The sequence below is a fragment of the Marmota flaviventris genome, chromosome 20 (assembly GCF_047511675.1).
Source record: "Marmota flaviventris isolate mMarFla1 chromosome 20, mMarFla1.hap1, whole genome shotgun sequence".
In the NCBI taxonomy this organism is placed as follows: Eukaryota; Metazoa; Chordata; class Mammalia; order Rodentia; family Sciuridae; genus Marmota; species Marmota flaviventris.
Genome location: NC_092517.1, coordinates 13626129 through 13697906, shown reverse-complemented (window position 1 = coordinate 13697906; position 71778 = coordinate 13626129). Strand labels below are relative to the sequence as shown.

The 71778-nt window shown below is 45.0% G+C and overlaps 1 protein-coding gene across 1 annotated transcript; it reads left to right on the top strand.

Moving 5' to 3' along the window:
* The first annotated feature begins 43388 nt into the window (after positions 1–43388).
* On the top strand, positions 43389–67363 carry Ssuh2 (ssu-2 homolog). Its single transcript, XM_027931747.2, has 12 exons — positions 43389–43416; positions 51755–51850; positions 52220–52301; positions 53950–54079; positions 55241–55301; positions 56394–56518; positions 57892–57954; positions 59504–59589; positions 60157–60249; positions 60770–60875; positions 62672–62779; positions 66973–67363. The coding sequence occupies exons 1-12, from the start codon at positions 43389–43391 to the stop codon at positions 67117–67119; spliced, it is 1125 nt and encodes a 374-aa protein (XP_027787548.1). The 3' UTR covers positions 67120–67363.
* Positions 67364–71778: the final 4415 nt, after the last annotated feature.

The window sequence follows — 71778 nt, the reverse complement described above, 5'->3', positions numbered from 1 at the left end:
CACAAGTGGGCTAGATGATTAAGTCTAGTATGGAGAATTATCTTGTTTTGTGAGCCAGCAAGCCTGGCCCTTTGCCCCCATGGAGGTCTCTACCCACACCGCAATAAGAGTTTCCAAAGCTGACTCACAGTCAAAGCATCTAATCCCTGAGACTGCCCAGAAGGCAGGTGGGACACGGACTGTAATCCTCCTTTGATGGCTGAGTGGGCTGGGGTTTAAGAGGATGAAGAAGCTTTTCCAAGTCAGGCTGAGGAGCAGGGTCCTGCTGTGTCACTTGCCTGGTCACATTCTGCCCTGGCTGGAGCTTTCTGAGCCCCACTCCACAGAGCTATGGAACTGGAATGTGGCCTCCAGCTCCCACATGCTCTTCCCTTTGGGGCTACCCAGGCCCATTTGCACCTCTGAATTCAGGAAGCTCAGGAGGTAGGGAAGTGAGGAGGATGCCACCCGCCGTGGCTGGGGACTTAGCAGCGGCTAGCCCGTGTCTCTTTGCTGTGCATCTTAGGCAGGTCCTCTCACTTGGAGCCTTGGCCATACAAAATCCAGGGGTCTTGAGCTCAGTGAAGTGGTGCTGCGGATCACTCATGGCCTTCCTCCTCTGGGCAATTCTTTCCACCCTGCTAACTTCCAGCAGATGCCTGTTATCGGGGACCCCCATTCCTGTGATCCATGGTGATTGAAAGCTTACAAAGGCTTTATGTAGCGCTTCCCTTTCCTCCCTTGCTGTCAACTGCCATTTCTTATTACTATCACCCACCTTCTACTTTTCTTCCCCCTCTAAATTTGTTATTTCGAATCTGCTGTGATCTAGAATATCAGATAACTAGCCTCGTTAAAATTCTGTCTCCAATATGAGTCATGGCTGTGAGCAAAGACTTTGGTGCATGTGCTGGGGGATGAATAGCTTTGACTTTGTCAAAGCCTTTTTGGCTTTTTATCTACACTCTGAGTCATGCTTGGAAAGGTGAAATTCCCAGATTAAGTCCCACATCTGACCACAGTGGGTAAATGTGTGGCCCCAAGGTGGAAGGAATGGCAGATGAGATGGATTTTTGCAGGTGTCCCTGTGTTCAGGGGCAGCATGGTGCACAGAAAATTGGCAGCCCTGAGGGCCTATCTGGCTTCCTTCCCAGAAGCACCAGCCCAGATGATTTCTTCTTCCAATCCACAGATGGATAAATGCTTTGGCTCCATGGAGTGGCACATCAGGCCATGGATTCAGAGAGCTGGCACGAGGTTGTCTTATTAACAAGCGATAGCTACACAGCCATAGGTCATGGTGGAATTAAAAAGGGGCCAGTGTGATTAATCCTAGACTGGGGGCTTTTAAAGGGGCTTTTAAAATCATCTGAGGTTCACACGCAATAAAAAAGAAATTTCCAAATCTGAATAATCTAAAACAAATCATCCCAGTTATCTATGATACTAAAAAGTCACAAGTGAATTAAGGTACATCTTTATTTGTAATGGAATGCTATGAAACAATTATAATACTTAAAATGAGTTTCTAATACTGCATGAAACTACTGATGAAATATACAAGTGAGGCTGGGCTCAGTGGCGCACGCCTATAATCCCAGTGGCTTGGGAGGCTGAGGCAGGAGAATCACCAGTTCAAAGCCAGCCTCAGCAAAAGTGAGGTGCTAAGCAACTCAGTGAGACCCTGTCTCTAAATAAAATACAAAATAGAGCTGGGGATGTGGCTCCGTGGTGGAGTGCCCCTGAGTTCCATCCCTGGTACCAAAGAAAAACAAATTACACATGCTATTTTTACACTTTGCTATAGTTTGAATCTGGAATGTCCCCTGAAGGCCTATGTGTCAAAGGCTTGGTCCCCAACCCATGGCACTGTTGAGAGGTGCTAGAAACTTTAAGAAGTAAGGTGACTAATTTTTTTATAAAGATGGAAATATATACATATTTAAATATATATTTATATATAAACTTACATATAATATAAACATAATTATATTATATAAATGTATATTTAAATATTTATATACACAATATAATTATATAAATATATATTATATAAAAATATATGTGTATATATTCATCTGTAATTTTCAATGGTTTCTGTAATTTATCCTTTTAGGTGGAGATTTTTAAAATGCCAAGCTCTATCTTAGGCACTTTATGTTTTAATTTTATTGTATATATTTATAATATTATAATATAAATATCATAATATTTCCATACATGTATGCAATACATACTGCCAAAATTAAGGTAGTTTTCAGTTCCATGTCTTTACCATTTCTTTATGTTTTGAGCTTCAAGTTCCTTTCCTTTAGGTCTCCATGTAATCTACAATAGGTTATTGTGAACTATAGTCCCATACTGTGCTGTAGAACATTAGGACTTATTCATCTAATCTGTGTTTTGATACTTGTTATTGTTATGGTTTGGATGCGAGGTGTTCCCCAAAAAATCTCATGTGTGAGACAGTGCAAGAAGGTTCAGAGGATAAATAATTGAGTTGTGAGAGTCTTAACCCAATTAATCCCCTGAGGGATTAATTGAGCGGCAACTGAAGTGGTAAGGTGTGGCTGGAGGAGGTAGGCACTGTGGGTGTGGCCTTGGGGTATATATTTGTACCTGGTCAGTGGAGTCTCTCTCTGCTTCCTCGTGATCACGTGAGCTGGTTCCCTCTGCCACATTCTTCCGCCACGATGTCCTGTCTCACCTGAAGCCCCGAGAAATGGAGGCTGTTGTCTATGGATTTAGACCTCTGAAACTGCCTCTAAATAAACCTTTCCTCCTCTACAATTATTCTGGTCAGATCTTTTAGTCACAGTGGTGAAAAAGCTGACTAAAACAGAAATCCAACCCGCTTCTATCCCCTCTCCCCTCCTACTTTCTATCAATCACTATTCTGCTCTCTTCTGTTTTGAAACAATATTTTTTTTTTGCTTCAACATAGAAGAGAATACACATGGTATTTGTTTTTCTGTTTCTGGATTATTTGTTTAACATAATGTCCTCCAGTTTCACCCATTTTGCTGCAAATGATGGGATTTCATTGTTTTTATGGCTGAATAATATTCCACTAATTAAACATACCACAGTTTCTTTATCCACTAACCCACTGATGGTTGTCTGGCTTGATTCCACAGCTTTGCAATTGAGAAATAGTGCTTCAATGAACACAAGTGTTCAGGTGTCTCTTGGATATGCTGATAATACTTCCTTTGATTATATACACAGGAGTGGGATAGTTGGATCATTGGGTATATCTATTTTTAATTTTTTAAGGCTCCTCCACACTATTCTCTATAATGGCTGTACTAATTTACACTCCTACTAACAATGTCTAAGAGTTGTCTTTTCTCACCAGGTATGATGATACATGTCTGTGATCCCAGAAATTTAGGAGGTTGAGGCAGGAAGATCACACATTCGAGGTTAGACTCAGCAACTTAGCAAGACCCTATCTCAAATGAAAAATAAAGGGGTCTGGGGTTGTGGATCAGTGCTAGAGAGCTTGCCTAGCATGTGTGAGGCACTGGGTTCAATCCTCAGCACCACACAAAAATATATAAAATAAAGGAATTAAGTCCATCTACAATTAAAAATATTTTTTAAAAATACAGTGCTGGGGATGTAGGTTAGTGGTAGAGCACCCCCAAGTTCCATCCCAAGTACCATCCCCCCAAAAAGTTCCCTTTTCTGCACATCCTCACCAGCATTTATTTTTGGCTTTTTTTTTTTGGACAATAGCCATTCTCCCTGGGGCGATGGTGTCCTACTGTGGTTTTGATTTCTATTTCCCCTACGTCCAGTGGCAATGAACTGTTTTCATATATTTGTTGGCCATTTGTATTTCATCTTTTGAGAAATGTCTGTCAGCTCAGTTGCCTATTTAAAGAATTGGATTGTTTGGTCTTTTGTTGTTGAGTTTTTTTGAGTATCTTATAAATTGTCAACATTAATCTTTTGGCACATGAATAGTTTACAAATATTTTCTTCCAATCTGCATCTCTTCATTCTGTTGAAAGTTTTTTCTTCTGTGCATAAGCTTCTTAGTTTGATATAATCCCGTTTGTCCATTTCTGCTGTTGTTCGATGTGTTTTTGGAGTCCTGCAAAATATCATTGCCAATACTAATGATCTGAAGTGTTCCCCATGTTTTCTTTTTCTTATTTTTTTTTTTGTTTTGTTTTCTTTTTTGGAAGTGGGGATCAAACTTCCCCATGTCTTCTCAAAATTTCATATTCCAGGTTTTACATTTGATTTTTGAGTGGATTTTTATATGGGATGAAAGGTGAAGATCAAGTTTCATTTTTATATGTGGATATCCAGTTTTCTCAGCCCCATTTTTTGAAGAGGTTATGCTTTATTCATGGTATATTCTCCTTCGTTGAAAAGTAGTTGGCTATAGATGTGTGGATTTATTTCTGAGATTGCTTTCTCTTCCATTTATGTGTCATTTTTTATGCCAGCAAATCAGTAATCTGCTTTAATCACTACAGCTTAGTATTCTTGTTAGGTTGTCAAAGAGCAGTAAAATGCATAGCAGGGTCACAAGTGTTCTTTAAATTACTTTAGGGTCTTTTTTTTTTTTTGGAGGGGGTACCAAGGATTGAACTCAGGGGCACTCAACCACTGAGCCACATCCCCAGCCCTACTTTGTATTTTATTTAGAGACAGGGGCTCACTGAGTTGCTTAGCACCTCACTTTTGCTGAGGCTGGCTTTGAACTTGCAATCCTTCTGTCTCAGCCTCCCAAGCCGCTGGGATTACAGGCATGCACCACTGCGCCTGGCCTTTAGGGTCTTCTTTAAAACTACTTTCAAAGTAGACAAGAAAGCAAAGCATGGTAATTAATTTGTAAAAAATAAACAGAAGTAAAGATACCATCTCACTCCAGTAAGATTGGCAGCCATTATGAAGTCAAACAACAACAAGTGCTGGAGAGGATGTGGGGAAAAGGGTACTCTTGTACATTGCTGGTGGGACTGCAAACTGGTGCGGCCAATCTGGAAAGCAGTATGGAGATTCCTGGGAAAGCTGGGAATGGAACCACCATTTGACCCAGCTATTGCCCTTCTTGGACTATTCCCTGAAGACCTTAAAAGAGCGTACTACAGGGATACTGCTACATCGATTTGATGTTCATAGCAGCACAATTCATAATTGCTAGACTGTGGAACCAACCCAGATGCCCTTCAATAGATGAATGGATAAAAAAAAAAATGTGGCATTTATACACCATGGAGTATTACGCAGCACTAAAAAATGACAAAATCATGGAATTTGCAGGGAAATGGATGGCACTAGAGCAGATTATGCTTAGTGAAGCTAGCCAATCCCTAAAAAACAAATACCAAATGTCTTCTTTGATATAATGAGAGCAACTAAGAACAGAGCAGGGAGGAAGAGCAGGAAGAAAAGATTAACATTAAACAGATACATGAGGTGGGAGGGAAAGGGAGAGAAAAGGGAAATTGCATGGTAATGGAGGGAGACCCTCATTGTTATACAAAATTACATATAAGAGGTTGTGAGGGGAATGGGAAAATAAACAAGGAGAGAAATGAATTACAGTAGATGGGGTAGAGAGAGAAGATGGGAGGGGAGGGAGGGGGGATAGTAGAGGATAGGAAAGGTAGCAGAATACAACAGTTACTAATAGGGCATTATGTAAAAATGTGGATGTGTAACCGATGTGATTCTGCAATCTGTATTTGGGGTAAAATTGGGAGTTCATAACCAACTCGAATCTAATGTATGAAATATGATATGTCAAGAGCTTTATAATGTTTTGAACAACCAATAAAAAAAATAAATTAAAAAAAAAGAAGTAAAGGAACTAATGGGAAAATACATCATAAGAAAAGGATTAATGGGACTAACTCTTGATAAGGGTCCATTGATGTTGATGTGAAGCTAGGAATTATGGCTATAGGTGTCTCCATTTGTCTGGGAAGAAAGATTCCTTTAGTAGTGCACGTGCTCTACAATAACTTCTGACCAGCTACTGACCCCAGTGCCTACATATGAATAGGGGATTGACTTGTAGGTGAAGCACCTCTAAATAGTATGGCCACCATGAAAGTTCCAGAGGGGACCAACAAAGGTCAAAAACTCCACCACCCAACGTGAAGGAGTTTAACACCTGATTGTCACAGAGCACAGAAGGTGGTCTCTAGTTCTCCGGATAAACATCAAACACTCATAAATTTAGAGACAGAGTTGTCTCCTTTGTCATTCTCAGCTCTGAGACAGCACTCTCTCTCTTGAGAGTGCTTTCTGCTTAAGCCTCACTTTGTTTTTTACTTTACTTTCACTTATAACTAAGTTCCCTTGCATGACTTTTTTGTGTCTGACTTTAAATATTCTTTCATTGGAACATAAGGACCAAAGTTTGGAGTTTCAGCTTCCTGCTTTGTTCTGGCAGTCTGGCCTGAGATCATGTTTTGTGATTGTCTGGTTTAGGCATTTGGCATATGTTACCTCTTTAACTCTCACATCACGTAAGATAAGAACTTACACCAAATAAAGTTTAATTTATTTTTTGTAGTTGGTACAGTGTCAGAAGTAATTATTCTGATGGCATCATCCTTTTTCAATTGGTTCTTTGTAGTTACACATGAGAGCAGAGTCCATTTTGATATATTGAACAGATAAATGGACATCTTCTTTTTGATCCTTCTCATGAGTCAGAGTCACCCCAGACTTTATAAAAGAAAAAAAAAAATCAGAGTAAGGGTGAAAGGCGAGTGACTCACCCAAGACAGAGATTCAACCAAGAGATTTTATTGGGGGGCTGCCTGAAGGGGAAGAAAAGGAGAGGAAGAGAGCAGAGAGAGGAGAGGAGGAGGGCAGAGAGAAGGAGAGCAGAGAGAGGAGAGAAAGAAGAGGAAGAGGGCAGAGAGCAGAAAGCGTGAGATTGCAAGTTTTGGCTTAAGAAGGGTTGCGTAGGTGATGTGGCAGGTGCTGATTGTCAGGGTGACTCAGGAATGGCAAGTGGACATTGTGGGGATTGGTCAAGAAAACCTTTGAATTTGGCTCTCTTCGGCTTGGCGCCCTTCAGAGAGGTTGGGGAGGGGTAAGGGATTCTTGATGTTCTCGCGAGATGGAAACTTAACTTCATCCGGGAGTTTCCCACACACCCAACAAACAGAATTCTGGGAAGATGGCGGAGTAGTTGAGGTGGCTTTCCCAGCTGCTCCTGAAGTGAGACCAAGATAGCAGATACATAGCTTCTCTGTGAGGTGGGTGAAAGAGGGATTTCACTGGGGTTTAGTACTGGACACTCAGAGCAGCTTGGGGACTCAGAAGGTTGGAGATAATAAAACAAAGAAGGTGGTCCACTGTTGCTGGGGGCTGCCGGAGCCAACCCTGTGCAGGCGAAGGTGGTGGGGGGTGGGGGGCAGCTAGAGAAAACCACATTTGAGGCGTCAGTGGCACCCTCGGGGGTCTCGTGTGGAGAAATTTGAGACCAAAAATACTGCCTGCAGCTGGGGATAGAGCTCAGTTGGTAGAGTGCTTGCCTAGCATGGACAGGGCCCTGGGTTCAAGCCCCAGCACCAAACAAACCACTGCCTGAACTTATCTGAAACAAGAGGCAGCAAACCCTGAGGGTCCTTGACAAGCACGCTCAGGTGTTAAATAAGCGCATGCTGCCTCCTGACTGGTGGGGAGAGCTGAGGTGGGAACCATCTTGGGGCAGTTGTGCCTACTGTGCTATCAGGAGATCAGAAAACAGAACAAAACAAAACACCCTCCCCCGCCAGCCACAGTATCCTGGCAGCTGCCTAGTGAGGGACCTAAGTGTTATCTAGCATAACGTGAGAGATACTGTGTGTGTGTGTGTGTGTGTGTGTGTGTGTGTGTGTGTGTTGGACTGTCCCTAGGGTGACTTGAGTTGGAAAGGCCAAGGATAACTTGGCAGCTCATATGACCAGCCGAGGAGGTTTGGGAGTCAGAGTGGGCAAGGGTGATACACTCAGACACTACCTCTGGGAAAGCTGAACTCCTGGGCAAAAGCCAGTGTGGGATTGGCCCCCCGTCCCACAAAAGGACTTCTCTGAGAACCAAACCCATAGAAGTGATTGGCCAAAGTCTGCCCTATGGGTTGATTAACCTTGTCTCTCCAAAGAAGGCAGCTTTCAAGCTAGCCTGACTAGACCTGAGGCCCAAACAGATTTCAGTGCCACCTGTCAGATGTCCCTTCACAGAATGTGCTGCAGAACCTGTAGCCTGGGAGTGCTTGGATCAGGTACAAAAGGTAAAAATGCAAGACAGCTGTACATCTTAACCCATCCCACCTCATAATGGCAGGAAGGGAAACTGAGTCTTATATCAAATAGATTCAATCTTAGGCCACTCTAATTGGTAACTCAGAGAGCCGCACAATAACAGGAAGGGGTTAATATCCCCCACCTCTTTTTCTATCAGTACTTTACTCAAGAATAATTGATAGCAAAGACTACTGGACACAGATAGTGACCACGCATTCTGGTTAAATATTTTGACCACTTCAGTGGAGAAGGTCCCTTTATTGTACACCAAGATATTGTTCTTTTTTCCTTCTCTTTTTAGTTTAATTTTTTTTTTTTTTTTGCACCAGGAATTGAACTCAGGGACACTCAACCACTGAGCCCCATACCCAGCCTTATTTTGTATTTTATTTAGAGACAGGGTCTCACTGAGTTGCTTAGCACCTCACTTTTGCTGAGGCTGGCTTTGAACTGGTGATCCTCCTGCTTCAGCCTCCCGAGCTGCTAGGATTACAGCATGTGCCACCATTACCGGCTTATTTTTATTTTTTAAATACATATGTATCTTTTAATTAATTTTTTTCTTATTCCTTCCGTGTGTGTGTGTATGTATGTGTGTGTGAGTATGTGTGAGATCATGTGAATTCTGGCTGTTCCAATTTCTTCAGGGACGCTTGTCTTTTTTTTTTTTCTCATATTCAGCATTTTTAAAAAACATAATTACATTTTTCTAGCACATTCTTATGAGGGTTTGGGTTCATTGAAATCTTAGTTTATCTTAGTATATCTTAGTTTGATTTTGTATTATTTTCATGTGTTTATTTCTCTTTCAATCTTATCTTCTGCTATTGACCTAATTCTATTGTTCTTTCTCCCTTTCTCTCAATACTGTTCTTCTATTTTTCCCCCTCCTTCTGTATAAACATTGCCTGCTACTGTTCTTCTGCATTCTCTGTTCACTTTGTGAAACTATAAATTCTTTTGTAACTTCCTAACACATTTCCTTTTCCCTCATTAATTGTATTTTAACCATCATTCAGAGCTAAATGGTTTATATGATCCCTGCTCCCACCATTAATACAAATCATTGCCACTGTGTATAATATAGCTGACCCTTGTTATTTGCTTTAGAGCCAGAGCTAGTTCATAGTTACTGTTTTTACTGCTCACAATTGCTAAACCCACTATTCCTATTTATTGGTGACAATTAATGTTGAATACATTAATTAATTAATTACTCATAGCAGGAGGGGCTGGGGTTGTGGGTCAATGGTTGAATGCTTGCCTGGCACCTGTGAGGCACTGGGTTCCATCATCAGCACCGCATTTTAAAAAATAAATAAATAAAATGAAGGTATTGTGTCCATTTGCAACTAAAAAAATATTGAAAAGTCCTAGGATCTTTACTTTAAACACTGTTTACTTTTTGTTGTTTGTAACAGTTTTTACTGTTGTTCACTTTGCCCCCATTCTTTGAGGTATTGGGAACCTACAGGGATACTAAAAGGTCACAGGTTAGAGATTTTGCTGCAGAACTTAACATTCCCTCACATTATTCCAACTCAAAGAAGGGAGGAGACAAAAAGCCCCCAACCATCAAGAAGGACCTAAGGAGGAACAACCAGATAGGAAACTTAGGCCCTACCCATTCACATCTACTCATACTTCAAAAACAGAAGTCCCAGAACAAATAATCAATATACAAAAAGACATGTACAAAAAATAGGTAAAGGAATCCACTTCAATTGATGTGCAGGACCAAGACCTCTGAAAACATGAGTTTACAGGCAAATATCTTCTCCAAATTCACAATCCTCCAAGGAAGGAACCCACTGATAATAAGGTAGTTGAAAACCCAGAGAAAGATTATGAAACATTGATTATCAAAATGTTTAATGAACTAAAAGAAGATCTAAGAAAAGAATTAAGAGCAATTACAGGAGATGAAAGACCATTTTAATGAATAAATAGAAATAGTGAAAAGAAATCAAGCAGAACTCCTAGAAATGAAAGATAAGATCAATCAAATTGCAAACTCCCTTGAAGGCATCAATAATAGACTAGATGGTGTAGAAAACAGAACCTCAGCCCTTGAAGACAGAACTTCAGACATTGAAGACAGGCTATATGATCTCAAATATACAGAAGGCCAGTAGAAGGAAAGAAATTATAGAACATGACCAGAATATATAATAACTCTAGGTCAACTTGAAAAGACCAAACCTGAGACTCATTTGGATAGAATAGAACATGGTGATACAAACTAAAGGCTTTATAAAGAACATTTTCAAAAAGAGTTATGGAAAACTTCTCCCATAGCAGAAACAAGATGGATTTCCACATGCAGCAGCCTTATAGGACCCCCAAATAGACCCAGCCAAATGAGAACCTCACCAAGATATATCATAATCAAATGCCTAATATAGCAAACAAGGAAAGAATATTAAAAGCCAGAAGAGAGAAACAACAGTTCACATTTAGAGATAAACCAATAAGGTTTTCTTCTGTTTTCTCTGCTCAGACCCTAAAATCAATTAGGGCCTGGAGTGCTACATTCCAAATCCTAAAAGAACACAAGTGTCAGCCAAGGTTACTAAACCCAGCAAAATAGTTTCAAATTTGGTGGGGAAATAAAAATATTCCATGACAAGAATAAACTGAAGGGGCTTCAATTGTGGCTCAGTGGTAGAGCACTTGCCTAGCATGTGTGGGGCATTGGGTTCAATCCTCAGCACCACAAAAGTAAATAAAATAAAGGTATTGTGTCCACCTACAACTAAAAAATGTTTTTAAAAGAATCAACTAAAAGAATCCATGAGCACCAAACCAGCACTACAAAGAATACTCAGAGTAACTAAAAACCAATTCCCAAAGTTCACAGAGGAAGTTCAATAGAATAATAACCACCAAAATGAGATAATCCAAACAGGATAAAATATAGCAAAGAACCAAAATGACAGGAAACCACAAACACATATCATACTAATGCTGAATGTTAATGGTCTCAACTCCCCAATTAAAAAACACAGATTAACTGGGTCAAAAAATAAAATCTTACTATATGCTATTCATCAGAGATCCATCTCATAGGCAAAGACAACCCACAGGCTGAAAGTAAAAGGATGGCCAAAAAAAACCCCAAAAAACTCCAGGCATGTTTTCCAAGAAAACAAGCAGGAGTATCTATTCTCCTGTCTGACAAAGTAGATTTAAGCAAAATTTAGAAGAGACAAAGAAGACCATTTCATCCTAGCAGAGGTAACAACCCGACAAGAATAGATAACCATTGTAAGCATTTATATCGATGCACCCAATCACAAGGAAAATAATACTCCATGACGTTAAATTACACATAGATCTAAACATAATAATACTGGGGGTTTCAATACAGCCTTATCACCAACAGGTCATAAAAACAAAAAATTAACAATAATATCTCCAACCTAAATTAAATGGGCCTAAGGGATAACTATATATTAAATGGTCCTAAGGGACATCTATAGAATATTCTACCCCAAAACAGCTAGATTTACCTTTTTTTCCCAAAATAGACCCTCCTCTAGGTCAAAGAGCAAATCTTAGCAACATAAAAAATTGATTTAATCCCATGTATCCTATCAGATCATAATGGAACGAAACCAGAAATCAACGGCAAGAAAATAGAAACCACATAAACACATGGAGATTGAACAGTACTCTTTTGAATGCAGAATGGATCAAACATTGAATGGATCAATCAAGACTCTCCTACCTAGGTCATGAAAATCATGTCTGAAATAGTTTATTTTCTAATTAAAAAAATAAGAACTTCACAGTGTGGAAGAGACTCATGAAATCTGTGAACCTGAGCATCAGAAAAACTTCACTTGGGAAGAGAATAACAAATAAATTCCAGAGCATTGTTTCATCTGATTTTATACTCAAATGCTGAAAAGATGGCTTGCTGAGAAAAATAAAAGTTTCAAGGTTCATTCATCATCGAAAAAGGAAAATTGTGCTCACCACTTATTTATGCATGCTCCATTTATAAAGAAACTGTTCCCAAGCCCTGCAGACCATGCCTTCAGTTGGTGATATTTGTGAAGCATAGTCAAAATTCTTGGAAGTAATGGGCTTAGAGAAGAGAGAAAGAGAAAGGGAGATTGGGCATATTTTTTGTTGCTATTACAGCATCGCTTGGTTCAAGATCAACATTATGGCCAAAAATGCAAAAAAGGCTTAATTTTTTAGGGTGTCTTGTCACTGCCCAGCATTGGAGTGGAAAACTCCATTACAGCAGCTCACTACTCACTGTCCCCCACCAAGATCCCAGCCTGGTGGAAGTCCTGTGCTGAAGGCACCAGCCCATCACCTTTTCATGGTGAGGTATGAATGCTGATCCCAGAATACCCAGGTGCTTCCATTGCCACGGGGATATTTAACTTGGCTGCAATGAACAAAGACTATAGTTGCTCAGAGTTTGGGAAAACCAGGAAAAGACCTTTCCAATTTTTCAAAAATGTTAATGTTCCCTGTAGCTGGGTATAGCAGACACTCAGGGCTCTTTACCTACAGCTCCCACGTCTCCTTTACCAATTACAAATGTTCATCTTACTGGTGTTCCTGCTTCTTCTTTTATCATACATTCTGTGTGTGTGCATACCATATATATATATATATATATATATATATATATATATATATGAATGTGTGTGTGTGTGTGTATACACACATATACATATATATATATGAATATATGTATATGTGTGTATATAGTCACAGTTATATATATGTATTATGTATTACATTCCACCCTCAGTATCTGTGAGTTCCCCATATAACAAAACACTGATTAAAAATAATCAGAAAGGTTGCTGGGCACAGTGGTGCAATCCTGTAATCCTAGCAGCTTGGGAGGCTAAGACTGGAGGATTGTGAGTTCCAAGCCAGCCTCAGCAACTTAGCAAGGCCCTAAGAAACTTAGTGAGACCCTATATCTAAGTAAAAATAAAAAGAGCTGGGGATGCAATTAAGTGCTCCTGGGTTCAATCCCTGGTACCAATTTAAAAAAAATCAGAAAAAAAGGGCTGGTACTGTGGCTCAGTGGTAGAGTGCTTGCCTGGCACATGTGAAGTGCTGGGTTCGATCCTCAGCACACATAAAAATAAATAAAATAAAGATATTATGTTCAACTACAACTAAAAAAAATTAAAAATCAGAAAAAAGGTTGCATCCATATTGAACCTTTGTCATCATTTCCTAAATAATGAAACATAATAGCCATTTACACAGCATTAAGTTGTATTAGGTACTGTAAGTCATTTAAAGTTTACAGGAGGATGTGCATAGTTTCTATGCAAATGGTACACCATTTATAAAGGGACTTGAGCATCCTCACATTTTGGTGTTTGCAGGGAGGAGGAGGGAGTATCCTGGCTCCAGTCCCCCAAGAATACACAGGGATGACTGTGAATTTGTTTTAAATTGATACATAATATTTGTACCTATTTATGGAGGTAAAATGTGATGTTTCAATACATGTCTATATTGTGTCATGATTAAGATATGTTATCTGCATATCTATCACTTTAAACATTTATTATTCCTTTGGGGTGAGAACATTAAAAATTCTCTTTCAGCTGGGTGTGGTGGCGCACGCCTATAATCCCAGCAGCTTGGGAGGCTGAGGCAGGAGGATCATGAGGTCAAAGCCAGCCTCAGCAAAATTGAAGCGCTAAGCGACTCAGTGAGAACCTGTCTCTAAATAAAATACAAAATAGGGCTGGGGATGTGGCTCAGTGGTGGAATTCCCCTGAGTTCAATCCCTGCTACTAAAAAAAAAAAAAATCATCTTTCAGGTATTTTGATATATAGGACATTAGTGTTTGGTATATGTGCCCACTATCTTCTTCCAGGACCATCTTTGGGTTACTAGGATCCCTTGTCTATGTCCCTTGGCATGGCCATAGACAATGACTGTAGGGGCTGGGTATAAAAACCTCTATAAGCCAGCTTCTTCAGTGGATGGGTCGGGGGAGGCATTCAGAGTATATCTCACCTTCCAGAAATAGCTGTCTAACTTGGCTTCCCTCCTTCCTTTGCCCTGCTTCCTCACTCCTTACAGGTTTCTCCACTATAAACCCCTTACAGCTGCATCTTCCCCTAGAATCTGCTTCTTGGGAACCTGGCCTGAGATAGTTGACCTACTTAGCAAATGCATTTGAAACTTTGAGAATATTGATTGAGAAACTAGAAGAAGGAAACACACACCTCATTTCTCAGTATTGCATAGGTCAAGAGAGTATAACACATATTTATCTATAGATATATCACACAAATATTAAGCATTTCTTTTTAGTGTTTGGATTTGGTGGTGGTCTTGCTTTCAAGGAAACAAAACTGAGTCATCTAATGTGCCTGCAGGATAGATTCAAGATGTACTTTTTCCCCCCCTGACACTGCTATGATTTGAGTGTGTCCCACAACAGTTCTTGTGTTAGAGCCTCAATTCTTCCATGTAGCAGTGTTGGGAGGTGGAGCCTAGTGGGATATATTTAGGTCACAGAGGCAGAACCTTCATGAATGGATTACTGCTTTTCTCCCTGAAATATGTTAGCTATTGAGGGAATGTAACCCCTTTTCTTCTCTGCCTTATTTCCCTTTCTGACTTCAGCCGCCAAGACGCATCTACCCCATCTTGGACTTCCAGCTTCCAGAACCATGACCTGAATAAACTTCTTTCCTTTATATATTACCCCGTCTTGGGCATTCTCTTATAGCATCAGAAAACTGATGAAGATAGATATTGAAAATCATGTTTGAAATTCTGCAAGGAAACCCTTTCTCACCAGCATTCTATTTTTGCCAGATTCCCCAGAGGTATTCTTGGAACTCAGGTTTGACTAAAGATTCTTTGGAGGTGAATTATCCCCTTTAGCTTTGAACATAAGTAAGCATCCATTGTACATCATTTCTCACAGTAGTCACCATTAAAAAAAAAAAAAGATAAGTCAATAGCCTTAATGTTAAAAGTGATGTCACCTGCCACTTTTGATCAAAGAGAGAGGAATTGGGGCATAGAAACAGATTGATAATATGTGAATAAAATAAAGATTCTATTCTTCTTGTAGGAAAAATGCAATTTTTGTCTAAAATTGCCCTAACCTTGTTTCACTTGAGTTATGATATTTAATTTGTTCAAACATTTCATGTAACAATAAAGGATGTGGATATTTTTTGTTAGGTTGGTTTTTCTTTAGGTTAATGGTTTAGAGGTTTCCCTTAATGATCTTCATGTTCATTTTCTTCTTAGCAAAGATTTAATCTCAGACTCAGACTTCCCTTTTCCTTAAGTAGGAGTTGTTGAGGAGGTTACATTACATTTTGGCTTCACCGTGGAGTTTGGTTTCAACAGATGGTGCTAATCAACAGTCTTCTTTGATTGTTATGGATCCTAAGGGAGAGAAAATGAATCAATGAACCAGGGTACATTTTCGCAGTATTTTCTCCCTCTCTCCAACATCCGTGGTTCCTCCTTTCTTCCCCTTATTCTTTCACTCCCTTTCTCTGACTTCATTTTCCAAATAATTTTTCTTGTCTACTTTTTCTCTTTTTCACTCTTTCTCTTGTGGTAACGGAAATGTACTATTCCAAAGTAATTGCCGTCAGCTGCTGCTTATCTTTTTGACATAAACATTGTCGAAGGTCAAAGCAAAAGGACCCTCATAGTTGAAAGTGAAGTGGAAATCCAGTGGAAAAGAAGCAGCAGTATAGAGGGCAGGAATGGGTTTTTTTTTATTATTTATTTTTTAGGTGTAGATGGACACAACACAACGCCTTTATTTTTATGTGGTGCTGAGGATCAAACCCGGGTCCTGCCCTTGCGAGGAGAGTGCTGTACTGCTGAGCCACAATCCCAGCCCCAGGAATGGTTCTTATTCGAGGATTATTAACAAGAAGGAATTTTGAAAGGGTGAGGTGTATAGACATCTGATGCCAAAGAGAATACATACGCAGTGTATTAGATGACAGTTCACATTCAGAAATGACTTGCAAGAATAAGAAGATGCCGTTTTGAGAAATGTTTGAGTTGAGTCACTATTGATCTTAACTATTCTTTAGTGACCTCAGTTTGCATTTTTGTGAATTGGGAGCAATGATATTAATATCTTTCCTTAGGTTGGAGGTAGTATAGAGGTGACTGGACCATTGGCAGGTGACATGGTAAGCAGACTGGGGTCCTGAGCCAGGAATCAGGAGTTTGGGCTTAGACTCTGCTCTGCTGTTCTCTAGGTTTGTAATGCTCAATGTGTAAAGAACTTTGGAAGATCTCAGTTTCCTCATCTGTGAAATGAGACAGTTGGGTTTCTAAAAATGGGATGCATTTCCTCCATTCAAATATATCCAAATACAGTTTTGCCCCTCCAAATTTTTGACTAAATGTTTATAAAAAGCAAGACCCAGCTAGGGTATGGAAAAAAGCAGTTGCTTAGGAATATCCTGGGATGAATGGATGGATGGCTGCTCTCAGTTAAGGCCTTCAAGTGTGGTTGAGCAGACCATGCCATACGCAGATTCAAGGGAGAAGGGAGACACTTCTCATGAAGATGATAATGGGAATCAATGTCCTTGGAGTTGTGCAATATGGTGGCCTGCTCCCAGTGAACAAGCATTCAATGACCTGAAATTGCCTAGAAAAATGTGAGGCTTGGATTGTGGCTTAGTGGTAGAGTGCTTGTCTAGCACATGTGAGGCACTGGTTTCTGTCCCCAGTACCACATTTAAAAAAAAAAAAAAAAAAAAACTAAATAAACAAAATAAAGGTATTGTGTCCCTCTACAACTAAAAAAAAATATATATATATATATATATATTTTTAAAATGTGAGGCTCTTGGGAGATGTGACATCCCCTATATCCCTCCATCACTTCATTTTCTGGGAGTTGCAAAACAAACCTTGTGTTCTCCTGTCTCTCTCACCCTGTGGGAACAGGGTAATGCTTTCTATGTTGGCAGCAGCCACAGAGCTCTGGGACCTGCAGAGAGCTCCTGCAGGGCATGTGGGTCAGCAGATAACCTTCCAGTGACATGGCTGGAGACTTTATTAATTAGAAGCTGTTTTGGAAGTTAAAAAAGCCCCCAAATCTCTCACTTTCTAACCAGAGAAAAAACATACCCAAGTGTTTTTTGTTTTGTTTTTGCCAATTGCAGCTAGAAGAAAACACAGTTTTCTTAGGGTACTCAGAATTAGTTTTAAAATCTTGGTAAGTGCACCTCCTGCAGTTATTTTGTGTGTCCTTACTGGTACTCCTGTGACCCACTCATCAGGTAACCCTGTAAGAGCATCTCTGGGCGGAAGACTTTGGGCTGAGGCTGCTTAATCAGTTCATAAATTCATAGCACCCCCTGGTGGACATCACCGCTCTAACTGACTGGAATTCTTGGACTTGACAGAATTGGAAATAACATTTCCAGCCAAGATACTAGCCACCCCCATGCCACTGCTGTGATCCCCACCCCACCCCTGCTCTCAAACACAGCTTCTTCATTTCCTCTGCATTTTTATATCATTTTGTGCTTGTTTCTAAGTCCCCGTGAAACTATCAGAGAACAAAGAGTGAGGGGCACCAGTCCGGATTCAGTTTAGGAGTTTTGATTTTAGGACTTCCTTGGCCTCAGTACATACACTGTGGTTGTCCCACCCTTTGTTCTTCTGTGTGTTGAATGAGAGGGGTAGCTGATTCCCAAGGCTCCTCGTGACAGAATGATGTAGTGTGATCAAGCTTTGGCTTTGGACTCAGGCATGCTTAGAATTTGAGGCAAATTGTTTTGCCTCCATGAACTTTAGCTTTCCATCTGTAAAATGGAGATTTTACAGATGGAGGTATGCCAAGGCTCAAATAGAATTACTATGCAAAGCCCAGGCTGGTACATTTTTTATCATGCTCAGTTTGTGGCAGGGGCTACTTTTATTAATACTGCTATGATCTTCCAATGCTCTGGTTCGTGAGATGCCTGTTGAAGAGAGTACATGAATTTCTAAATGATAATAGGAATAGTAGCCTGGATATGGCCTTGGGATTTATTTTGCATTTGGAAAGAATCTCAAATGATTCATTTAGCTCTTGTTGTTTTTTTTTAGTGGGTTATGATTTGCCCCAAATCAGGACCACTGGAACCTGGGGCCATCTTCAGCTATGTGGATATCATCCCATCCCATCTGTGATTTGGGATAGCGAACAGAATCAATGGTGTGGAAAATTGTATCTGCCTAAGTGGTCCAGGCAGAACAGGGGGAAAGGAGGGCTGGGTGGCCAGTGATGTTCTCTGACTTTTTGTAGCTATAATTCTACTGCCTGTTCCTGAGAAGTGCCAGGCCCTTCCTGTCCGTGTACTTAGCTTCTCTCTCTCTTTTTTTTCTGTTTATGTGTCCTTTCCCCCTTCTCTCTCTCTTTCCTTCCTTCCTTTTTGCTCACACCTATAGCACTTATTGTGTGCCCACCAAAATGCTTTACAGGGATGAGCTGTCTTCCCAGTCACCTGGTATCACTATGCCCCTTTCACAGATGGGGACAACAGGGTTACCCTGGGTCTCAGCATCCCCTGGAAGGCAGACCTCAGGAAGCTCAAGGCTCTGGCTGCTTTCTCAGTACTGATATTTGGTACTAGGAAGGCAGACTGAGACCCAGGTGTGTATTTCACATTTAATACTCACCCACCAGGTTACATTAGGAGACAGTTCCCCACGGGCCTCTCTCATTTCAGCACTTCTTACAAGCAAAGACATGTTTGTGCATACTAGCCTCCCTTGGGAGACAGGTAGTGTCTCCCAATGGAACAAAAAGCAGGTGTGCTTACTTCCACTTGTGAAATATTTGAGTTCATGAGGCCATCTTGCTCTCCTATAACACAGCTCACTGCATATACAAGTATTATCTAGCCCTCTTCAGTCCTGTAGGGATTGGGGCTCAGGGAACAGGTGCAAAATTGCTGATCTTCCAGCTACTGCTGTTGCTGTGAATAATAAAATCCTCTGTCTCTGACCCTTCTGCTAGCATCCATGGAACTGTCAGGTGAATATGCAAATTGGATTGCCTCAGCCCATTCACACTTCTTCTCAGGTTCAAGGTTCATGACTTACAGGAGGCAGAAGTTCACATTTTAAAGACGAATCAGCCATTGCCCCCAACTCTTTGCTCAAAGACTAGTGAAGCCAAGTGCAGTGGCACACGCCTGTAATCCCAGTGGCTTGAGAGGCTGAGGCAGGAGTATTGTGAGTTCCAAGCCAGCCTCAGCAAATTAGTAAGATCCTCAGCAACTCAGTGAGACCCGGTCTCTAAATAAAATACAAAAAATTGGTCTGGGAATGTGGCTCAGTGGTTAAGCGCTCCTGGGTTCAATCCCTGGTTAAAAAAAAAAAAGTGGAAATGAAGGGCAAGAAGACACAGGAGAGAATGATATAAGCATTAAAAGATAATTGTATACCAGCAGATAAGGAAAAGGCAGAGTTTAAGTGTGCCTTGCAGGGGAAATAGGATTTTGATGGACTAGGAGGTTGGGTAAGAAAGTCCCAGACAGAGGGAACAGAATAAGTGAAGGCACAGAGGCGTGAAGGCCAAGGGTGGATTCAGGCGACAGTGATAATCCATGAGCATGGGAGCCACGAATGCTGACCAGATGTGCAGGACAGCTCCTCCTGCCCCTCCAGAGTCACTCTTCACCCTCCTACCCTGGCTCACTAACCTGGTTCCTTCTCTCTGGCTGGGTTGGCCCAGTGGTGGGGAACTACCTGGGCACTGGAGGTGGAAGGAGAGTGAGGACAGGTTATGGAGCCCCTTGGCTCCCTGCTTTTGAGTTTGCCTCTGGCTGCCTGTATCCTTTGGCAGAAAGCCACTGTTCACTCAAGGGAGACATTCCCCAGCTCTGTCCTTCTGCATTACTGTAAACATCCCCCATCTTTTCAGGGGGTGGTAACATCTGCATTGCAGCTAGCCAGGTGACCACACTCTCCTCTGTGTTTCCCCCACCCACCCCTTTATTAATGATTGTCTCTATGAAAACAAACACTTATAGTGGCATCCTGATGGCAAGCCAGCTTTCCTTACTGGGATCCAACTGGTACAACGGTTGAGGGGATGAGTTGGAGAGGATGTTAGGTCAGACCTTAGAGGAAATGTCTTTAGGCCTGTCTGAGGAATGGCCTCCTCATGTCACCCAGTTAACCTCCATTAAAATCCAGCTCAGGTGTCTCCTTGGCTGGGAGGACTCCCATGATACCTTTCCTCCCATACCATGTATGGACTATATTTTTAATTCCCTCTTCCTTCTCTGTCTCTCTCTCCCCTGTGATTATAGGTTTATGGTTAATTTCCATATCTTACACTTACCGGCAATAAATACCAATTAGATGAATAGATAAGTGGATGGATGGATATGGATTGGTAGTACTTGGGTAGATGGATGAATTTGAGTGGACACACTGTAGCACCATGGCAGTTCCTGCCCTCCTGCACCTTCTAACAACCCAGACGGGAAGATATGGCTTGGACCTGTGAAGTCTCTAACCTCTAAGTCCTCGTCTGCTGTGGTGTCCCATGTTCCTCGATGGTGGGTGGCACAGGATATCAGATAGGAAGGAACCCTCTCTGCTCTGGGCAGAGTTGGGGAATCAGCCAGGACTGCCTGGCAGAAGTGGGGCTGGGAAGAGTTAGATGGATTGAGAGGAAGAGGGAACAGATGGACCCAGGTAAGACAGGAACAAGAAGACCAAGAATTAAAAGTAAAGATGTTAAGATTTTTGTCAGGAGAGGAGGCCATTGAGGTAGGAAAAATGGCACCAGGAAGCTATTAAAAATGTTTCAGTGCAGTTTGTTACTTTAAACAAAACAAAGAAAAGCAGGAGATAGCCAAGCTTTCTTCTCTAAGGCATCAGGAGAAATGAGGGAGGGAGGAGCCCAGAGTTCAGAGTTAGGGCCGATTGGGCTTAGATGACCACCTTGCTGATTTTTGACTGTGTGACCTTGAGAAGGTTATGTCACCTCTCTGAAGTTTGATTTTTCTCTTCCTGAAGAGGGAACTTGTCATATGCACCTCCTGGGGCTGCTGTGATCAGATGACCCAGTGAAAGAAACGGGCCTGCCGTGGCATTTTGTGTTACGTATTCCTGTAACTACTGCCGCCTTTTCAAGTTGTGTTTAGTTTGAGGGAACGTGACATTTCAGAGTCCTGTGCATTGTCCCTGGTGGTACTGGCAGCTGTGATGGTGGGTAACAGAAGGGCAGATGCAGCCACAGAGCTTTTTTTCTTTCTCTCTCTCTCTCTCTCTTTTTTTTTTTTCTGGCCTGAAAGAATGAGATAGTGAATTATTAATACCGCAATCTAGAGTCTGACACTGGGGCCTGGCGGGGGCTTGTTTTTACTGCCCAAAATAGTCTGGTATTTGCCTTTCCAGTGGGCAGGCAGCCAGGCCAACGAGTGAGTAAACTATCCAGCCGAACAAAGCAAAACTATTTTTACCCTGGGGAGCCCAAGAATGTATCATAGAGTCCCCAAGAGCCTGCCCCACCCAAGCCAGTCATCAGTCACCAATAGAGGCAAATCTGCAGGCATCCAGGGGCCAAGAGGCTGGAGATCCCAGAAAGGCCCAAATGCTGCTCTTCCTCCCTCTACTGGGAGCGAGGTACCAGAAACTCTCCCTCAGAGCACTTCTGAAATGGTCAGGAAAGAAGCAGTAAGGATTTCGTTTTGTCCTCAAATGCAATAGGAATAAAAGGAATCCAGTTAATAGTAACCCCAACTTATTGAGATCCCACCATATACCAGACACCGTGTTGACTTTGTTCATGTCCCTTATCCCATAATGTTTCTATGACAGACATCCCCCTTTTCCAGTTGTGGAAACCAAGGCTCAGAGAGGTGAAGTGACTTGCCTAGCATCACCCAGCTAGGAAGCTGTTATGTCCCCAAGCACACTGACTGTAGAGCAGGTCTCCTTGGTGCCTCCTCAGCTGCCTGTCCCTGTAGAGGGATGAGAGCAGAGAGGAGTAGGGGCAGCCACTTCAGACCTGGTCCTGCCCCTGATGCAGATCTCACCTCTCGAGGCTCTGCTTGCTTCAGAGTTTTGCTGGGGAAGCATGGAAGCAGGGGAGAGATCAGAAGAGCCCCCACAGCATGTCCAATATGCTCCAGGGTGACAGTGTCACTACACATGATTCTTTGGAAAAGAAGAGACAGGTTGGGTGTCAGGAGTCTGTAGAGCAGAGTCCTCTGTGAATGACTTCAGGAAAGGCATTTTCTCCTTCTTCTCTTCCTTTCTCCCTTCCTCTGTACTCTCCTCTTGGTGGAATGTGGTGGAAAGGGCATGGTGTTGATACTCAAACTTCCTTCCCTCCTCTTCTCCATCTGTCTAACTCTTGCCATCCTCTGTACTCCTCTCTAGCCCCACCTCCTCCAGGCAGTCTTCCCTGACTTCTCCCCTGCTGAGAGCAGAGTGGGGTCTCTTGCATCTGACTTCCTGTTTCATCTTTACCCACTGTCTGTTAAGATGGGGTTCCTTAGTGGCATTGGCCTTTAGAGATATTTCATGTGTCCGTGCTGGACCTCCCTAACTGGATCAAAAGCTTCTTGAGGGCTGAGATTGAATCTTGTGCTTCTTTAGAGATATTTCACTCTCCTTCTCCTAAACCTTTAATGACTCTTTACTGCCCATAAGTTCCATCTATTCATCTATTCCCCATTGACCCATCTGTGTGTCTCTCCATCTACAAATCCATCTATCCACCCATCTGTGCATCCTCCCACCAACCAGCCGATCATCCATCCATCCTATATACTCACCTATTTTTCTGGTCACCTGTCCACCTCTCCACCCACTCATTCAACACATACTCACCAAGTGCAGCATTAGGGGTGTGGAGCTACATTAGACACCATGGAGTCTAGAGTTAAGTGGGGGAAGACAGATAAGAAAAGAAAGCAGGGCTGGGGGTGTAGCTGAGTGGTAGATCACTTGCTAACCACATGCAAAGCCCTGGGTTCAATCCCCAGCACTGCACAAAATAAAAAATAAAAGGAAGCAGTTACAAATTAGGATAGTAAATCCTGTAGAAGAGGAGGTACATAAGTTGTGAGAGCTGCAGAAGCCTACATTCTCATCATGGCGCCATCATTTCCAAGCTATGAGAACTTGGTCCAGTCTCTTTTCTCCCCATGCCTCAGTTTCCTTATCAACAAACTGGGAATCATAATTACTCTCATCCCACAGGGTTGTAGTGAGGACTAAATGAGATATGAGTAAAGCTCACGGCTCTTCCTTTTGTGACAGTTCCTTCCAGGCAGGGGCCATGTCTCCCTTGCTTCCTACAGCGTCCTTGGCCTTGGGAGCCCGAGGGAGGGCAGGGTTACTGTTTGTGGAATGGCTGCCTCTTCATCTGTGAATCACAGTCATCACTTCCGTCACAGCCTATCATTGTCCAAAGGGTCCAGATCCTGAGCATTGGAATGAATGTTCAATCAACAAACATGTTTTGTGCCACTATGACCCCAAATACACCCCGACTCAAACTTCACCTGAAGTGTTCCATTTCTCACCCTCTAGTTTGCATCATTTATTTGTCTATCTATTTACTTATTTACTTTTTGGTGGGGGTAGTTTCGGGAGTTCGCCTTCCCTGACCCAGCCCCAAGCTTCATGTCACAAGCAGAGAAACTGAAGCCGAGAGCAAGAACCAGGATTGAGAAAAATGTAGAAAGCTGTAGAGAAAAAGGCACACTCATATATTGCTGTTGGCACTGTAAATTGGTACAACCACTATGGAAAGCAGTATGGAGATTCCTTAAAAGACTTGGAATGGAAACACCATTTGACCCAGCTATCCCACTCCTTGGTCTAACTTAAAATCAGCATACTATAGTAACACAGCCACATTAATGTTCATAGAGGCTCAATTCACAATAGCTAAATTGTGCAACCACCCTAAATGACCTTCAATAGATGAATGGATAAAGAAACTGTGGTATATATACACAATGGAATATTGCTCAGCATTAAAAGAGAATAAAATTATGGCATTTGCAGGATGGAGTTGGAGAATATCATGCTAAGCGAAATAAGCCACTCCCAAAAAACCAAAGGCCAAAATGTTCTCTCTGATAAATGGATGCTGATCCATTATTGCAGGAGGGGGGCATGGGGAAAATGGAGGAACTTTGATTGGGCAAAGAGGAGGGTGGGGAGAGGAGGGGGCGTGGAGGTAGGAAAGATGGTGGAATGAGATGGACATCATATCCTAGGTACATGTATGACTGCACATGTGGTATGACTATATGTCATATACAACCAGAGAAATGAAAAGCTGTGCTCCATTTATGTACAATGAATTCAAATGCATTCTGCTATCATGTATAAATAATAATAATAATAATAATAATAATAATAATAATAATAAATAGAGAATTGGGATTGCTGGGTTCGTGTTTAATACTTGGATCCCAGTTCTGGTTCATCATTTGCTCTTTCTGGAAGATGATGGCAAAATCACCAGGGGCTTAGCTGTTTACATCCCCGTTCTCCCTACCAACTCCTTTTTTCCAAAGGACATTCACCCCACCTGGGGCCCAAACACACTGGGCCACAGCTCCCAGTACCTGGAAGGCTACCCACTGTGACTCGGGGAGTAAGCTTGAGGAAGCTGCATGCTGCAATTTTGGTTCATTTTTGGAATTACACCTTCTAAATGAAGGGTAGGAGACTGACTTGTGGTCCGGAGCTATGGGAACAAAGAGGTCTGGGGACTCAGGACAGGGAGTGATGGTGGGGTAGAAGAAGAAAGTGAGGTTCTAGGAGGTCTCACTGCCATGTGTTCTAGGAATAAACAGAAAATGTGTCCTAGACAGACCCTTTGTTCCATTTTCTTCTAGACTCACTCATGGGAAGTTTGTTTCATAGGCAATGAAACAGGGGGAGGCATACATTCCCAGAGGTTTAAGTTTCTAAATTTTGAGCCTATATATGAGGCCTTTTGAGTTGTATCTTCCATTCAAGATTTGCATAAACCTGGTCTCTCTGTCTCTCTTAAACTCTTGTTTCCTTGATTTTTGTCTAAGTGGAACATGAATTATTAAAAACAAAACCAAGCAGGGCACAGGTGGTGCATGCCTGTAATCCCCGTGGCTGGGGAGGCTGAGACAGGAGGATTGCAAATTCAAAGCCAGCCTCAGCAACATTGAGGTGCTAAGCAACTCAGTGAGACCCTGTCCCTAAATAAAATACAAAATAGGGTTGGGGATGTGGCTCAGTCAATGGTCGAGTGTCCCTGAGTTCAATCCCTGGTACCCTCTCCTACCACGTTCCCCCGCCAAAAAACCAAAAAAACCTAACAGCTGAGAACCTTGTTCTTGTGGCAGCACAGGCTTATATTTATTTAGAATAATATTCCTTTGAAACTAAATTTCCCCTGCTCCAGAGTGTTATAAGGGGAAGAAAAAGAAGTGGGGAAATGTAAAAATTTCCCAGCGTCTTGAAACTTGGAGAAGAACAGATTGTACTTCTGAAATCATGGCCTGTGTTTGTCTGCCCAGAGGCTTCCTGTTACCCATCAATGGGGGTCTCCAGCTTCCAAAACCATCTAGCATTTTGCTGACAACAGCTGAATAGCTACCAGGCTGTGTTATTGGGTGCCCATTCTGCTGTGCGCAAAGGAATGGTAGTGTTGTCCCTTGAGCTGTCAGATTGCTGATGTCACTCAGAAATTGGTTTGAGGCATGATTGGGATACTAACTAGAGTATGTGTGACTAATGCCAAGTGAGTTTTCAGTGGAATCAAGCAGGGATAGTAGTGTAGACAGGCAGGGATGGAAAGTCAGGGACCTCTGTTGCTAGCTCTCTATGCCACCCACCCCCTGTCCCTTGGGGAGGTTCCCACTGTGACCGTGGAGAGGCTGTGTACTGAGACCTTGAGGTGTTCATTTTCCCCTGAGACCCTGCACCTGTCTGGCAGTGAGGCAGTCACAGCAGTTCATTTTATACTCACCTGCCCTGTGGAAACATGTTCACATGTTCAGGCCTATGTGTAAGGGTAGTTTAAAACTCCAACACTATAGTTTGAAAAAGTGTCCATTAAGAGGAGACTAGTTGGGCTGGGGTTGTGGCTCAGTGGCAGAGTGCTTGCCTGGCATGTGTGAAGCGCTAGGTTTGATCCTCAGCAACACATGAAAATAAAAAAAAATCAAAAGCATTGTGTCCATCTACAACTAAGAAAATATTTTTTAGAAAAGAGACTAGTTCAATGCATCCTAGTATATTTCCACAATGGGATACTAAAATGGGTTAAAAATAAACAAGACTGAGGCAACATGAGAGATTCTCACAAACATAATGCTGAAGCCAGAGCCTAAAGAGTAGGGCTTAGGGGCTGAATTGTGTCCCCCCTCCGGAAACTCATACGTTGAAGCCCTAACCACCACGGTGGTGAGGGCATGGCATTCAGAGGTGGGGTCGGTCTTTGGCAGATAAGCAGGGTTAGAAGAGGTTGTTGAGGTGGGACCCTCGTGGGGTTAGTGTCCTTAGAGGAAGAGACCAATATCTCTCCTTGTCTTTCTTTTGATGTCTCTATGTCTCTGTCTCTTTCTCTGTGTGTGTGTCTTTGTTTAGATAGCGAGAAGATGGCTGTCCGCAACCTGGGACTGCATCCCTCACCTGAACCTGACCATGCCAGATCCTGACCTATAAGAAAATAAAATTCTGTTGTTTCAACCACCTAGCCTGCAGCCTGAGCTGACTCTTGTAAGTACCTACTGTGTGCATCTGCATAAAGTTCAACAGTAGGCAATTCTGAACTATGGTGTTTTGAGTCAGGGGAATGGTTATCAGTCATGGGGGAGGCGGACAATGGAAAGAGAACCAAGATGGGCTCAGGATTCATTCATGTTCTGTTCTTGATTGGTGTGTTGGTACCATGGGTGCATTTACCCTTTGAGAATTTATCATGTTGTATGATTAGGATCTGTGCAGCTTCATGATAACATATTTCAATAAAACTTACAAAACTGCTCAAGTTGGTGTTAAGAATAATTAGGAGCCAGCTGGGCGTGGTGGCTCACGCCTGTAATCCCAGTGGCTTGGGAGGCTGAGGCAGGAGGATCCTGAGTTCAAAGCCAGCCACAGCAAAATCAAGGCGCTAAGCAACTCAGTGAGACCCTGTTTCTAAATAAAATACAAAATAGGGCTGGGGATGTGGCTCAGTTCAGTGGTCAAGTGCCCTTGAGTTCAATCCATGGTACCCCACCTCAAAAAAAAAAAAAAACTTACAAAACTAAAAGAATTCCTTCCAAATATAAAATAATGATTATCAATAAAAGCAAAAGGCTTATGAGTGATATTTTAATTATTTCTGTGCCTAGTGCCTGGACTTTAGCCAGGTGTGGGCTACATGTAAGATTTGCTACCAAAACAGCCACAACATGAACAAGGTCAAACCATATATATATATTGACAGAGAAAAATATATGTAGCATTTTTTCGTTTTTTAAACAAAAGATTCCAAGCAGTATTTATAATATATCATTTGTGGTTTTTTAAAATTTATTTTTTAGTTTTTGGTGGACACAAAATCTTTTTTTTTTTTAGAGAGAGAGAGAGAATTTTTTTTTTAATATTTATTTTTTAGTTTTCGGCGGACATAACATCTTTGTTTGTATGTGGTGCTGAGGATCGAACCCGGGCTGCACGCACGCCAGGCAAGCGTGCTACCACTTGAACCACATCCCCAGCCCCAACACAAAATCTTTATTTTATTTTTATGTGGTACTGAAGGTCAAACCCAGTGCCTTGCACATGCCAGGCGAGCGCGCTACCGCTTGAGCCACATCCCCAGCCCCTCATTTGTGTTTTTAAAAAGGCTAGGTGTGCAAATAAAAATAATGCAAGTATTTATACATTTATAATGTAGATCTACATGCAAATTTACATATAAATTTACGTTAAAGTCAGGTGGCCATTATTGTTTAACTTTTAAACTTTCTTCTGTTTGACTTATTTTATAGTATTAGGGTATTTATGTAAATAAAAAAGAATAGTGAAGATAAATCCAAGAGGAAAGGAATAAAGAGTTTGGAGCAGACGGGCAGGTGACATCTGAGTACCCCCCCTCACCTTTTTCTGGGGTCTGTGATTATGTGGAATCCCAAGTCCAGCAACATTGATAGGTTTGAGTTGGGTGGCTACAAATCTCCATTTTTGGTTCTTAATCTAGAGCTGCAGATACGTTTCACCTCATCCATTTCTGTGGATGTCATTTTGGGGTTTTGTTGTGAATTCCTTTTCTCCACGTCAAGTGTGATGTGGAGCCAGCTCTGGAACTGAGACATAATAGTCCAGGGTGTCCATTTCAGGTAGTCGATCTCTAGGAGAAGTTGGAGACAAAGCAGGAAGGAACCACAGGAGGGAGGCTTCCCCTGGACTCCCAGGAGTGACAGTGAGTTACATGCTCGTTGTTGGCATAGTTACAGCCATCTTCCTTTCCCCACCCCCACTTTATGAATACTGTTCTTATTCTCAAGAAATAGAAACTTGCCTGAGATAAAAACTTACCGGTCTGCAGATGTTTCGGTCTCTCTGTTCTCTCCTTGAGATATAAAAGACCTGCCCATCTCTGTTCCCAAGAAACAGAAACTTGCCTTCTGCAAAATCAGGTGATGCTTGCTATGCCGGTCACAAGGGCTAAACCTGCCCCAACCGGGGGTCCATGATTCTGGCTTATAAAAGGTAATGCTCAAGGGGGAGCTGCTCCTGCCCCCCCTCTCCTGCTGCTCTCCTTTGATGCTGCTCTTTCACTCATATCCATAAATAACACTCCTGTGAACAGTGGCCTAGGGACAGAGCAGATAGAACAATTGGGTCTGCTTGGGGAAATCAAGGTTTTCAAGGGGAAGGGGCTTGTGAGATGGTCCTTGCAGGATGAGTAGGAGTTTGACAGAAAATAGAGAAGGAAAATGTTCAGAATAGGGGGAACTATATGCACAAAGGCTTGGGACTGTGATTGAGTGTGCATGTTGGGGGCGTATAGGACTGTGTTGTGAGTAAGCACTCAGGGCATGGGTAAGTGACTCAACAGAGAAAGGAAAGAGTGTTTAAAAAAATTTTTTTTAGATGTTAATGGACCTTTATTTAATTTATTTATTTATATGTAGTGCTCAGAATTGAACCCAGTGCCTCACTTATGCTAGGTGAGCGCTCTTCCACTAAGTCACCACCCCAACCCCAGGAAAGGATGTTTTGTATCATCCTCTAGAGCCCAAGTGTAATGATCTCTGGTTACTCCATTTTCCTTCTAGTGATGGATCATTTACCTCCACCTGTTCCTGGTCACCACCTGCAGATTAGAATAGCTCCTCCTGGATGGAGATACTAAGCAGATAAGTGGAGGCAGAGGGCCAGGATGCTTTCTGGGTGGTGAGGCCCAGAGGGAGGCAGTCACCATGGAGATGGAGGGAGGGGAGATTGGCAGGCGGATGAGCAGAGGCTTCCAGTTGGTGTGGCTGGTGAAGAGGAAAGGAGGGGTTGGCCTGCAGAGGAGAATGAATTTGTTAAAGCCATTGGGAACTCATCCATCCTTCCTGAGTGCTGTCTTTCTAGTTTGACATGAGACAAGAGGTCTAATGTAAGATGGGAAGTTGTTTCTTACCTGGGGACGTCAGTGCAAAATGCAAGGTGTATTTATGTGGGAGAAATCGTGGCCTGTGGCTGGCTACTCGCTGCCATGTAACCCTGGGCAGATCCCTCCCTTACCTTCTATCAGCTTGCATTTTCCCTGTATACAGTGAGAAAGTAGGACCAGAGGATTTCTGAGGTCCCAGCAAGTATCCTTCACCTGGGGTGATGACCCAGGGCAGACTCCAAAGCATTTGGAAGAACCCCCCCCCCCCCCCCCCCCCCCGGCCCTCTGCAAACATAAGGCTTGAAGCTGGTTCCATCTGTGCTCTGGAAAGATTGTCGGCGCCTTGCAAAGCAAATTGAATTTGTAGTTGGAAATTTAAGTGACCAAAGAGACTGGCCTTTTAAAATTCCAAATTGGTTTTGGAGACAAATGGATCAGGAAGGGAGGGAGAAATGGAGGGACAGGGCAACGTGGGTGGAATGGCTGGCAGGCAGCCTTCAGCCTTATGAGATTAGCATCTCTGGGTTGCTGGTGACAAGCCACTTTGTTCTCCTTGCCTGCCAGCAGCCCCAAAATGCAAACCTCCCCCATTTCCTAGACCAGCGAGGAGAGCAGCCAGAGCTGTAGGAATTGGCTGTGGTTGATTTACTCTGAAGTGCCCAGGCCGGGCCTGTAGTTGGACCTACCAAAAAGCAAAATGAGCAGTGGCCTTCTGAGGCCGTGGTGAGGAGCTGGAGCTGTCACAGGACGGTTTTCAGACCCTGCAGGAGCAGAACTTTCCATACTCCCAGCTTCTAGCAAGGAAGCATCCTTAGTCAAGCAAGTGAGTCCCAGGCCACTCTGAGTTCCTTTCTGTTGTCCCTGTGTAGAGGCACTCTGAGACTGGATCCCTGTTTTTTGGAATCATGAATATCTAGAAACAGGGATATTTGAAAGTTATGGATAGTCTTTATTTTCCCATCGCTTCTGTTCAGAAATCCAGGACAATGGGAAGATAAAGAATCCAGATAATATTATAGAATGCATTTTTATTCTGTTCATTACATGTTTCCAGAGCATCTCTTATCTGCTGGGTCCTGTTTAGGTATTAAGTGGATAGCAGGCACTAAATGGACAAAAAGTTATTGATTTTTTGGCCTATATTATGATTATAGGGTGGTGAAAAACATATTAGGCAAAGCAAATAGTAAGTCAGTTGATGGGTTGGATCATAATAATTCCTATGAAGACAGACAAAAGCTGGAAAATTCCCTTGTTGGGGACTTAGTAGTGGCAATGTGTTCAATTTTAAGCAAAAGGGACAGAACTGAAGAATGTTATGAGACCATCCAGAAACATAAGGAAAACTATGACATGCACCTCTCACATGTGGAAGCTGAGAGTGGATCTTCAAGGAGAAGGAGTAGAATAGTGATTGCTAGAGGCTGGGAAGGGAGGAGGGAAGAGGCTGGAGAGAGGATGGATAACTGGTACCATGGCACAGTTACATGGAAGTAAGAAGTTCTGGTGTTCTATAGCACCAGTTCTATGTGATTCGCCAGACACTGATACATATTTTATGAAGAACTAGAAGAGAGGGGCTTGAGTCTCCAAATATAAAGAAATGCTAAGGAGAGAGAGAGAGAGAGAGGTTCATTTTTTTTAAGTTTAATTTTTTGTTTTTAGTTGTTGATGGACCTTTGTTTTATTTATTTATATGTGGTACTGAGAATTGAACCCAGTGCCTCACACATGCTAGGCAAGCACTCTACCACTGAGCCACAACCCCAACCCCAAGAGAGGTTAATTTTTGATCAGTGCACATTGTGTACGTGTATTGAAATTCCACCTCGTGACCCACAAATATGTACAGTTATTCTGTGTTAACTTAAGAGAGAAAATTAAATGAAAGAATTTGAATAAAGGGCCAGGAACATCTTCACTGGGAAGGTGACATTGGAGCAAAAACCTGAAGGGGACAAGGGACCAAGTCATTTGGAGATCCAGAAGGGAATTCCAGACAAATGGCAGTGCAGAGGCACTGAGGTGGGACTGTGCCCAGTGTGGCTTAGAGCAAGGAGGAGGCTGCTGATGCTGGGTGGGGGGCAGAGACCACACTGGGGGAGGGAGGCAAGGCTATGACAAAGACTTAGTTTTTCTTCCAAGTGAGATGGCAGCTGGGAAGGGTCTGAGCAGGGTGAGTTTGTCATCTGACTTACAACTTTAAAGGGATCAGTCTGAGCCGGGTGTGGTGGTGCATACCTGTAATTCCAGCCACCCAGGAGGCTGAGGCAGAAGGATCTCAAGTTTGAGGTCAGCTTCAGCAACTTAGTGAGGCCCTAAGTAACTTAGTGAGAACCTGATTCAAAATAAAAAAGGGCTGGGGATGTAGCTTAGTTTAGTCCCCAGTACCAGAAAATCCATTGGAGCTCTGTGTTGAGCAGTTTCTATCAGGGCAAGGGAAGCTGCTGGGACACCAATGAGTAGCCACGGCAAGGACCCAGGTGAGAGGCTATGGGGCTCAGATGGTGATTCAATCTTCTGACATTGGATGGAGGTATAGGAAACCCAGGGGAATTGGGGAGGAGGATGCAGCTCAGGAGCACAATGTCAGACAGGAGGGGTTTAGGATGCCTGTTGGCCATCCAAATGGCAATGTCCTAGCTACTGGAGGAGTTTGAGCTCAGAATAGAGGCCAAGCAGAGGTGGGAGTCTTGAATTGTCAATGCACAATGTTGGGTGAGTCACTGGGGGTGTAAGCAATGATGGAGACGAGCTGTGTCCAAGCACCCCAGAGTTAGAGATCATGGGTAAGAAGGTGCACCCCACTTTATGCACCCCCAGGAACTGAGGGTGAGGAGAAGTTTGGTTTTTACCCTCTTCCCACCTATGGCTGGATATGGTGAAAGATCCTGCCACAGGCAGCATTCCCTGGAAGGAAGAGTCCGAGGAGGAGGGGATTTAGTTGGGGAGATTTAGTTTGGTTATATATAGGAAGTTAGTTGGGGGTACTCTTGGGGTCAAGTCCTATGAGGGAGCAGAGGCAGCAAGCAGGGTTGGTGGAGGAGGATGTTGAATCACAACTTAGTTGCTACAAAGACCTCAGTGGATTCTGTGGATGCTGAGGAGCTGGGGCTCTTCAGACAGATCAGCCTTGCATGGACGAGTCATTGGCTGTGGGCATCCATGAAGGGGTGGGCAAAACCTTGGCAAGGCAGCTCCTTTGGGTCCAGGGCAATTTAGAGAAGGACATGGCTCTGGTCCTTGACTGGCTGATGATGCTGGGAGCTTAGCAATGACTGTTTCAGTCCCCAAAGGGATGACCCAGTGCTCATTAGGCCTTTAGAAGAGGGTAGAAGGTCAGGAGCTATTCAGAGAGGATGGGATTCCCTGGGAATTCAGGATGGTGGGATCCAGGAGCTGCAGGCTGAGTTCAGGTTTGCACCCCAAAATCTTCCCCATTGAATTTTGGGAAGCCAGACTTGGAGAACGTGCCTCACTTATCTCAAAGTGGTGTGGGAAGAGGAGCAGAGGCCTGGGGTGGGGGGGTGTCAGAGAAGAGGCTAAGAGCTGCAGAGCAGAGTGACAGAATGCAGTGGTGCATGGGTGAGCTCTTCTCAGGAGCTTCCAGAAAGACTCAGGAGTTGATACCAGCTTAAGTGTGGCTTTGCTATTAATGATGATGTGGTGCAGACTCTCACTTGCTAATAAGGCAAAGAGAGGAAGGATGACTGTCCTGAATGTCAAGGCCCTGTGGACACCAGAATTTCACAGCTTTCCTCCATTGTTTTCCTGTTCAGTTAATTGGGTAGTAGTCAGACTTACCAGGGTCCAGCCCTTTTCTAGGTAGGACAATGAAAACCATGTCATTCCCCCTTTCCCCAGCTTCTTTTTTTTTTTTAATTTTTTATTGTTGGCTGTTCAAAACATTACATAGTACTTGGTATATCATATTTCACAATTTGATTCAAGTGGGTTATGAGCTCCAAAATGGGAGCTCCCCAGCTTCTTATAAAAACATAACTGCACAAAATTATTGGTAGTCTGCATTAGGGCCTTGATGCTGACAGGTCTTGCTTAAATCCTGGCTCTGAGCTGTGTGACTTTGGGGAAGTCATTCAACCTCTCTGAGCTGTTTTCTCACATTTAAAGATAATGACATCTACTTTATGGGGTTGTTGTGGAGGCTTTGTGTGGAAGCACCTATGAAAGCATTTCCTTTCATCCCTGGGACTTGAGGAGGTGTCAAAAGATCTCAGTCCCTCTTCCATCCAGGCAGTTAGAAGCCTCTAACTTGGGCCTGAAGAGATATGCCCATTTCCCTGGCTCCAGAGAAAGGAGGGTACTTGGGGACAGTTTCCAGGAATCTCCACTTGAACAAGTTTCTTATTTGTGCCAAGACCATTCTCTTGTTCCTGCAGGGCTACCACTTACTGCTCTCCATGCACCCAGCCTGCAGATAAGCCATTACAATGTTATCTTGGCTGCCAGGCCCTGCGGGCAGAATTCCTTTGTTGGGCCTTTTGGCTTCTGCAGGCATTCTGGGTGGATCTGGGTTAGTTAGATGGGCAGCCTGGCGGTCCTGGGGCGGGACCTGGCTCCTCCTAGATGCCCAGGGAGTGCTCCCTGGAGTGAGGGACCCTGCTCACCAGAGGAGGCTCAGCCTGGCTTCCTGCTGTGTGACCTTGGGCAAGTCACTTAACCTCTTTGAGCCATTTCAAATGTTTGTCAAGTAGAGACAATAATAGCAATCTGCGAACAGAAAGACAGGTGTGGGTGGCCATGGAGAGATGTTGAAACTGCTGGGCACTCTCAGTGGGAATACAAAGTGATGCAGCTGCTCCAAGAAAGAGTGTGGCTCAAAAAAAAAAAAAAGGTGCAGAGTTATCCTGTGACCCAGCAGTCTCACTACTTGTTATCCAGGCAAAAGAATTGAAAGCTGGGTCTCCAAGAGATGTTGGTACATAACATTTATGTACATGTCATTTATCATCATTGAAAGACCCCTTAGTGATCCCGGTTCACTAAGTATCTCACAGCATGTTCATAGCAGCATTATTCCCAAGAGCCAAAGGGCAGAAGCCACTTGAGTGTCCACAAATAGAGAGATGGATGGACAAAAACATGGTGTATACATAAAATATATGGTGGGCCCGGGTGACCTTTGAAAATAAGTAAAATAAAACCAAAAGCACAAATACCGGGTGCCTCCACTTAGATGAGGCCCCTGGGGTAGTCAGACACACAGAAAAGAAAGTGGGATGCTGGTTTCTGGGCGTTTGGGGAAGGGGAGTGGGAGGTCATGTTCAATGGTTACAGAATTTCAGTTTGCTTTTTTCTTTTTTTGATACTTGGGATTGAACCCAGGGGTGCTTTATCACTGAGCCACATCCCCAGCCCTTTTTCTTTTTAATTCTGAGACAGGATCTCACTGAGTTGCTGAGGCTGGCCTTGAACTTGGAATCCTTGAGCCTCAGCCTCCTGAGTTGCTGAGGCTGGCCTCAAACTTTTGATCCTCCTGCCTCAGCTAGGATTACAGGCATGCACCATAACACCCAGCAGGTGGTCTACACTTTAAACACTGCCATAGGGAATCTGTTCAGTATAATTCAACAACGTAACTTTTTATTTCTCTGAAGAGTCATTTTGACAAGCAACCAATAGAAGTTTGACAAGGTTGATCCGTTCGCCATTTTGGATTTTTTTCCTTCTTTATGGAAGGGACTTTCTTGGATCCAGATGAAGTTTTCTTAGAATATTCTTAAAACACTTTACTTCTCATTAAAGCACAGGGAGAACACTTTTGTTTCCCTCCTTCAGAACACTAACAAGGATAAAAATAATAAAGAGAATTGGAGAAGAACCACTAAATGTCTCAGTGGGTGACAGCTTCGGTTTGAGCAAGTCTAGGACATTTGAAGAAAGATGCCAACTATTCTACATCTCCTCTCACTCCTGACCCCTTAATGCCACCATGACTATCTAATAAGTTGATGGCATTGTGAATTCACCCAGAATTTTCAACTTTTTCAAGATTTAGCCGTTGATATTATAAGTTGGCAGATGGAAAGACTCAATTCCAATAAGTGATCCCCACAAAATTGACTGTGTATATATGCACTTTGTAAAAAAAAAAAGATATTGCAATAAAATGCACATAACATTTATCATCTTATCATAACATTTTTAAGGGTACAGTTCCATGCCACTAAGAACACTCACATTGGGGGCTGGGGTTGTGGCTCCATGATAAAGTGCTTACCTAGCATGTGTGAGGCATTGGGTTCTCAGCACCACATACAAATTTAAAAATAAAATAAATGTATGATGTCCCTCTACAATTTAATATATATATTTATTTATATATATATATATATATATATATATATATATATGTACACACACACACACACACACACTGTTGTGCAGCCATTACATCACTGCCACCCATCTCCAGAACCTTTTCCAGTTAAAAAACTGAAATTATCAACCAGGAACAATGGCGCATGCCTGCCTGGGTCCTAGCATTAGTGATGGTTGCTCCTGTTGATGGCATGAATGCATGGAATGATGGCTACATTATTTGTCCTGAGTCATGCAAGTATAATGTTGCATGCAATATTCCCGTACTGAGGCCTAAGCACAGCTAGAAAGGTCTAGAAGTTGCTTAATTCATCTCCCATGCATTTTAACAGCTATTTATTAACCTACTACTATGTGGTCCAAATAATGTGAAGGATGTTTTATTCACTCAAATCACTCAATACAATTTCACTCTATAGGTTTTTAATCAAGAAAATGTCAATCCTTAGTGCTAGGCAGTGCCATAGACATAATCAATTCACAGCAAACAATTCTAGATTAATTCTAAGCATTGCAAACACACTTAATCATGACAGGCTCATGACATACATTCCCTCTGCTTGCTAAGTGTCAGATCAAAAGACTCAAACCTTAGACTTTAAGTCTAGCAGATGCACACTCATTCAGACCATGGTGATCAGGTCAAGAACCAAGGCAGGCTTCTCCTGGGGTGGAGCTGACAGCTGGTTGAGGAGAGGGTCATAGGGAGAAGTTGCAGCTCTCACCAGGGTCAAGATGTGGCTGTAGGGTTTAAGAGCGGTGAGGAAAATGCAGAGAATTAGGAAATGAGGAGAAGAGTTGGGATGTCAGTCCAGGTCCCCATCAGGCTCTCAGCATGAGGGCCTCAATGTCAGCTGGCTGAATGTTTGTTCATTTGCTCCATTATTTATACCAAATTTGGGGGGCTTTTGACCCCCCCTTACAATCCCTATCAGCTGCCACCGGATCTCTCGGTTATGTCATTTACCCTGGGGTTAAAACATCTGGTCTGGTGGTCCCTACCCTGATTTTCTTGCCGTTCCCCCTTATTGGGGTCAGGACAACATGCCAGAGACTTCACTCTGAGTTTATCAGGGTGGGGAGAATTGACTTATTTGTGCCTGAGGGCCATACTGGAGGGCTCCGTTAGGTGTGCCTGGTGAGACTGCAGGTTTCAAACTGGAGTTTTAAAATGGAGTTGCTTAGGCACAGGCCTAAGGCCATCCTTACAAGGAGTACTGCTCCTCAGTGAGAGGGATGAAGGAGGGATTTCACTGAAACTCCATATTGGACAGAAGTGTCTTAGAGACTCAGAAGTTTGGGTATAAATTTAAACCAAGACGAAAGAGTACATTGGAACCCAGGAGGTTATGGCCATGGCATGGATTTAGTACAGAAGGTGAGAGAACACAGAAACACAGATTTGGAACAGAAAAACCTGAGATCAGAAAAAAAGGCCTGAACTCAGCTGAGCTAGAGGCTGCACTATACACCAGTGCAGGAAAGGTGCCCTGTGTTTCCCAACTGGCTGCAGAGAGCTGAGGTGAAGTCACCTTGAAGCCGCTACCTGCAGCTGCTGCTGCGGAGCCCCGGACAGCCCAGCAAACACTGCCGCGCTGTCACCAGCAAGCATGGTCTATGGTGTATCTAATGGAATGGAAGTGAAACAGGCTCAGAGGAGATTGTACCCAGGAAAACTCAAGTCAGAAAAGCAAAGCGTGGTGGTGCATGTCTGTAATCCCAGCAGTTGGGGAGGCTAAAGCAAGAGGATTGCAGGGTCGAAGTCAGCCTCGGCAACTTAGCGAGGCTGGAAGCAACCTGTTGAGACCCTGTCTCAAAATAAAAATAAAATAAAAAATAAAAAAAAAATGAAAAGGTCTGGGGATGTGGCTCGGTGCTTGGGAGGCCTTTAGGATCAATCCCTGGTACATCAAAAAAAGAAAAAAAAAGACATTCGAGCATAGATAGTGACCATCTATTCTTTTTATTTTTCTTTTTATTTATTTTTTGTTGTAGATGGACAGAATGCCTTTATTTTATTTGTTTATTTTTATGTGGTGATGAGGATTGAACCCAGTGCTTCACACATGCCAGGCAAGCACTCTGCCACTGAGCTACAGCCCTGGCCCAACCATCTATTCTTGTAGACTATTTTGATCACCTCAGTGGACATGATTCTCTCATTTTTCATTATGAATCTTTTTCCTTTTTTTATGTGTGTATATATGTGTGTTCCTGCTGTCTGATTGGTTAATGGACACATAAATACACACACGTACATATATTTGTTTGTTTTTTATTACTTTTAGCATTTTCTAGAAATGTAGTTATTTCTTCTTACCTTGTCTTTTGAAGCTTTGAGTTTTTCGTTTGTACATTTTGATTTTGTTTTGTTTTCATTTGATTGTTTCTCATTTATCTTTTCCCCTTTTCTTCTGCTGATAGCCAAATTCTGTTGTTCTCTCTTTCTCCCTCCCTTTGCTTTGTTTCTCCTATTTTTGCTTCCTTCTTTATAACCATCAATCATATCCTACATCTCTTCTGTGCTCTCTCTGCTCACTTTTTGAAATTGTAAATTCTTTCACTATCACATGTTTTTCTTAAGTAACTATATTTTTACCATCTTTTTTTTTTTTTTTGGTGGATGGGGTTGAACCCAGGGGTGCTTCACCACTGAGGCACAATCCAGCCCTATTACTTTTTATTTTGAAGCAGGGTCTCCCTAAGTTGCTTAGTACCTCCCTAAGTTGCTGAGGCTGGCTTTGAACTGGTATCCTCCTGCCTCGGCCTCCTGAGCCACTGGGATTATAGGCCAGCACCACTGAGCCCAGCTATTTTTACCATCTTTTAGAACTAATTGGTTTAGGGGCTTGGCATGGTGGCACACACCTGTAATCTCAGCAACTCAGGAGGCTGAGGCAGAAGGACCACATGTTCAAGTTCAGCCTTAGAAACTTAGCAAACTAATTGGTTTATATATTTCCTGCCCCCACCATTCATGCTGTTGAAATCATTACTGCTGCGGATGACATAGTTGTCAACTGTTATTTGCTTTAATGCCAGATCTAATTTATCGTTACTTATGTTTTTACCATTGGCAATTGATGACCCCACCATGTTTGTTTTTTGTGGAAGATGTCATTGTAGGAACCAGGCATTTAGCTGAATGTTATATGTTGTTTGCATTGGTTGTTACTATTGCTTGTTTCTTCTTATTCTGTGAGATTCTGGAAACCTACAGGGACACTACAAATTCACAGGTTAGGGACACCACTGCTGAACTAAAGTCAATCGGAAGTCAGTGCACCTTGCCCCACAAACAAATTAATGACATCTTTAGCTATACTTCAATACAAAGAATAGAAAAGACAAAACCCCACAGTACCCAAGTAGAAACAGCTAGAGGGTGGGCCCCCAGGTTCCACCTATGGATGGAGACATCCATGACTACAGCAAAAACCAGAATTAACACAAAGACTGTGGATACCATACCTACAAAGGAGGGGTCTCAATCTGGATCATTCTAGGACACTTTGACAAGTGAACACTGTGCCCTAATAAGGCCCACACATAAGAGTGGAAGAGAAATCCTCCCCAACAGATGCATACAAACCAACAAAGAAATATGAAAAAAACAAGATGACATGACACTTCCTAAAGTTCGTGATTTATTGGCACCTGACCCCAAGATATTGAAGTGGATGAAATATCAAACAAATAATTCAAAAGAATTGCCCACAAAATAATCAATGAATTCCAAAAGAGCACAGAAAAACAATGAAAGGATTAAGGAAGTCAGTATACAATATGAATCAGAAATTCAGTGAGGAGGTAGAGATATTGAAAAAGAACCAAACAGAAAATCTTGGAAATAAAAGATAAATAAGTTAAAATTTATTTATCCGCAGTCTTTGTGTTAATTCTGTTCAGTTGAAAATCTCTCTAATAGAGTAAACTGTGCTGAAGACATAATCTCAGAGCTGAAAGGCAAAGTCGTCAACCTTGAACAGTCAAACAATATTAAACAAGAGAAAATAAGTAGCCATGATCAGAATATACAATAATTCTGGGACAACAAAATTTAATAATATAATTGAGGAAGGGTGTAAGATGCAGGTTAATGGAATGGATAACCTTTTCTGGGAAATAAAAGCAGAAAATTTTCTAAACCTTCAGAATGAGATGGACATCTAGATACAGGATGCATTCAGAATCCCAAAGAGATAAAATTAAAAAGATCCTCTTCATGACACATTTTAATTAAAGTGCCTAAGATAGAGAACAAGGATAGAATTTTAATATCCTCAAGAGAAAATGTCAGGTCACATTTAGAAGCAAGCCCATCAGAATCACTTCTGATTTTTTGGCATAAACTCTAAAAGCTAGGAGGGCTTGGAATGATGTGTTCCAAGTCCTGAAAGAAAATAACTGTCAACCTAGATTGCCATATCTATCATTAAAAATTGAAGTAAAAATAAAAACCTTCCATGATATGTAGAAACTAAAAGAATTCATGACTACTAAATTGGCACCACGGAACTTACTTAAATAAATGCCCTTCCACACAGTAAAAATAAAAAGCAAACCCCAGAGCTCACAAATGAACAAAATCTCATTTGAAGAGTAATTAAATAAATTATAAAAAGGACCAAATGAAATATAATAAATAAATCAAAATGGAATTAATCACATCTCTCTATATAACATTAGATCTAAAGGGTCTCAACTCTCTAATGAAAAGAAATAGACTGGCAGAATGCATTAAAAAACAAGACACAACTAAATGTTGTTTGTAAGAGATGCACTTTATAGGCAAAGATGGCCATAGGCTGAAAGTGAAAAGATAGAAATTGATATACTATGTGAATGGAGACCCCAAAGAACTAGAAGTAGCTATTCTCATATCTGACAAAGCAGACTTCAAACTAAAATTGATCAGAAAAGACAAGGCTACTTCATACTGGTAAAGGAAACAATACAACAAGAAGATATGACAAGGTGGGTGCAATTAATTATACAAAAGTGTCACCACTCAGCTGGGTGTGGTGGCTTATGCCTATAATACCAGCAGCTTGGGAGGCTGAGGCAGGAGGATTGCAAGTTCAAAGCCAGCCTCAGAAACTTAGGGAGGCCTTAAGCAACTCAGTGAGACCCTGTCTCTAAATAAAATACAAAATAGTACTGGGGATGTGCTCAGTGGTTGAGTACCCCTGAGTTCAATCCCTGGTACCAAAAAAAAAAAACCCAAGAAAACAAAAAAGAAGGGACCACTCAAATTGAAGCATCAAAGAGACCCCAGTACAATAATACTGGGTGATTTTGACATACCTCTCTCACCATTGAATAGGTCACCCAGTCAAAAACTTGGTAAATACTGTTCAGACCTGAAAAATATTATGAATCAAATGGACCTAGCAGACATCTGTTTCATCCAATAACAGCTGAATACACTTTTCTTTTTTGCAGCTCATGGAACCTTCTCCAAAATAGATAATATTTTAGGCCACAAAGCAACTCTTAGCAAATACAAAAAAATTGATATAATTCCTTGCATCTTATTAGATCATAATGCAATTAGAAATCAACAGAACAAAACTCTGTAGAAACTTTATAAGGACATATAAAGACATAAAAACTTTATAAGGACATATAAAGTATTTTGCAATGGAGATTACAAAATACTCTTTTGAATGGTCAGTGGGTGATAGAAGAAATCAAAGGAGAAATTGAAAAATTCTTATATTCAAATGAGAATAGTGATACAACACACCAGAACCTCTGAGTCACCATGAAGGTAGTTCTAAGAAGAAAGTTTATAGCTATGAGTACCTACGTAATAAAATCAGAAAGATTCCCAAATAAACAACCCAATCATGCATTTCAAGACCCTTGAAAAAGAAGAACAAACCAATTTTAAAACCAGTAGAAGGAAGGAAGTAATGAAGCTTGGAACTGAAATCAATGAAACAGAATTTTTTAAAAAAACAATACAAAGGATCAAAGAGTTGTTTCTTTGAGATGATAAACAATATTGATAAGCCCTTAGTCAAACTAGCCAAAAGAAAAAGAACATCCAAATTAATAAAATGAGAGATTTAAAAAGGAAGAATCACCACTGACATCACAGAAATCTAGCAGATCTTTATGGATTATGTTGAAAACGCATACACTAATAGATTGGAAAACCTAGAAGAAATGGATACATTTCTAGACTCCTACAAACTGCCAAAATTTAATCAAGAAGACATAGAAAACATAAACAGGCCAATAACTAGTGAAGAGATAGAAGCAGCAATAAAAAGTCTTCCCTATGTGACCCCAGTTTTCCTTAAGGAGCATCATGGTACATCTCCAGTAGCACATCTGGGTTGGAGAGTCTGTTTAGACTCATCTGGAGGAGAGTGATGATCTTCCAAGGGTTGCAGTTGAAGGAATTTCTCCCCTAATGCAAAAGGTTTAGGAAAAGACCTTTAAAACTTTGCATATGGGGCTTGGGGCTGTAGCTCAGTGTCTCTTGGCGTGCATGAGGTCTTGGGTTCCAACCCCAGCCACTCTGCCCCTCTGCAACCCACAGATTTTTCCTAGGGCCCAGGTGGGTATGGAGCCAGTAGTAACCCACAGATACGATGGTGGATCGTGCATCCTGGGTTGGCAGCCAGCTCTTGTTATGATGTGCTATGTGGTTTTGGAGCCTCACTTCATAACCCCAGCCTCTAATGAGAAAAGAGGTTGGTGCCCAAGACCTCAGTCTGGGTTCCCAAATGTTCTTACCCCCTTGGGCAGGGGATCTGCCTGTGGCTATTAAATTTTTCTATATGGCCCTGCCCATACTTGGAAACCTGCCTCCCCCAGATGTACAGTGTGCTTGGTGGTCAACTTGAGAAGCAGGTAGTCAAGGCTTTGAATCCCAGATCAGAAAAATGAGCAGAATCTGAGTGTGCCTCACACAGAACTGCAGCAATGGCCCAGGGAACTCTAGAAGCATCCAAAAGCAAGCGGCAAGCCAGAGGCTCTTGTGGGGAGGAACCCCAAGCACCTGTGGAGTGGGTGCCAGGCAGCCTCTCTGATGGACACGGTGGCTTTGCCTCTGTTGTATGCAAATCAGGTAACAATGGGCCTGACGTTCTGGGAGGGGCCCAAGGGTGGCCCCTTAGATTCCTGCAGCTGGCCTTCAGGAACGCAGACACTGTCTTGACTGGAGGTCTAGACCATGGACAGGGACCTGAGTGAAGACGACAGTAAGTAGAGGGTCAGGGATGGTGTGGGTGCCTGTCCTCTGTAGCAGCACTGAACAAGACCCTGTGTCAGCCCTGAACATGTCTCGGGTCTGGGTCTGCATTGCCAATAACTTTCTTCTTTTCCTCCTTCCTGCTGTCATGATAAAGCTCATTTGCAGCCTGCAACCTCTTCTTCTATTGTGTGCTTCTAGACAATGAGGAAGGACCGGCAAAAATAAACAAGAACTTTTAACAAGGACCTTTCTCCCTACCCATTGGGATGATGTGCAGCCTCGTGCTCTTTCTTTTTCCTTTCTCTGGCTCTCACCTCCCCCCAACCCCAGCCAAACATAAGCCTGAATATCGGGGTTCTTACTTCGATCACATTCTTAGATGAGGTTAATTTCGTAGACACGGTTAATTTTTGTAGTAAAGTCTTTATGTAGGACCTGCCTAGTAGCAAAAGCCTGCTTGTTCATGAGTGCTGGGGAAACACAGCCCCGGTGACCCCATTCTGTCATCCCTAGGACAGAAGTACAATGGAATTTAAAGACTAATTTAAAACATAAGGAAGGAAATGGTATTTTAGGAAGAAATGTGCTATGTTTAAAACAGGAAATTTTTCATACTGTTTTGGAATGGGTAATGAGACAGAACATAAAGCACGGACACTGGGGGACTGGGAGGCCAGGTTCAAGTCCTGGTTCTGATTTAAAGGGGTTCTGTTATCTTGGGCAAGTCATTTTACTTATCAGAGCCTCAGTCCCCCCAACTACAGAAAGGATCAGGAGTCCTTAATTTGAGGACCCCAAGGGTGGGGACAAGATGTCATGTAAATGTAGTATTTGCAGAGTGTTGAGGGGTCTGTGTCTTTCATCTGAATCCTATAGGGGCCTGTGACACAAATACATTGTCATTGTCACTGGACCTGATGACCTTGAAGGTCCTTTGCAGGTCTGACACTCCATTGTCTTTAATGTTGGTATGTTTTAAGATTGAAGTAGAGCCAGGTGCGGTAGTGCATGCCTGTAATCTCAACAGCTTGGGAGGCTGAGGCAGGAGGATCAGGAGTTGAAAGCCAGCCTCTCAGCAAAAGCGAGGAGCTGAGCATCTCAGTGAGACTCTGTCTCTAAATAAAATACAAAAAAATAGGGCTGGGGATGTGGCACAGTGGTCAAGTGCCCCTGGATTCAATCCCTGCTCCCGCCCCCCCCCCCCCACAAAAAAAAAGATTGAAATAGAATATAAAGTTAAGCTATGCTAATCTTGGAGAGAACTCAGTTTAAATTTTGTTGGATTCCTTTTTCATATTGAACTAGGAGACAGTATAGAGATATTTTTCCAAGTATTTGAGGAAGACCTAACGTAATCTCTGATCTACTGAAACGATGTGTCCATAGTCTTATTTTGATCAGTTTGTGGATGTTTATTTTACAAATATTCTGATGAAATCTTTTATCTTCAAACCATTTTTCATTAGCAGATTTTTCAAGGTATAATTGGAGTTTCTCTTAGTATCCATGGACTACATCAGATGTAGATTCCAATTCAAGCTCTTCCTCCCTAATGGTTGGGTAACTAGGATCAAGTCATTTAACCTCTCTGAGCTTTATTTTCCTTAACAAAAACAGAGATGGTGTCATTCTGCAGGGCTGGTGGAGGATTCATTGGTTATGAAGTGTCTAATACATCACCAGGGCCAGAGTAGGCATGAATGGAGTAAACACTGACTGTCAGAAGTGACCAGATGATGTCCCCAGAGCTTCAAAAATTAAACTGCTATTATCACCTGTGAGGTTTTTGCCTGGGCCTCACACCTTTTGGTAGGCTCAGTGAGAACTAATGAAGGATTTGGTTCCCTCATTGTCCTCCAAGCCCACGGTCTGTCATAGGGTTGCCCTGTATGTTGGCTTCAAACACCATGGGGCTAAGGTCAGAAGTTGGGGTATCTGGGTTCACCCAGAAAAGATTTTAGAAATAAGTGGGTGAATTATGAAACTAGGCACTTTTTTCCAGGAAGGGGACCCTACTCTAATACTTACTTATGTGACTTTTAAGGTGAGCAGTGTATCCCAGTTCATCTTAGGGCTTTCCCTTCTTGTCACTCAGTATTTGATCCCTTAATTTGGGGGTCCCTAATATAGGTGGCCTCAGAGAGAGAGGAAAACTTCCTTCCTTCAAAGTGGATATGGATGAAGACATCCTGGGCTGTGGCATCCAGGTGGAGATTGCCCTGAAGGCCTTTTAGCCTCCCTGCCTCTCTGCAGCATCCCTGACCAGGGCAGGTGCCTTCCTCCAGTGGCTGCCACATTCCCATTGCTGAGCTTGTCTCCCCCTCTTATCTCTGAGAATATTTCTTTCTTAAATTGGAGTGACATCTCTTCTACTCTTGCTCTTGATCTTAGGTGTCAAGGCTACTTGGAACAAGGGTGTTCCTTATTTAAAACAAGAGCCCTTCAAAGTCTTTTCTTCTGCTTAACTTGTCACTGGTGACTTCAACGACTTTTGCTTAACCAGCTCCTGCTTCTTCAGCAATCCCAGGTGGGAAGTGGTTTCGATTTCTAAGAACACCATGTCCTAGCACAGAGCACAGGAGGAAAGATCTCCTCCCTTATTTTATACACCATGTCCTATAATATAACTTCCTTTGTTGCAGACTGAACACCCCTCCCAAAAAATGGAGAACAAGAGCTTCTTCAAGTAAGAGAGGCTTTCATTAGAGCCCCTGGTAATTTTAGGAGAGGGCTTCTCTGGCCTATAAGACCTAGGTTGTACCTCCTGACCTCTGGGAATTGGTCCCCTGGAGGAGGAGAGGTTTTGAAGTCACAAGTGACTGACCTGAGGCCACCCCACCATCACCTTCAGTGGCCCAGTGCTGAACAGATGGGGCTCTCCCTTTTGGATCACAGGCCAGCTCTGTTTCCAAAAGGACCAACAAAATCCTGAGCTGAAGATATGAGACTGGATTTGAGGCTGCTTGTGGTAGGAAAGGATGCTGGACTTCCCACAAGGGGCCCAGAGGCCAGCATCCCTGATGACTGACATGGGGCCTCAGTGTTTTGCACACATCCTAGTGATGGAGCCACAGCCACCAGGAATCCTGGCCTCACCTGCTGGGTCAGCCATGGCCTCATGGGGCCTGTTCAGTGTTTCCTGCACGCTGCCACATTGCTGGAGGGAATGGTGGGTCCAGTAACTCCTAACAGCAGGATAGCACATCTGACCTGCGGAGCCTGTAAGAAATAAACAGCTTGAGTGAAGTCGTATAGAGCTTAGCAGGGCTCTCCAGGTCAGCTGTGGAGCCCTCTCTAAGGGCTGTTCCTGCCAGTATTCCCTAAGACTTCTTTTTAGGGAAAGGAAATTAAAGCCCTAAAATTAAATGACTTCGCCCCCAACACTACCTGGTGGGCTAGGTATTTTGCGCTAAGCTCGGGTCTGCAGAATGAGGGTAGATCAAACACCTCCTACCTCACGGTGCTCAAAGTCTGGTGGGACCCCAAGTGGACATTTTATAAAGAATGTGTTGGAACAAATTATGAGCACACATGAACTACTATGTATAAATTAGAATGTGCTGATAAAATTGTTTTTAAAAAAAGAATTCTTAAAAACCATCTAGCAAAAGCAACAACAGGAAGGGAGAGAAAATACTGAAGGGGCGCCTGGGGGCGCCAAGGACAGGAACAGCCAGAGCAAAGCTGGGAGGAATGGTCTGCATACCAGTGAGGGCAAATGCAAATGCCAGTGTCACAAAGTCACAGATCACTCTTGGAAAAGCAGGGACAGACCATAGAAAATCCAACTGCCTCCTCCATGGCCCTATCTTGGCAAAGTGGAGCTCTTTCCAGTGCATGGGTTTTGCATCCCAGATAGCTATAAAGCAGCTGCAAATCATAATCCCAAATAATTTTTAAAAATCAGAAATCATGAGCATTCATAATTAAAACAAAATATTGTGATGTTTGCCTCGTTTTCTCCTGCAGTTGCAGAGACCTACCCAGTGTAGAGCCCTTGTCTTAGTTCCCCATTTCTCTTCATTTTGCTCTTGGAATTTTGGTCTTGCCATATGGTGGGCATTTGCTCCTGCAAATGTTTTCCTGGTGTCTCCCACCCCAAAGCACCTACACTTCTCTCTCTGGCCTCAAGCAAGCCTACCTCCCGCCTTCCATCTTTCTGCATTTATCTTTATTGCCATCTCCCTTTTCCTCACCCTGGTCTGGACAACGTAGGAAGACTTTTTTCCCTGGCATGTGGACAGATGAGAATCCCCTTTTCCTGTCCCTAGGTAGGGGCCCAAGTAGGGGCCTAGGTAGTGTCAAGCTCAGGGGTTCAGTAATCATGAGCCTCTGCAGGGTTCAAATGAGGGGGTGCCGTGGTCAGGTTTCTTAGCGTCGCCAAGAAGTCCTTTAAATATCGTGGCTAATCATTTGCTCATTTGTTCTTCTTTGCAAAACAGATCTCCTTTCTTTCTTCTTCTTTTTCTTTATAATGTTTCAATCATTGGAAATCTGCTTTTAAAATCATTTTTATCTGTGGTAAAATATACGCAACATAACTTTTGCCATCTTAGCGTTTTTTTTGTTTTTTTGGAGGGGGAGGGTTTACTGAGGATTGATGTGGCTCTTAACCACTGGGCCACATCCCCAGCCCTTTTTATTTTTTATTTTGAGATAGAGTTTCACTAAGTTGTTGAGGGCCTGATTAAATTGCTAGGGCTGGTCTTGAACTTGTCATCTTCCTGCCTCAGGGTCCCAAGTTGCTGGGATTACAGGACTATGCCACCATGACTGGCTCCCATCCAGTTTTAAAGGTAGAGTTTAGGGCATTCACACTGTCCATTTCTAGAAGGCTTTTCGTCTTGCAAAACAAAAACTCCGGACCCATTAAACAAAAATTCCCCATTCCTTACCCTTCCCCCAGGCCCTTGGCAACCACCATTTTACTTTTCTCTCTGTGAATTTTTTTTATTGTTGTTTATTTGTTTGATTAATTTTGCTTTGGTACTAGGAATTGAATCCAGGGGTGCTTAACCACTGAGCCACATCCCCAACTCTATTTTGTATTTTATTTAGAGACATGGTCTCAATCAGTTTCTTAGGGCCTCCCTAAATGGCTGGGGCTGGCTTTGAACTCGCCATGCTCCTGCCTCAGCCTCACGAGCTGCTGGGATGACAGGCATGTATCACCAGGCCCAACTTCTCTGTGAATTTGACCATCAGACTATTTCTTGCACAATTTTAAGTATAATTCAAGTCATAACGCATTTTTGAACACCAGCTGAATGTCCACCTTGTTTGACCCTCTGTGCACAGAACACTTGTATGTCTCTACTGCATGCCTACCCTTTGTTGGGGGTATACAAGAGAGGCCTCTGTCTCAAAGGGGCTGTCATACCTGTTAAAGGAGATGAACTATGAAACAAACTAAAGCAAGATGGTAGTGGTGGGGCCATTGGAGCATGATGTCAGTGTTTTTAAGATGATTAGTTTGAAATCAGGGGCAAAGGGCATGGATTCCCTTTTTCATCTGAAGGAAAGACAATGACATTTTAAAAAAGAAAAGGTTAAAGGAGTTATCCATTAATTATGTCTTCCCCACAAGAAAAAAAATCCTTTTATAAAAAAGAAAAATAGCTGGCGACTGGTGAGCAGAAACACTCCCTCTTCAGATGTCCTTGCAAAATTTTCTCAAAAACCACTTGATGCCATTGCCATGGAGACTTGGAGACACACAGAGTGAAGTTCAGTAGCAAGGTCTTTGGGCTTGGAGTCAGGTCTGAGTTCTAGACTCTATTTCTGTCTCTGCCATGAACGTGCCAGCTAGTTTAGCCAAATCACATCTCTGAGCCTCTTTTTGTTCTTCTCTGAAATGGGGGACACTGGTGACCTTGAAAGTGCAGAAGAGGTCATATCTGCAGCCTTCCTCTGTGAGCCACGGGTTGCAATGTCTATTTCAGGGTGGGGTGGACCAACTGGACCACTGCCCAACACCATGGGGACAGTGACGCGGCTGGAAGCCCCCATCCGAGTGCCCTACGTTAGGAGTTGCACAATGGCCAGTGACGTCCACGGTCCTGTTGTGCCTGTTGGTTTTTGCACAGGAAATGACGCATCCTTCTGGGGGTCAGTCTGGAGTCCTTTATTTTTGCACATAGCATAATGGTGAGATTAATTTAGCTCTGATGAATTGCAACTGCCCCAGAGGTTAGGGCGGCTCCTGGTTGATGGATAGAGCTCTGAATTTCCCACCCCTCATTCTTCCCCCCTTCCTGCTTCTTTTGTTTGGTTCCCAGCCATATGGCATTTCCATCTTCCCGTCAACGATAGTATTAATACCCCAGCCAACCCCAAGACTGCTCTGCCGGCAGGAGCCATCCCAGGGGATGTGATTGTCTTTCTTTCTACACTTGACATTTTCTTTGTTTTCCTCTGATTTAAAAGAACACAAAGAAAGAGGAAGTCCCACCCTCCTCAAATCCAAGGCGTTCACTGAGCACTGCTTATACGCCAGGCACGGGACTAGAGATGGCTCAGACATCGACTCATTATACGGCACAAATGTGATTTGCTCCATTATAAGGTCCAAAGTCTGAAATATTTCCTGCCTGGCTCTTGACAGCAAATGGTTGCTGTCAGGGTCCCCTCTAGCTGCATTTCTTCAAATGCTCATAAGATCACTCAAAGCAAACAGTATAGAAAACCAAGGTTTTAATAAAAATTCCAGAAGAATGATCATGTTGGGGACTTTCGTGTACATTGTCTGGCCTCCATGTGAGGTTTTGGGATGATGTCACTTTGCATCACCATCATACCTGGTCCTGCCTAGAAAGACTCTCTCTTTATCAGTAAACGTTCTTCTTCTCACTTTCATTGGTAGGTTTCCTGTAAGAGAAAACTACCTTCTCAATGTCAGAGGACAAGGGCATTCCTAACTTTGAAGGGGCGGCTGAGGGGCCGTGTTCATTTGTCTTAACGACAACCCCTCTTTCCTCCCCCCCCCCCCCCGCACACATTTCAGGATTTCAGTCTTCCTCATTCCTTGACTTTCAGATAAACCTGGGTTGCTCTCATTTAGAACAAGATCTGCTGATTAGTCTGACCTTCATTTTTACTAAACTTGAAAGCATGGGGCATGTCATTCTCTTATTTTTGTGGAAGTAACGATATGTAGGCTTTCAAGCAGGGGATCGGCTGGGAAGTGCATCAGGTAGGGAAGTCTGACCTGAGTATAGTAAACAGCACCTCCATTCCACAGCCTGCTCTTTACAGGCCTCGTAGTGAATTTCCTGTGACCGAGTTTCCTCCAAGAGCCAAGGGATTCTTGCCCCCAGCACAAGGGCTTGTGGGAACATTTTTGAGAGCCGTTCAGTGGGGCAGGCATAGCACTAAGTTCCCCCTCTAGCCCCACAGCTGTGTGATCCAGGAGTTCTGCAGTAGCCTCTCAAGTAGAATCAGAAGTCCCTGCCTTCCATTCCCCCAGGAGGCAAAGGTGTGGCAGGTGCTTCCTGAGCCCGCCATCACGTCTCAGGACTTGCCTTACACTTGCCTCTGTGGACTCTGAGGGCCATCTGGATCCATGCCACATCTGGCAGGTCACCATGGGGCACTGAAAGCAGATATACATGGAATGATTTCTTAATAGTGTTTCACCTTATGAAAAGTACCCAGAAAGAGCTGGAGCCTTGGTTTGGATCAGTGCCACTCGCCGCCCGCTGGCTGGATGATCTTGGCCGAATCACAGCTTTTGGTGCCTCAGTGTCCTCCTTGGTAGAATGGGGGTGGGGGTAGTGCTCGTGTGTCAGTCTGGGTCACCTGAGGTGCAGACACCACGGTGACATGAGGCATGCCAGCAAGTCCTGGGATACACTCATGAAAGGAAAGGGCAAGGAGGGTCTTTGTACTTCAGTTGGACACCTGCAAAGGTAGAGAGGGATGGAGGGACACTGAGCAGAGGGACCTCACACTGTAGTGTGGCTCCTAGGCAGCCTTGGCCAGGTCTGTGGGGAGTCCCAGAGCAAGGACTGCCCACTGGGAGGAGCTCAAGGTAAGCCATTGCACATCTCAGAGCCTTCGGGCAACACTGGGGTTATATCTCAGGATTTTGTGGGTCAGGAATTTGGGCAGGACCCGGCTGGGAGATTCTTTTGCTCCATGTAGGGTTGAGTAGGGTCACTCAGTGGTACTCACAGGCAGCTGGCTTGGAGGGGCCCAAGATGTTTTTGCTCACGTGCGTGGTGACTTAGCAGGAAGACTGGACTCCAAGAAGCCCTCTCCATGAGTCTCAGGGCCTCTCCTCGTGGTTCTCTAGCAGGACAGCCTGCCTTCTCCAAGGCTCAGGACCGCTCGCTATCTTTCCGCAGGTGTGAACCTGAGTTTCGAGGCCGAGAGTCCTCTGGCACCCCCTGCTGAACTCCTGGAGAGGCTGCCCAGCTATGACTGGCTTCTTCATGGGGGCGGTGGTAAGTTCTCTTTCTGGGGCTCACGCTGGTTGGTGAGGACAATCCTGGAACAGGTTGGCTGGTGCTGAGGTAGCTCCTCTTTCTCCTGGTGGGGCTGGGAAGCCTCACATCATGGTTGGGTGGAAGCGGGCAGAAGTGGGGCATAGCCCTGTGATTATGGACGTTCCTGACTACAGCCCAGCGTACAGACTGAATGAAGCTGGTTTTGGAATCCCCATTTGTTTGCATCAGATGCACCAAACGCCCGTTCCTTTCCCTCATGTTCTTGCTCACGCTCAGCCAGGCTTTCCTCCTTTTGCCTCATAAACATCTGTTCCTTGGAGCTGCACTGTGCAGCCCCTGGATTATTTCCTCCCTTTCCTCCAGGGCAGCAAATATTCTTCCCACCCTCGGAAGCCCCGGTGAGACCCCAGGAACCACCTTCCTGGTCCTCGTTCCTGGAACACAGGTGACTTTGGGGTTCTATGTCTGCACCTGTCACTGTTGCCCTGTGAACACCCTCTGGCTGGGGTGTGTGAGTGTGTGTCTTAACCGGAGAGTGCATTGGGATCCATTGGATGGATTCTCTTCATCCCAGACCCGCTGAACCAGATTCTCCAGGGAAGGAGCCTTGCAATCTACATTTACCAGGTTTTTCAGGTCATTTGCCTACAAAGCCAGATTTAAAAATCATAATCAATACCACAAATTTGCAAACTCCAATCTGTGGGCCAAATCCAGTCCCCCCATTTATTTATTTATTTATTGGTACTGGGGATTGAACTCAGGGATACTTAACCACTGAGCCACATCCCCAGACCTATTTTACTGTATTTTATTTAGAGATGAGTCTCACGGAGTTGCTTAGTGCCTTGCTTTTGCTGAGGCTGGCTTTGAACTCGTGATCCTCTGGTTTCAGCCTCCTGAGCTGCTGGGCTTATAGGCATGTGCCACCACATCCCCCCGCCCCACCATCACCATTTATTTTTATAAGTCAAGCTTTATTGGAACACAGTCACACTCATTCATCCGGCATGGTCTATGGCAGCTTTTACACTCTGATGGCAAAGTGTAGCAGTTGAGGTACAGACAATGTGGTCCATGAAATTAAAATATTTGCTAGCTGGCCCTTGGCTGCAGGAGTTTGTAAGCCCTGGGGCTAGACCCCTCACGGCCTACCTGTGTTGATTTTGAGAGTTCTGGGGTAGAGCTCTGGGTTTCTAGCCAGTTTTGTGCAGAAAGAAGGTGAAGCCCCAGGGGGCCCCTGCCCACTCTCTGGGTCCAGCCTCCCAGCTGGGCAGTTATGGCCTGCCAGATAGGAGTCTCCTGGGTGTTCCTGGGCCTCCTGCAGCCACAAACAGCTCACCTTCTCCTCTGGGCTGCCCAGCCTCTGTGCCCAGTACAAACCCTTCCTCTGTGGAGCTGCCTCTGGCCTCTGCAGCCCATGGCATCTCTGCTGCCCACTGATCTGAAGGCACGTGCTGGGTCTGGTGGGTACTGGAAACACCAGGTGTCCATGTCGGGTTCAAATGGCTCCAGGGTTGCCACGGAGATCTAGCAGAGGAAGATATGAGGGCAGAGGAAGGAGAGGCCTCCTTCTTACTGGAGGGGGTGGGGACAGGAAGAGCTTAGCCAAGGACGTGGCCTGGCCTCAGGAGAGGGTTTTCCAGGAGGAGGGGAAGCTGTTCAGACAGAGGGCAGAGGATGGGCCCTAGATCTGCCTCCCTCCCCGTCATTATCCTCCAATGCTCTGCTGCTCCAGCTCCTCCAGTCAAGGTCAAGGTCAAGGTCAAGTTCTCTTAGGGCAGAAGCCTCATCTTTTTTGTGTGTGTGGATGTTCTGAGATTCTCTGAGTCCCTCTCCTGAGCCACATACTTTCACTCACATGGCTTTGCTGTCCTTTAGAAAGACCTACCACTTCTCGCCCTGGGCATCCATTCATGCTCTTTTGCTCGGGTCACTGTCCCCAGTTGGACTCCTTGGGGCTTCACTACCACTGTTGACCTCAGGACTCTTCCCTGCTCTCTGGGCCTTGGTGCCCAGTTGTACACGGAGGGGGCTGGCCTGGATGAGCCTGAGGGCCCTTCCCAGACCTCTACCTCTCTGGTCCCCATCAGAGTCCCTGTGGTGACAGAGGAGGTGGCCCGTGAGGCCCTTCTCAGCTTCGTGAACTCAAAATGCTGCTATGGCAGTGCAGCCGCAGATGACCTCATCATCCGGGAGCTGAGGCAGCAGACTCTCTGCAGGGTAAGGGGGCTGGGCTTAGTGGAGGCCCTGGCTAAGGGGCTGGGGCCTGGGGACTTTGGGACAGGGGATATTTATGGGAAGCCAGCCAGGAGCAAGGAGTCCTGGTGGGGGGGTAGCAGGTGAATGGTAGCGACGTCCAATCCCTTCTGCTCTATCTCTGGTCTGTACCTGGGAATCATAATGAAGCGAGTGAGTGCTTCAATCATCATTCAGATGTGCTGCACCTCATGGAAACGCATGGCATCCGTGTGTTGCCACACTCTCCTGGCTACCCTGCACTCTAGCCTTGTTGTCAACAGCTTGGAGAGGAAGATGGGAGTCCCGGAAAAGCAAAGTGACTTACACAGGAACATGCAGTAGAAGGGACGGAGCCTCAGTCCACACCCAGGTTGCTCATCCCAGAGCCTCACTCCAGCCTTCCACCAGGGGCGGGCTGAGAGAGGGTCCTTGGCTACCCTGACCCCAGCTCTGCTTCTCCCAGATCATGTCCACACTGCAGGATCATTCATCCATCACTCCAGGGCCATCCTGCCTCTGGCACACATTTCTGTCTCCTTCTGCATTGAAAGGGGAAGAGGGACAGCTTTTCTGTCCACATTTTTCAGTGTCATGGACACAGCTGTCCTCTGATGAGCACACATTGATGCAGAAACACAGAGCAGCTAGATCAGGGATCTAGAGGAAGCGGCCACTTTAGAGCTGTTTGACCTTGGGCAAATCAACTGACCTCTCTGAGTCTGTTTTCTTACATGTGAAAGGAGGAGCCAAATTCTGAGATTTTGTGGATGAGGATCAAGAAAATTTTGACATGAGTCAGACAAATTCTTCCTAATAGGGACCCTCAGAACTGTGTACTCCAGTGGCCTGCATCTAAAGGATAACTACTGTTTCCAAACTTGACTCATAGAACATTTCTGTGTGGAGATTCCTGGGGACCTGAAATGGTTCTGAATGGGAGCCTGTCAGGGGGTTTCCCAGGGCTGCCCGAGTTCTCTGCAGATGTCTCAGGGCATCATAATAAAAATCACCATTGCCAGCCTGTTCTAAGCAACCAGAGGGCACCATGCATAGGAGCCTGGGTGTCTTCAACGAACCCTGGCAGATGGGCTCTGTCTTCATAGGAACAGGAATGTGAAAGTGCTCTTTTTCCACCCTCTGCAGTATCGACTAGAGACCTTCAGTGAATCCAGGATAAGCGAGTGGACATTTCAACCTTTTACGAGTAAGTGAATCATCTTGAAATCAGTATGACAGGTAGCAAACGAGGCAGGGGGCTGGTGGAAAATCTCAGGGCTTGGCTCAGCAGCAGACCTGGAACAAGGTGCTCATCTGCTCAGAGCCTTGGTTTCCCCATTCCCTGTAGAATGGGGGTGAGTGGTGGATGCTGATCTTGGAGCCTCTCCTGCATTGACCACAGTAAGTACATCCTGCCTCCTGGAAGTGGTTTGCAAGAGGCCTGAGGAAGTCCAGGGCTTGCTTTGGCTGCAGGCTGGTGCTGGCAGGAGGGTCCAGACACGTGATTGGCATCTGCCCGCCTCCTGTGCCACCCCAGCCCCTCTAAGACTCAAGACTGTTGTGCCGCACCCCCATCAGCTATACCTCCCACCTTCCACTGAACCCCACTAGAGGCTCATGGTTGTTTGTCTGGGAAGACTCTGTCCTGCCTCTGTTCTCGGGTGGGCCATTCTGGTCCCTTCTTCAAGATGGAGCTCATGTGTCACCTCTTCAGTGAAGCCTGTCAGGATTTCTTGTTTGCCATCCCCTGCTCATTAGGATAGGTCCATCTTCTGAGTTCTTACAACTGTTCATACAACTCTTGCCCAAAGAACTTATCATATTTCATGACATAAAACTGAGGTTGTATGCTGTGACTCTCTGTGATCAGAGAGGAGGAAGATGGGATGGTGAAGGGGATGGTGGTGATAAGGATCAGAGCTGGTATTGATTAATCCCTCAGTATTTGGGAGCCCTGTGCTAACCATTTTATATATTTTTATATTTATTTTTCTCTACACTCCTGTAAGATAGGTGCCACTATTAGCCCCATTTTAGAAAAGAGACAGAGGTTAAACAACTTGCCTGGAGTCACACAGCTAGGAAATAGTAGAGCCAGAAATCAAACCTGGGTCTGTCCAGCCCTACAGATTGAGTTCTTAATCGTGGTCTCCAAGGGGGCTTTTTTATACCTAGCTGTGTAGCCCCAGAATCTAACCCAATGCCTGGGCATGAACTGATGGCTTGGTGTTGTTTGTTGAATAAATGGAAGTTAATTTCTCATGCTGTTGGCTGCTCTGATGATCGTTCCTTTTTGTAGACCACTCAGTAGACGGGCCACAAAGAGGCACCTCCCCCAGGCTTTGGGATATCAAGGTCCAGATCCCTCCAATGTTTCAGGAGGACACCAAGAAGTTCCAAGTCCCTCATTCTTCACTGGTGAAGGTAATGTACTTATTGGAACACGTGCCTTTCTCTCTGTGCTAATTTTTCAAGTGTGGAAAGTTTCTTCTAACTTTATCCCTTTAGAAAAGAAACCCCCAATCCAGCCTGGTGGTTCATTTGTGGGTATAAATAAGCCTCCGTTTAGAACATCCAGGGTATGGAATGTAGTTTCATACATAATTCCACACAAATTAGGGAGTGAGTCTTCACATAGCAATTTCAGAATTGTCCCCAGCCTTAAATAGTGAACAGTAACATTCCTAGACCATTTGAGTGTATTTGTATCTCTTTTTTTTGATCTGACAAAAATAACTGGAGGGGTGAGTGAAAATGACATGAAATAAAAGTCAAAAACATTATTGGGATTTTCTTGGAAGTCATAGGGAAACAGAATTTCACTTCCATCTTGTTTGATAGAAATATCATCATGGTTGGGTGCAGTGGGACATTCCTGTAATCCCAATGACTCAGGAGGCTGAAGCAGGAGGATCACAAGTTTGAGGCCTGTCTCAATAACTTAATTAGACCCTGTCTCAAATTAAAAAGTATTTTTTTAAAAAGGTCTGGGGAGGTGGCTGGGGATGTGGCTGAAGCTGTAGCGCGCTCGCCTGGCATGCTTGCAGCCTGGGTTTGATCCTCAGCACCACATACAAACAAAGATGTTGTGTCCGCCGAGAAGTAAAAAAAAAGGGCTGGGGAGGGAGTGAAGCTCAGTGGTAGAGCACCCCTGGGTTCAATCCCCAGAACAGAAATATAATCATGGCATGGAGTGAGGGGAACCTGGAACAGGTATTTTATATTTTCTTCTCATCTAATTCCTGCCTGTTTTCACCTAAGGACTTGACTGAATATGTAATTTTATTCTCCTGAGTTTTTATAGAGTTATGAGATGAAGAGGTCGCAGAAAGGTCAAAAAAACATTCCATTCTTTTTTTCGAGGGTGGAAAAGCTATTTTCATTCAGTGATGAAGTTCCAATAGCGCTCTCGTGGCCTTTCACAAACATGGCGTCCATTCTGTGTGGCCCCTCTTCCTGAAGATCACTTTTAGCCATGATAGGCAGATGTCATCAGACTTTGCAGTGTAGCCTGGTGGGAAGTCGTGGGGTGTGGGTTAGCCCAGAGTAAACTCTGAGAGCCCCCTTCTTGGCCCACAGGATGGAGGGGGCGGGGCCTGCAGGCAGTGATAACGCAGGGTCCATGACTTGGCCTTGAAAACCTTTGGGGATCCTGGTCAAATGGGAAGGACCGTACCTTCCTCATCCTGTCTTCCTATCCCTGTTCTCAATGGGCACTTCTATTCAAGATGGTGACATCACGGGCCAGGGGGCTGGTGCTTGGGAAACTGGACCTAAGGAGAGCGTCTCACTTTCAGGAATGTCACAAATGTCATGGGCATGGGCGGTACAAGTGCAGTGGCTGCCACGGGTCCGGCATGGTGAGTCACATGTGGGCCACTGGTGAGTGAGAACTTGTGTGTGGGAGGGAGGGACATGGGAGAGGAGGGCTGGGCTGGGGCTGTGGGGCTCCCTGTGCATCATCTTCCCTTTATGGGCCTCCATTTTTCCATCTGTCCAATGGGAAGTCTAGCTGGGGTCGTCTCTAATGACCTTCACAGTTTGACATTCTAGCTGTAAGTGTTCTCTCCCGTCCGATTCATCTCCCAGTATTCACTAAGCACCTGCTTACTGCTTGGCCCTATAAGAGGACTGAGACCTGGGGTCCTTGGCATCAGGGACACCCTCTGTGGGGGACAGTGACAAGCCATCAGCATTTGTAGCCCAGGGTGATGAGGGCTTTGATCGATAAGGTAGACAGGTGCCTTGTACTGGTTCCCCAGGGCTGCTGTAACGAATTAGCACATCTGGGTGGCTTAAAACAACAGAGATCCATTGTCCCCCAGTTCTGGCAGCCAGAATTGCAAAACCCAGGCACGGGCAGGTGTGTTCTGGAAGGCTCTGAAGGAGAGGCTGTCCATGCCTCTTTCCCAGCTGCCCACAGTCCTTGGTATCCTACTGGGTGGCTGCAGCACTGCTGTCCCTGCCTCTGTTGTCCAAAAAACTGGGATGTCTTTTCATCTTCATCTTTTCTTCTGAGGACACCAGTCATTGGAGGGGGGCCCAGGCTGGTCTGGATGAGGCCGTTGAACCTCGTCTTAACCAAAGACATCTGCAAAGACCATTTCCAAATAAGGTCATGTGCTGCGGCTCCAGGGCACTTGAGTGGGGTTGAGTTTGAATCCAGCCCAGTGCAGGCCTGGAGCAGGCGACCAGGCTCTTGGGCCATCAGTCTTCTCTGAAACTTTCAGGGCCGTGCCTGGGAGTAGAACCAGACTCCCCATGTGTTCTCGGCTCTGGCAGTTCGAGTCTGATCTTTGGACACCTACTGACAACTTCATCCTAAAATACATCCAGTCAGCCCTCCACCCTTTCCGTGGCCCATTTCCTCCCGATGGGTGCTGACCTCCCACCCACTCACACACTGTGTTTTCCAGCAGTGGCCTGTGCCTGGCTTTTCTCTGTTCCCTCCTGTGTCCTCATCCCTGCTACCTGCCTCCTTGGCTGTCCCAGGACACCCTCCCTATGGTCTTTCTGTTCCTTCCTCCACTCCTGCTCTTCCTGCTTCTCACTGGGCAATGCCTGAGCCACTTCTGGGGCCACTGTCAAAAGGGATCTCCCCCACTCCCTCTCTCCTGCCCCCAGTTCCAACACCAGGTCCCCAGCCAGCCACTCTGCTCCCAGCTCCCTGTCCACACTTGATTGGGGAAGGTCTCTAGGGTTGTGGGAATCAGAGAGAAGGAGGGGACGCTGATGTCTCAGAAGAAACATCCCCAACTGAGGACATGGAGTCTTTGAAAGCTGTAACTGGAAGGGACTGTGGCCCAGGAGGCAGGGAGTCACTTGTGCTAACGTCACCAGGCTGGTCTTGGGAGGGTCTTGGCCTTGCTGCCAGGAGTCAGTGGGGCTGAGGCTGTGATGTGTCTCTAGGTGAGGTGCCCGACCTGCAGTGGAGCCAAGCGCAAAGCCAGGCAGCCCCAGAGGTGTCAGATGTGCTCGGGCTCTGGCAGGCGCAGGTAAGAGTCCGTGGGTGTCCATGGCATGCAGGCCAAGGGTCTCATGTGCTGGCTTTCTTGCTTTTTACCCTCTGCTCATCTAGAAGGGGGGCAGGCGCCTCTTGTTCCTGCTATGTCCATAGGGGTGTATTTCTGGGATGGCTTCAGGTCGAGCTGGATCCAGGGGCTTCAACAATGTCACCAGGCTGGAGTGGTGGAGGTAGCTTCAGCCTTAGGAATCCCAGTAGACAAGAATGCTCTTTTCCTGATAATCTCAATAGTTGTCTTAGGATGGGTCTCAGTGCATCCACCTGGGTCCTGTGTTTGCTTGTATCAGTTATCATTGCCAGAGAGATGGAATGATTGATCAGGCTGGCATCCTAAGCTGGTCAAAGTAGGGTGGGAGGGCAAAGCCCAAGAACCCAGCAGACCAGGAGGGGAGGTCCCCAAAGACACCCTGCCACCAAGGTAAGGTGGGGAGATGGTGGCGGGTAAAAACGATGCAATCCCATCCTCATCTTCCTCTCTGAGGAAGGATTTGGGGATGGGGACCTCTGGAAGTCACCAGAACCCCATGACTGATTGCAGGTGCAGCACGTGCTCAGGAGGGGGGAACAAGACGTGTGCCACCTGCAAGGGGCAGAGGAGGCTGGTGCACTTCATCCAGCTGGTCGTCATGTGGTAGGTGGCAGAGCTCAGTGCTGGGCTTCAAGGAGGTGGCAGAGGACATGTCCCAGCCTGGCTGCTGCAGAGCAACTCCATGGAGCAGGGAGCTGCCAGGACATAGAAGGGGAAGAGTTCCCTGGGAGAGGCTGCGTGGGGTGGTGTGTCCACAGGATTTAGAATAGAAGGACCCAAGTTCAAATGCTGACCTTACCGCTCTGTACGCAGCAGTCCCTCAACAGCTAAGTGCCTGTGTCAGGGAACAGAATCCCGGGGCCCTAAAAGCTACAGTCTGGAAGTCAGTGCTCCAAGGCATTAAGGGTGTCACCTGGGTCCTCATAAAATAATAACTCACAGAGCCGAGCCCTCAGGCTCCCCTGTTGGACTCCTGCTGCAGGGGAGCTCCCAGGCTGGGAGAGGCCCTGAACTTTCCCAGAGCCTACCAATCTGCGCATGCGCCCTTGAGCCCAGGTGTGCCTGATGCCGAAGCCCGTGTTCTTCACACCGTGTGCATCATCCCACTCCCATGTGCTTCTAGGAGGAACAGCGTGTTTGAGTTCCTGTCCCAGCACCAGCGCCACTGCCCCCGGGAGCTGCTGGCGAAGGCCAAGGGAGAAAACCTCTTTAGGGATGAAAACTCAGCGGTGAGGAGGGCTTTGTGGATAGGCGACCAAGGCAGTGGGGTTCCTTGTCCCCTCCACCAGGAGGCAGCTGGATGGGAAGATGGGCTGTGTGGGGAAAGGCTAGGAAAGAGGCTCTGGGACCCCAGGGGCTGCCGGCTCCCAGTTGAATTTCAGTCCTGGACACTTTGTCCCTGTTTCTGTCCCTTTGTACTGTCTTCCTTCCTCTACTCCTCTCCCCATCTATTCCCCTTTCTCTTCCACGAGGTTTGAGGATTCAAGTGCACAAACAAAGCAGTGGTCTGGTGCTGGGGATTTCATGGCAAAAAAAAAAAAAGAAAAAAAGCAAAGTCCTGTCCTCAGGGCTCTTACAGTCTGGAGGGGGAAATAATGGCTGTTGCCAGGTGGTGGTAGGTCTGGTTATGGTGGAACACTCAGGAAGGGTGAGGGAGCAGGCTGGGAAGGGTAGTTGCCTTCGCTGGGGTCAGGGAAGGCCTCTCTGTAGAAGGGACCTTGGGTAGAAACCTGCACACCCAGTGCATTGGGGAGTAGACTGCGTGATCATGGGAGCCAGGGGACAGCTGGGCATGGCGGAGGGCAGAGAGCAGGGCTGAAAGAGAAGCCTGGGCCTGACAGCCAGAGCACGAAGGATCTTACAGCCCAGAGGTCTGCAGATCTGGCCCACTGCCTGCTGTTATAAATCAAGGTTTTTATTTATTTATTTTTTTACAAGGGATTTAACCTAGGGGTGCTTAACCACTGAGCCATATCCCAGCTATATCTTATTTAGTGAAAGGGTCTCGCTGAGTTTGTTTGGGCCTTGCTAAGCTGCTGAGGCTGGCTTTGAACTCACGATCCTCCTGCCTCAGCCTCCCAAGCTACTGGGATTACAGGCATGTGCCACCATCCCTGGCTATAAAGTTTTATTGGAACACAGCTCTCCATTTGTTTATTTATTGTCTTTGGCTGTGTTCCTGCTTCTGGGGTAGAGTTGAGTTAAAACAGACTATGTGGGCTGCAAAGCCTTCCTGTCATGGCCTTTGCACAAAATGTTTGCTGAGGGCTGGGGTGGTGGCTCAGTGCTAGAGCACTTGCCTAGCACGTGTGAGGCACTGGGTTCCATCCTCAGCACCATGTAAAAATAAATAAATGTTAAAAAAAAAAGAAAAAACACAATTATTAAAAAAAAAATGTGGGCTGGGGTTGCGGCTCAGTGGTGGAGCGCTCGCCTAGCATGCACGGGGCACTGGGTTCGATCCTCAGCACCACATAGATGTAAGATAAAGATGTTGTGTCCACCTAAAACTAAAAAATAAATATTAAAAAAAATGTTTGCTGTCCTCGCTGCAGGGACTTTGTTGGCAGACCGAAAGCTACTTGAGGTGACTTCAGCACATCCTCAGGCTGGCAGACAGAGCCTGGCACTCAGTAGGCAGTTCCAGTATTGAGTGAGAAATCACTCAAGTGAGCTTTCCAGCTACCTGTGTCTGTGACCAAGGCAAATGTGGTCCCTACTGCCTCCCCGCCCCTAGCATGATGTCTGGCACACAGTAGGCACTCAGCAAGGGTTTTCTGGGGGAAGGTAGGCTTCAGGTGAAGGGGTCCTCTTCCTGATCACAGATCTCCTCCTCTCTGTGTTGACCTTCGTGGGCCTCTAAGGTGTGTGTGGGAAAGAGGCTTCCTGTGTGGCCCTGGGCTCCCCCACTACCTCTCTGGGCCTCCTCCTCTGTCTGGCTCAGTTCAGTCCCAGTGTCTTCCGAACCTCCAGGTTCTAATGCTCTGAATCTGAGAAAGTGAACTGGTCTCTCTCTGTCCCCCAGGTGTACCCCATTGTTGACTTCCCCCTGAGGGAGATCTCTCTGGCCTCCCAGAGGGGCATCACAGAGCACAGCGCTTCCCTGGCCTCCTGTGCCCGCATCCTACAGCAGGTGAGCTGGAAGGGAACCTGGGGTGAGGCCTGGAGGGGCTGCCTGGCTCTGACTTCTCTTCCTGGGGCCGGTGACCTTTTGGGGATTGGACCTGGGGCTGTTGAAGGGGAGGCTCCCGGGGCCAGGCCTGAGCACTTCCTGAGCTCAACAAAAAGGGGAACCTAAGCCCTTTTCTCTGCCTGGAGGCCTTCCTGAGAATGTCAGAGTGGACCAACCAGGAGGCCAAGGGGAGGAGTCGCAGGTGAGGAACACCTGGATGCCAACCTGAACCAGTAAGGCTAATAGGGCAGACACAATGGTCAGGACCATAGGCTACCCAGAGAGGCTGAGGGTTTTATTCTGAGACATCAGAAGTTGTTGGCAGGGTTTCACGCACACAAGAGGCCTAGTGTGATTTACATTGGGACTCCCTGGAATTCAGATAAAGGAATGGGTTGGAGAATTAGGTCATAGGCTGATGGTGGCCACTAGGTGGTGCTGGTGCCTGCCCTTTCTCTGGGTGTAACTGAGCTTGGAGCAGTCTGGCTCTGGAGCTCCTGTGATAACCATGGCCTGCACCTTGCGGTCAGGGTCAGACCCTGGGTCTTCTGCATCTTGATGTGACCCTGGGCCAGCTACTTCATCCTCCTTTGAGTCTAGTTTTTCACTGGTACACCACCTTGGGGGTAGGGGGGTTTGCAGAGAGAAGATACTTTGCTTAAAGTGGTTGGCAATTGGTGCTTGAAATGTCCCTTTTCTTCCCAGCCCCTCTGCAATGAACATTTATACTGCCTCCTTCCCTTTCTCTTACCTCTCTTTCTCTCTCTGCACATCTATCTTTTTTGCATGAGAGAAAAGGATGCATTTAGTAAAAATTAACAAGGGCCATTGGGATCTAGAAGGGAACTTTGAAATCATGCAGGTGGTCATATGCATGGGAGAGCCCCACATCTAAAGGGGCCAATAACCCCTCAGCTTTGTGCAGGCACAGTGCCCAGAGTGTCTAAACTTTCCCATGTCCATATTTTTACATGAGACTTTCAAATTTTTAAATATTCACAACAGAATCCTAACAAAGCTATGAGCCTCGCGTGGGCAGATAGGGTCACTTGGGGCTTCTGATCCAAATGCATGACTTTTCCCATAAATGAGAGGAGGCCCAGAGAGGAGAAGGACTTTGCCAGGGTCACACAGCAGCTTAGTAGTCACTCAGAAAGCTACTGTTGACTTGGTATGTGTGTCTCCTGCCAGCGGGATATGGGATTTAGATCCCCTTTCATGGGACCTGGTGCTGCAGGGATGATTAACTTATGGGGTTAGCACCTCCTCCTAGCTCTGACACTCAATCGTGATTTTGATCCCCCTTTTCCCTTCCTTGGGCCTCGATGTCCTTGCTTATCAAAGGAGAGGCATTGGCTCTTGTTTTGGGTTGGGCTCTGCAGAAGCGGAGACGAGGACTTGCATGCACATCATTTTGGGGGGAAACTGAGAAGGAGGGGGGGTGGGGGGGAGGAAGAAGCCAAGAAAAGGTCCCAGTTCAGGTGACAACCTGGCCTTCTGTGACCCCACTCCAATCTTAAATCACCCCCAGAAATCACCCCTTGCCTGTCCACCTGCAGGCAAGGGAGTGGACTGTATTCTTGGGAATGTGCAGTCATTGGACGCATCTTCCCAGGCACTATCTGCCCTTGTGTAGGAGGTGAGCTCTGTACCTCCAGGTCAGGACTCGGGAACATGGGGCTGTGGACAGCTGGACACCAGACATGAGGGGTGGTGAAACAGACTGGGGGAAGCCTGGGGAGGGGGTGGCACGAGGACAACCTACTGAATGGTCTCAAGGCGGTTGGCTCTTACAGTACAGGTGAGCTATGACTTAGTTACAATTAGAGCCCCAAATCTTGAGGCATCTCCACTGGGAATGGGCAGGCTCTAAGGAAGTGAGGAGACTTGGTGTTAACCAGCGACTTCAAGAGGGGGAAATCTGAGTCCTCTTTGGATGGTCAGCAGGGGAAACTGAGGCCCAAGGAAAAGAGGTCAGTCACCTGCCTAAGATCATACAATGTGAGTCTCCTGGGTCGTGTCTCCCCCCCCCCCCCTCCCGTGATATGAACCACCTGTGGACAAATTCTGGAGCCAGAAAGGGTCAACCGGGCGATGTTTAAAACGGAACATAATAGTTTAAGAGATCAATTCTGTGAAACATTTTTGTCCATCGGCCTTGGGTCCTGGAACCGAAGATAAAGATTCACATTGACATTTTACTGAAGATGCAGAAGGTGGCAGGTGGAATCTAATCATGTGGAAACATCTGCCATTGCGCGGTGCCACGGCTGTGACGCAGAAACCTGGGATCTGTTTCTTACGGGGCATGGCCAAGCCATCAAATGACAAGATGACCACCTGATGGCCACTGATCTCTTGAGCAATTTGTGGTCTCAAAGTCAGATACCCATCAATCCTGTAATAGATAGAGGCCGGTGGAGGTGGGGATGGTGTTTCTGTGTTCTTCTTTGATCTTAGTAGAAAATTCTGGAAGCCAGAGGGGTCCTGACCCCGCTGTCCAGGCTTTCTGAGCAGTGATGTCAATTCTCATTTCCTCATGCCCCTGAGTCGGGACCATTTACGATGAAATTTCAAGAGAAATCTTCTGTCTTGTGTTTCCAAAGTCATGATTTGGATACCAGTTTTCGGCATGAGAAGAAAACTCAGTCCTCGGATTTCCTTTGGTTGTGTCAACGACACTGTGAAGTAGTTTTCATTCCCTTTTCACAGAGGAGGAAACTGAGGCTCAGAGAAACAGGGTGCACGATCACAAAGAGAGCTTAACAGACATTTCCCTCCCTGACCCGGATTCCCCTCTTCTTTCCCCATTGGCACACTGCTCTGGCTCCTCTTCTAGTAAGAGTTGAGAGCCTGCTTCTTTTTCTTTTTTAATTTTTAAAAAATATTTTTTAGTTGTAGAGCCTGCTTCTTGAACCCCCCGCCTGCCCCATTCTCCTGGGTCAGGTTTGTTCCTGTGCAGAGAGAAGTCAAGATGCTGTGTGGTTTGAGCCTGAGATCCCTCCCAGCCCCTTTCCCCAGGGCCTCTGTCCCATCAGCTAGTCAAAGGAGTGCTCTGGGCTCATTTCCCAGCAGGGAGAAATCCCTGCAAGTAGTGGATGACTGACCCTGGGCCAGTCACACTACCTCTCCCTGTGTTTGGCATCCCCAAATCTTAGTGTGGGACTTAGGACCACTCTGTGGTCAGGGGAGAGCACTCCACATTCTATTATGGGGCATTTAAAAAGAGGCAGATGTTGCTGGGCATGGTGGCGCATGCCCGTGATCCCAGCAACTTAGGAGGCTAAGGACCACAAGTTGGAGGCCAGCCTCAGCAACTTCGTAAGGCCCTAAGCAATGTAGCGAGAACTTGCCTCAAAAAGGGATGGGCATGTGGCTCAGTGGTTAAGTCCTCCTGGGTTCAGTCCCCCAGAAAGGGCTGGTACCCAAAACAAAACAAGACAAAACAAAACCAGATGTAGGGTGAGGGAATTTGAGCCTTAAATGAATACAGCTTTGGTGAGCAGACAGGGCTTGAACTGGGGTAATTCACACCGAAAACTTCATGAGCCCATGGGCCTCTGTTTCCCCATTTATAAAAAGAAGGGAACATTTGCGGAAGACTGCTGCAGGCAGGGTCAATCCGAAACTGTGGCAGTGGTGGGGAGGGAGGTCTGAGGACATAGCCCGACACAGCCTACCAAACTTGGAAGTTTCTTTGGTACCAATGTTTTATCTTAAAATTTAATTCAGAATTTATAAATGCCTCCCTACTATCCCTATGGTTGTTTTAATATATAAATCTTTTTAAAAAATCACTTTATCCTCCACCTTCCCCTAGCACCTTGACTAAAAATTAATGCCTCTGGAAGATGTTGTGTTTCGCTGATAGCTTTTCATGTACCATAGAACTTCCCCAAAGATGCCTCTGTCCTGCTTGGTGAAACTCAGAAGTGGATGGTGGCTAAAGATGAGGCATCAATTTGGCCCAAAGCTTAGATTATGGGAAGAAGCATGATAGGGGATATAGGCACCAACTCTAGAGTGCATGCCAACTTCAGAGAATGAACTTTATTCCATAGGCAGTAGGGAGCCACTGAAGATTCTTGAGCAGGTGAGTGACATGAACAGAACACTGAAGTTTTTGTTTTTGTTGTGGCCATTTGTTTCCTCAGCGCCAGACCATCGAGTTGATCCCCCTCACAGAAGTTCACTACTGGTACCAAGGAAAGACTTATGTCTACTACATCTATGGCACCGACCACCAGGTGTATGTGGCAGATTACCCTGAACGCTACTGCTGTGGCTGTACAATTATCTGACACAGTGGCACAGCTGTCCCCAGAGCCCACCATTCACACTTGCCCAGGAGGACAACTGAGGTCTCTGAGTTTTCTCTGCATTGGCTGAACTGAACAATCACACACAAACCCTGAATATCCTTCTAGAAAACTCAGTCATCTATCAAGCATCAACTGTTCTCTGGTAAAATCCATATTTAACCTCCAAGAATACAACTGCACACATTTCTTTAGAACAAATGACAGAAACACACAATACACACACACACACACATATTTTGGCACTCAGATTGAACCCAGGGAGGCTCAACCACTGAGCCACATTTTATTTTTTGAGAGAGGGTCTTGCTAAGTTGCTTAGGGCCTCACTAAGTTGCTGAGGCTGGCCTTGAACTTGCAATTCTCCTGCCTCAGCCTCCTGATTTCCTGGGATTACAGGCGTGCGCCACTAGGCTGGCTGAGAGAAATAATTTAAATGGCAGGGGCTTTGCCTCTGGTGTCCAGACTAATGCCCCTGTGGAGCTCGTGGCTTTATTTTGCTGTTCCTTCTGTTATCTGGGTTCTGCAGGGCTGCATCTAGTGTGACCCTCATGCCAAGTGAACATTATTGAAATGCTTAAAGATACATACAAGTTGGCTGCCCCTAATCCATGTAGTGCCATGTTTTACTACCTGTTCTATGGGTGAGGAATTTAGGGATGGTTTATTTGTGCCCCATGAGATATGGGACCTCACCCGGAAGATTCCAAGGCTGGAGTGGCCCAAGGAAAGGATTGAAGCCATTTAAATGTTGTTTTATTCAGACATCTGGTGATTGGTGATGATGGATGGCTGAGGCACCTCTTCATGTAGCCTGGGCTTCCTCCCAACATGGCAGCTCTGATGGTGCGCATTCCTTGTGTATGCCTCAGTTGAAAAAAATACAGATTTTTCCCAAACCAGAGAACAAACAGGCTGCATTGGATGGACTGAGACTCTATTTGCTGATCCCTAGCCTGGGGCCCATGCAAAGGAGTTTAGAGAGTGATTTTGAGTAGATACAGTTTTTGATGCCACAGGTGGCAGCCATGGAACCTGCCCATTGAGCAAGATTAACTGGGTGTGCCCTGCATGCAGGCACTGGTGGATCAAGGCTGAGAAGGTGGATGGATGCCCTGAGGACACAGTGCCGTGTCAGCTTTGGAGAGGATGTGTTCCGCTGGTCTCTGTGTACATGGTTGTAGGGAACTGAAGGCCCCTATCATCTGGTGACTCCTGCCTTGGATGCAGAAGAAGATGCTACAGAGGGAGTGACCTCTAGCAGCCGACCTGGGTAGGGCCAGTTGGTATCCTGTCTTGATGTCCAAGCTGCAGCCATCCTGCCCTCTACCGGCTCAACCCACCCTAGGAATGCATGTGGATCTGGGAGGCCTGGTTGGGAGATGTTAAGGGGATACAAACCATCTCCCTGGGCATCCCTGATAAACCACTTGGCTACTGTTTAGATGTTGCTGTTTCCTTGGGCCTGACTGAGCCACACACTGGAAAGACCTGACGGACAGGTCCTGCTTGTTGACAAGAGCAGCAGGTTCCAGGATGGGAGGGGTGGTTTCTGACTCCATCAGGACTGCACAGTGGATTAATCCACTGTTTAGGTTACACGTCCCATAATCCAGTCATTTCACCTCTAAACTTTCTTGCATTATCTCACAAAAGAGCTTTTGGGGGACACCTCATATCTAAACCATAACAGTGTGTATAATCATCCGCCGATTTCATAATAGGAATGTCCTCACGTGACTTTACAGATTGAAATACATGTATTTTAAAAAATGACTGTCTTTTCATTTCTGTCTTATATTTAAGTTTGGTCATTAACTTGCTTTTTATAAAATGGTATATAAGTGGTCTATATGTACATCTTATTTTAGGATATAAAGGAAGTGCTGAGAATGTCAAGGTTGACACCAAATGGCACTTACACACTGTTGGCTTGGGAACCCAACAGGAGCAGTCCAGCCAGAATGAAGTGGGCTCTCAAGTGAGCAGCAAGCACCGGGAGCCAGCCACCAGCCAAGGAATCCTTAGCTGAGATGATTTGGGAACAGAACCCAAATGGACCGTGGGCCCTCCTGCCAGTTGCAGATTTTTTGCTACTGGATCCTCCTGTTTTCATGCTCTTCGCTATGGCCAGGATTGGACTTATTTGCTATTTCTGCTGCTCCCTACTGTTGAGCGGATTTGCTGATACTTTGTAGCCCTAGACCCAGCTGAAGTCACTGGGGGTAGAGAGTAGAACAGCGGACACTCCAATCCTATGTCCTTTGTCCTAAATGATATCCTATCTCTCCTAAGTCCTGCATTTCTCTTCCCTTTGTTTGTTGGGGTTGCAGGTTGCTATTCTGCTATATTTTGATGATTAGAAATGAGAACTTGGGCTGACCTTGGGATTCCTGTGGCTCTGAGGAGAGGCACAGGGTCTGGAACGGGAGAGAGTGTGTGTGTGTAGGTGCAAGTGTGTGTGCATGGGGTGTGCATGTTTGCCAGGTGGCAGGGTCACTGCCTAGAAAGCTGAAGGGACATCTCCCCCCCATACTCTGGGTTTATTCCCCTCAAAGTTCTCTGTAATTCTCAGTGCCTTGGCCTTCAACAACTCAATTTGTAGTTTCGGTAGTGCTTTTATGGATAAATGATGAAAGAACTGTGTTTTTGCAGTCAGGGCAAATACAACTCCAGTTCTAGATCCATTTCCTAGAACCTTCTAGAACTTCTTGACACAGTAGATTGGATCCTGCAGGTTTACATTCGGATTTTCAATATCTCCTCTACCTTCTTTCTTCCTTCTTCCCTTTCTCCTTCCCTCACTCCCTCCTTTCTTTCCTTTCCTTCAATTGAAACTAGGAATGTTCTAACTTTAAGCTACATCCCCACCCCTTTTATTTTGAGACTTCTAGTAGCTAGACCCTTGCAGAAGCTTCTACATACAGTAGCTTGAATTCTGCTAGTTTACCTTCAGGTTTTCAATGTCTCCCTATCCTTTGGATATTTTGGGGTTTTTTTTTTTTTGAGCTGAGAATTGAACCCCAGGTACTTTACCACTGAACAACATCCTTGATCTTTTTAAATTTTATTTTGAGGCAGGGCCTTACTAATTTCCTGAGGCTGGCCTTGAACTTACATCCTCCTGCTTCAGCCTTCTGAGTTGCTGGGATTAAAAGCATATGCCACTACGCTTGGCTTCAATGTCTCCCTATTTGTATGTAACATTCTGGAATTGTGGAAAGAACTTGGGCTTGGAAATCAGACATACTTGGGTTCCAATTTTGGCCCTGCCTATCTGAAGCTCTATGATATTTAGGCTTCTCAGTTGACCTTGCCAAGCCTATTTTCTCATCTGTGCAGTGGGATGATGTCATTTGCTTTGCAGGATGGGGAGGAAAGATCCAAAGAGGCCAGGATCTCAGAGGCCAGCTTCAGGAGGGCCTGGGTACCTAGAAGAGCCCACTTCTTCCTGGATTTAGTTTCTAGGGATAGGTCAGTGCAGATCACCTGTCCCAGGGGCTCTCCAGGGGACTGATGAGCTGGCCATGTGCACTGCTGTGGCTTTACGTCCCCTGCTGGGTCCCCTCTTCACTCATCTTTCAGCTTCCTTGGGGAAGTGTCCCCTCACTCTTTGCTCTGGTCAGATGCTGTTGCCCTTCCCCAGAGCTCGCCTCCTGGCGCCCATGTACATATACTTGTCTTGAGTCTGCCTCTTCCACTGAAATGTGGGTCTCACAGGCTGCAGGGCTGTGTTTTGCTTGTCCCTGTGTCCCGGTTCCCGAACACTACCAAGTACGGATGAATGGCTGGATGAAGACGCAGGGTGTGGGTTTAACGCAGAGTGTGATTTTAAAGCCAGCCTGGCCTCTACAGCTCTGCCATCCTCAGTGTGTCCTTTCATCTCAGGTTTCCTTTTTTTGTGGTATAAGGAATTGGGTGGAATCCCATTTCCCCCTCCTTTTTTTTTCTTAGTAAGGGAAACTTTTCTCCTCTTTCAAATAAAGTATTATGTGGGACATGGACATATAGATTGCCTCAAGTGGAGCTGGAGCCGGAGGTGGAGGTGTGGTAAGGGGACCTGGCTCCCCTGCTCCCAACACCCAGCCCTTCTCACATCTAGCCCCCAGCTTCTAGGAACCCACTGAACACAGCCAGACCAGAGTCACTGTGCAGCCTTGGTGTCCCAGAGGTTGTCCTGTGGGTCAAAGAGGTGGGCTGCAACTCTTGTAGACCACAGTCTTCTGGAAGTTTTTTCTTTTTCTCTTCTTCTTCTTTTTCTTCCTCTTCCTCTTTCTTTTCCACATCCTCCTCCTTCAAGAGTTAAACTCTTGGCACAAACTGAATTTCTCAATGACAAATGTTTAGAACTACAGAAAGTTCAGCTGAGGAATACTCTGGGCAGCTGACAGCTTTACTGCACTTTATCTGGAGCAGAAGGGGCCTGGAGCATCCAGATTTGGGGTCCCTCTCTTTCTCCTGGTCACCAAGGTGAACAGTGCTTCTTATATCCTTGTCTTCAAGCCCTGAACATTTCTTTGCTTTCCCCAACCCCATTAGCTGGCAGAACTGAAATCCAGCTAAAAGAACAATATAGCCAGCTGCAGTGATTCACACCCGTAATCTCAGCTGCTCAGGAGGCAGAGGTAGGAGGATCGTGAG

What these genes read in the sequence shown, in the direction of transcription:
- Ssuh2 (XM_027931747.2), top strand. Translation starts at nt 43,389, where the DNA reads ATGGACAGGGACCTGAGTGAAGACGACA. An exon ending in GGACCTGAGTGAAGACGACA is followed by an intron (nt 43,417 to 51,754) that starts GTAAGTAGAGGG and finishes ATCTTTCCGCAG; the next exon opens with GTGTGAACCTGAGTTTCGAG. An exon ending in TCCTCGTTCCTGGAACACAG is followed by an intron (nt 52,302 to 53,949) that starts GTGACTTTGGGG and finishes GGTCCCCATCAG; the next exon opens with AGTCCCTGTGGTGACAGAGG.